The sequence below is a fragment of the Prosopis cineraria genome, unplaced genomic scaffold (genome assembly GCF_029017545.1).
Source record: "Prosopis cineraria cultivar Desert tree isolate PC_DT_omini unplaced genomic scaffold, ASM2901754v1 PC11, whole genome shotgun sequence".
In the NCBI taxonomy this organism is placed as follows: Eukaryota; Viridiplantae; Streptophyta; class Magnoliopsida; order Fabales; family Fabaceae; genus Prosopis; species Prosopis cineraria.
Window position 1 is genome coordinate 14,398,394 of NW_026555342.1, and position 72,089 is coordinate 14,470,482.

The 72,089-nt window shown below is 31.8% G+C and overlaps 7 protein-coding genes and 1 pseudogene across 16 annotated transcripts in view; 3 read left to right on the forward strand and 5 right to left on the reverse strand.

Moving 5' to 3' along the window:
* Positions 1–529, reverse strand: part of LOC129286581 (uncharacterized) — a 2,720-nt gene extending 2,191 nt beyond the window's left edge. Inside the window, exon 1 of the mRNA XM_054922526.1 lies at positions 258–529. Within this exon, the coding sequence (XP_054778501.1) occupies positions 258–480 (223 nt within the window). The 5' untranslated portion in view covers positions 481–529. The remainder of the gene's footprint in view (positions 1–257) is intronic.
* A 1,519-nt stretch (positions 530–2,048) lies between these two features.
* LOC129285725 (tRNA (guanine-N(7)-)-methyltransferase) lies at positions 2,049–4,666 on the reverse strand. The gene is made up of 2 exons (XM_054921580.1): positions 4,500–4,666; positions 2,049–3,101 (listed from the first exon to the last, which is right to left on the reverse strand). The coding sequence occupies exon 2, from the start codon at positions 3,070–3,072 to the stop codon at positions 2,299–2,301; it is 774 nt and encodes a 257-aa protein (XP_054777555.1). The 5' UTR covers positions 3,073–3,101; positions 4,500–4,666; the 3' UTR covers positions 2,049–2,298.
* Positions 4,667–4,760: 94 nt separating this feature from the next.
* On the forward strand, positions 4,761–10,494 carry LOC129285723 (pentatricopeptide repeat-containing protein At5g39350-like). Of its 9 annotated transcripts, none has more exons than XM_054921575.1 (6): positions 4,761–4,902; positions 4,987–5,083; positions 6,506–7,400; positions 7,510–9,618; positions 9,972–10,052; positions 10,224–10,494. In XM_054921575.1, the coding sequence occupies exons 3-4, from the start codon at positions 7,390–7,392 to the stop codon at positions 9,497–9,499; spliced, it is 2,001 nt and encodes a 666-aa protein (XP_054777550.1). In that variant the 5' UTR covers positions 4,761–4,902; positions 4,987–5,083; positions 6,506–7,389; the 3' UTR covers positions 9,500–9,618; positions 9,972–10,052; positions 10,224–10,494. The 9 variants fall into 9 exon arrangements, with proteins under 9 accessions (XP_054777550.1, XP_054777548.1, XP_054777553.1 ...); XM_054921573.1 differs by having other exon boundaries at positions 7,312–7,400; XM_054921578.1 differs by having other exon boundaries at positions 4,776–5,083; positions 7,312–7,400; positions 7,510–9,620; positions 9,958–10,052; positions 10,185–10,494.
* Positions 10,495–11,423: 929 nt separating this feature from the next.
* Positions 11,424–12,889, forward strand: LOC129285084 (agamous-like MADS-box protein AGL8). Its single transcript, XM_054920630.1, has 2 exons — positions 11,424–11,623; positions 12,079–12,889. Exons 1-2 carry the CDS (start codon positions 11,426–11,428, stop codon positions 12,790–12,792), a joined length of 912 nt encoding a protein of 303 aa, XP_054776605.1. The 5' UTR covers positions 11,424–11,425; the 3' UTR covers positions 12,793–12,889.
* A 5,314-nt stretch (positions 12,890–18,203) lies between these two features.
* On the reverse strand, positions 18,204–19,367 carry LOC129286140 (F-box/kelch-repeat protein At3g23880-like). Its single transcript, XM_054922156.1, has one exon. It carries the CDS (start codon positions 19,365–19,367, stop codon positions 18,204–18,206), a length of 1,164 nt encoding a protein of 387 aa, XP_054778131.1.
* A 14,091-nt stretch (positions 19,368–33,458) lies between these two features.
* LOC129284942 (T-complex protein 1 subunit alpha-like) lies at positions 33,459–41,555 on the reverse strand (annotated as a pseudogene).
* A 1,444-nt stretch (positions 41,556–42,999) lies between these two features.
* On the reverse strand, positions 43,000–44,814 carry LOC129286025 (heterodimeric geranylgeranyl pyrophosphate synthase small subunit, chloroplastic-like). Its single transcript, XM_054922065.1, has 2 exons — positions 44,386–44,814; positions 43,000–43,969 (listed from the first exon to the last, which is right to left on the reverse strand). Exons 1-2 carry the CDS (start codon positions 44,725–44,727, stop codon positions 43,298–43,300), a joined length of 1,014 nt encoding a protein of 337 aa, XP_054778040.1. The 5' UTR covers positions 44,728–44,814; the 3' UTR covers positions 43,000–43,297.
* A 25,450-nt stretch (positions 44,815–70,264) lies between these two features.
* LOC129284901 (F-box protein At3g22350-like) overlaps positions 70,265–72,089 on the forward strand; it is a 2,096-nt gene continuing 271 nt past the window's right edge. The window contains exon 1 of one of the 2 annotated variants that reach the window (XM_054920418.1): positions 70,265–71,498. In XM_054920418.1, coding sequence (XP_054776393.1) covers positions 70,321–71,217 — 897 coding nt within the window. In that variant the 5' untranslated portion in view covers positions 70,265–70,320 and the 3' untranslated portion in view covers positions 71,218–71,498. Of the gene's footprint in view, positions 71,667–72,089 lie in introns of both variants that reach the window. The other variant, XM_054920417.1, reaches the window with a different exon arrangement.

The window sequence follows — 72,089 nt, forward strand, 5'->3', positions numbered from 1 at the left end:
CAAATTCAAGCGACTCACGAGCAAATTAAAATCCAGCCATACTTACGCAAGCGGATAGAAGACTACTTAACAAGCTATAATTATATATTTACTGCCACATCAGAGTTCAGATACCAGCGCATGTCGAATTAAAGAAAGAGATAATTACACGCCCCAATTATACAGAATACGTCAATACATTGCGAATCTAATCATAAATGACACAGTAAAGAAAGTATTTTTTTGAAAAAAGAAACCCCAAGAAAGAAGAAATGTACCACCGGAGTTAGGATGGGAAATTGCGGATGGAATAGTTTGATCGTTTATAATCAACGGAGCAGGAGAAGAATCCGCATAAGCATCGGATGGTTGGGAGTGGGAAAAAGCTGAAGAAGCAGGAGGAGGCTGAACATCTTGGATCCGACCCGTTATAAGAGCTAAGCGGTCGGATCCGCGCTCCATGATTTTCTTTCTTCGGGCTTCTCTTGCGTTCGCAGCCATTGCCCCAATCAGACCGCCAAGCTAACCGACCGGGCGCACAGCTCACATGTAATATAACGTCGTTGGCACATATCATCAACTCATTTTCAACTCCTCAATGCTCTTTCATGTTGTAAAGATAAAATACACACTCAAAAATCACATCATTTAAATTTAATATTCTTTTATAAAAATTAATATTAAAAATTTTAAAAAGTGGAGAAAAAACAAGAAACTTATTTTTTTTATACAAAAAGAAGGTTCTATATCCGTCATTCTTCACAAGTCATTAATATCTTATATTCTCTCTGCTAAAAAATATAAAACATTCTTAATCGAATCTTACCTATTAATGAAGTAGTTACTTACTTTCAAATTAACTTTATTTTTTTTATATTTGTCCCTACTAAATACTCTACAATAAATATAAAGTCATTTATCAATAGCGGCACTTAAAAAAAACATTAATTACATCTCGAAAGACTAAAAATGCTTTATATTTTTTAACATTCAACTCTTCAAAAAATACCTTATATTTTTTAACGGAGGAAGTATTTAAAATTGGAGGAAGTATTTATTATTGAGATTTATGTCATTTTTATTTATATTTGCACATAAATGAATAATCATTATCCACAGCCATCTCTATTATCAATATTCATTCAATATAAAAGTATAAAATTTAGGAAAAGTTAGATTGTTTACAAGTTATAAATAATCCTTTCATTTTTTGAGCTTGACCTAATCAACAACAATTAACAACATAACATTATATATTTTTATCGAGTCCTACTTTTTCTAAGTCACAGGCATCACTTAGACTGTATAACACTTGGATAAACCTACATGGTTTTAATCTATATGCAGTCTCAAATGATTTTTATAGAAGAAATTAAATTTCCTAATGAAATATACATGAAGATAATATTAATTATGCAATCCTAGTTTAAAATAACTCATAAGTAGGCAATTATATATAGGGTACAAAATGATATAAATCATTGTTGTCATAACGGACCAGTTCAACAAGGAATCGGCCTATAGTATGGTTTGGTTACAGGTGTACAATTGAGAAACAGTAAACTGGTAAAAATCGGTAAAATTGTTGAAAAACCAGTCATAGTTAGTCAAGAATCGTTTTCTTCAATCTCAATAACTTAAAATTATGTTATTCTGTGTTTTTATTGTCTTGCTAGTTTTTCTTTATTGTTATAAATATTTAATGATTCATTGGTGATTTTATTTAATAATATAAGCTTATACTGATTTGATTAGATCATTAATGCCGCATACTTGTTGATATTGGTTACTTATAATGGACAATAAATAATTTCATTATAATGTTGATGCAATTGACTATAATTTTGGCATGTATGATAAGAATATGGTTAATTATTGTTTAATTTTTTTTATTTTTCGTATATAATCTTTAAATTTTATTATTTTAATTGACTAGTTGAACCATGATCTAATCACGATGAACACTTTCCCAACTGATTATCCGGTCCTGACAACATTGGGATAAGCTTCTCAAAGTTTGCTCTTGATGGAAAAAAAGATATGGAAGTAAATTTCTACTGGGTACATGATATTAAGAAATAAGTTTTTTATTTCAAAAAATTCCTCTTCAACTCAAAATGCGGAATGTTTTCTGGGAAAGTGGAAACATAAGATCAGGACAAATTGACGCCCAATCATCTTGATGTCACTTTGAGACTTTTGCTTTCTATAGTACAACCAGGTACAAAACATAGCAGATCAAAGATGGCAAACGCTGTATGATCAAATGAACTACCTCACTATCCAATTATCTGAATGCAGAAAATGAGGTTGAGCAGCCTAAGTCTGGGATGTTCGATCAGATAGCGCGATGCGCCTGTATACGGCTTGGAACGTTTGTCCTCCATTTCTAGCCACCTTTTGGCCTTCTTCAGTCGCAGTACTTAACAGCTTCACACATGGGTCGGCTTCAAGTTCTTTCTCAGTCAGGGCTTCAAACAGGGGGTGATTCTCCAGACATGACTTCATCCAGTCCCCAAGTTCTTCCACATCTGTTATTGTGTATATGATCCCACCAACCTCAAGAGCATAAGCATACTCGTCTAGCAAGTGTGGGCTAATTACACGTCGGCGATGATTCTTCTCTTTGAAGTGGGGATCCGGGAACAAGAAAAACATCTTTGTGAGCTGTGCTTTCTCAAAGTAATTAGGGATGTACTTCATGGAGTTCGTACGCACCACTGAGACATTCTGGTATTGTCCTGGATTTGCTGCCCTTAGAGCTAAAATGCGTTCCTTGACATATTCTGTCACCTTGTCTCGAAGTTCCATTCCAATCATCAGTGTTTCAGGGAAAAGGGTTGATAGACTGATAAGCAGTCCACCAAAGCCGCAGCCAATATCAGCAAACTGGATCTTCTTGGAGTTACTAGCTTGACCAGATGGAGGAAAAAGATCAGGGTAATGGAGGGAATAGTCAACATGACTAGGAGATATCGGCACAGGGAAGTGGGAGTCACTCAGTGGATTGCTGTGTGCTCGTGCTCGATAGAATCGCTTTCGAGGCAGTCCAGTTGATTTACTTATGGTTGAATTTACTTCAGTCCCGGGCATTTCTATATGTATATATATATATATTGAAACTGCAGGGTTGTAAAAACCAGACCTTCAGAATACAATCATTGTACTGATATTGACAAAGCTTAAGAATGTGGCAAAAGCTCCTTAGCACAGCAACAGGATGCATCACTTTTGATGTTATTTACATTCAATCACATATTAATCCACAGATCAGCAATGAAATGATGAACAAGTCAAGTGCAAATACTAATATGTGGAGATTGAATATCAAGACACTTGAGCAGTTGGGACCCTAGCTTTTAAACTAGGAAACATGACCATGTTTAAACTCTGGTCAAAATCTAGGCCGACATAAATGAAATATCGAAGTTCTATGACTTCATGTTCAATTTGTCGTTTAAACATGTTAAGCAGAACACTTCATTACATAAGAAACGTAGTTTCAACCAGACCTGGAGCATCATCCTAATTCCAAACTATTACATGTTACATTCAGCCAAACATTATGTCTCATCCTATTAGAAACCAAAAAGGAATAACACAAGATATCTCATCTATCAAGTTGTGTACACTCTACCTCTACAAGTATTTCATGAGGCAATCAAAATCAAGGTTTCTTTTACCAGAGAATTTATTTTGCCTTTTTGCCTTTTTTGTGTGTGTGTGTTTGTGTTTGTGTTTGTGTGTGTGTGTTCTGTAATCAAAATCAAGGTTAAAAAGCTCAAATGACAACTCTCTAATGGTAAGCAAGTTTAGATGAAGGAAAAGCCATGAATCTAACTGGCTTCAACTATGGGTGGCAAGCCTACGGCCACCAGTTCCACCATGCCCCATCTCTCTCACACCCCCAACCTCAGGATCCACAGGCAGCCCCAAATAATCAAATTATTAAAATAATTTTTTAAAAAGAATAAAATAAAATAGGATGCAATCGCAACAAGACCCAATTGCGAACAAGAATGGGGTATTTGAAACCAGAACCAGAATAAGGCGTCTACATACCAATTTACTTCAGGAAAAGTGTCTCACGTATAGCATATCATATTCTTCTAACGATAGAAAAGCACGTTAAGCCCCACATTTTTATAGAGACCTATGGTAAAGATCGACCGTAATTCAGAAAACAACAAAACTATAAGCAGGAATACCTAATCTTTTCCCTACCACCAAAAAGAGGGAAAATCAGCAAGAGAACAAAGAATGCAGAAAGAGAAAAAGCAGTTTAACAATATTCACGAAGTACAGGAAATGCTAAGAGAGCGACTGCAACAAAGAACTCCCAATGCGAAGAAAGTTGAATGCTCAAAGCACTTAGAAAAAAAACACACACACACCCCCCCCCCCCCCAATATTCGTCTTCGTAAAATTTAAAACTAAAACAAAACAAAAGAGAGATTAGTATGGACATGTCCAAAAGACAACCGATCAGAGATTTAAGATTCGACAATAGGAAAAGGCACCTTCGACTTCCAATTCAAGGGAGTAATCGACGGCGGACTTCGATAGACCGGCTACGGTGGCAACCTGGGTGTCGGCGGACTTACGGCTGCCCGAGAACGAGAAGAATGAAAAACGTAACCGCGAGGGAGATATCAAATATCAATCAAAGTTCAAAGGACCTCGAGGATTGAAATGAAGAACGCAGAACATAAGAAGAGGCCTTCTATTGAATACTACATTTTTAAAATAAGCCCATAAGTTTTCTCTATTTAAAACTGGGCCCATTATACAACTAAAACAAAACAGGCCAGAAAAGCTATGCTGCGATTGGCCCAACATGTGTATTGATTTTCCAGAAAACGATCTATATTCCGCCGGTGGCCGACGAGGAGAACTCCAGCAGTGGTGATCGGAGGAGATGAGGTCAGCTTCTTGGGATTTTTCAACCATGAGAGAGAACGAAGAGAGAGAGAAGCTTTTAAAGTTTGAAGGTTTGGAATTTTTCAGCTGATGCAAGGAAGCTGCCGTCTCAACAAGTGAAGGATTCGGTCTAAGAGGAAGCTTCCCACGGCTAACATTGACGGAGCTGAGGCATGCGATTAAGGTGAGATCTTTCTCTGTTCCACGGAGCCAAAGCTTGAAAATCATTTGTTGGGGATGCGTCGGAAATGCTCTGATTTTGGCCATTGATGTTGGTGTTTTGTTGAGTCTGAGTATGATGTTGCTAAAATTGGTTGCTTTGCCTTCTTACATCTTGAAGGATGAAATTGTATGATCATCACATTAATATTGACTCAAACACGATCTTCTTTTGAGTCAAAAGCATAGGGAAGCAAGTGCCATCGTAAAGGTGCTAGCAAGAATCAATTCTTAAAGTTTTGTGTAATATTCAGTGGCAAAGTGAATTTCTAGATGTGGTGTTGCAGCATTTGAGACGTGGTGTTGTTGCTTGGGTTTTGCTTTCCATTTCATTATGCTCGTCATATTTGGACTTTGCACAAGATGTTAACTAGGAGTATGCCATGGTGGCACATTTTGCCAAGATCTTTGTATAGAATGCTTCGTGAAGGTCTCCTTTGGTAAATCAGAAATTTTGTTTATTATTAAAGTTTGCAACACAATTTACAAAAAGTTTACCTGTCCTGGCTGCATATTTGATGAAGTCATTGATTCATGAGGCAAGTTTGACTTTATGTCCCCGGCATCAAAATTTATGTTTCTTTTGGTGCAGTTTTATAATTCATTAAATTTTATAAATTGAACTAATAGATTTTACCTTGCATGGCTGCACACTTGTTTGTGTCACGTGTTGACTGAAATGCTATGTCCACTAGAATGTGTGATGCTTGCTTTCGTTTCAATGTCATGACTTTCAATGGGGCTTGAATCCTTGCAACCTCTTTTCTTGTGGCTGATAGTGCCACAATCTGAACATTTTGTTGCAAAGCCAGTTCTTCTCATCTTAATTTTTCCTTTCTTTTCTTTTTTCGGATACTTTCTTCTTGGTTTTTTGTGGTCTGCCAGTAGGCTTTTTATATGGAGGTGAGAGTATGTCAAGATATTGATATTCTGTTGCGAGTGCTTAGAATCCCCTGTTATATTCTACTATAATTTACTCTAGCTGTCTAAGTCAGCTTAACTGGTAATTATCTATTAATGCACAGTGTGACAAATGGACAATCGTATAGTATGGTATGGTTTCTAATTGTGACACACAAGAGACATTTGGTTCAAAAGATACTAGATTACATGTAATTGTGTATAACATATATGAGCCTTTTCACGTAAGGAAGATGAAGGCTTCACAGATGTTATACTAGATTGTTTTGAATTATAATATTCTTGATTAAAAAGTATACTGATCTAGAGATTATTAAAAGCTTATTAGTTTATGTTTTTAATTAGGAGTTTAATTTTTAAATGAGATTTTCCTTTAAAACAGAAGAGTTTCTTACTTGTATTTAGCCCTAGATTTATATTGTGATTTTGTGGGTATTCATCTCCTCACTAATACTTTTTTGGGCAGTACATAGGAATAACCAAATAAAATGAGACAAACCAAGAAAAAGAAATAGCATGAGAAACAAATCCAAGAAGCAAACAAAACAGTGAAAAGCATGCGTGATCAGAAGACAAGTCCAGGAAGTTAATGCCAATCCCCTCCTCGCTTGTACTAAAATTTGCAAGGAAAGAAGGGGGAAAAAAAAATACATGTTGTTGCAGACTGACGTTCACACAAATCAAATAAGTTGCAGGCAGATTTTTGCACAGATCAAATACTAGGTTCTTGATGCCAAACGTGCAATTGTTCACCACCGAAATGTTGCTTTTGAATTAATAGCATAGTTTCTCTTAGGTTTTATTTGGGAAGTAGAATTATTTTAATTTAAAATTTAAATTTAATATTAACAGATTGGAGGCTGATAATGAGTTGGTTATAGCATACTTTGTCAACATTTAAATTTGCTTTACTAGTATTTTCTATTAATTAGATTAATGGTGTTATGATTGAAGAACTAGAAAGACACTTAATGAAATTAAGGGATGGTATTGAAACATCATATAAAGTTAGAGGACAAAAAGTGTGCTTTTGCTTTAAAACTATCTTCAGTTGTCATTCGTTAATAAATTCTTGAGGCAGTAAATGTTGTGTTTTAATGTCTCTGTTCAAACAGATGGCTTCTACTGCTGTGAGTCGGTTAATAAAATTTTTGCTCTATCTGATTTTAGCGGTTTGAGATTAATTTAGTTGCTTGCTTTCTGTATGTTAGTTAAGGTTATAACTTAGATCCTGAAACATCATTGTTTCTCTCATGTCTTGAGTCTTTTTAGGTCCTCGATTGCATCCATTTTCTTGTGCTCCAGGTTGTTTAGGCAGGCAGTTGGGACCAAGGCTTCTTAGTAGGGTTGATGAATCAGGGGTAAATTTTGCTTTATTTTTTTCCTATTAGCTTCAAATAGATTTCAAACAAAATTTTTGGATTAATGGTTTTCATCTGAATCCTTATGGTGATGAAAATTACGTTGTAGGAGAAATCAGTTTGAGATTTTTACCAGATCCTTAAGGAAGTATGCCGCAGCTCAGTTGCTTTCTAAAACTAAAGAACTACATGCCTGCATCATCATCACCTTTGGTCTTCTCTCCTATTCTTCCTCTAAGCTTTGCCCAATTCTTGCCACAACCTATGCGCAGTGCAATCACACCTCATATGCGCATGAGCTGTTTGCCAAATTGCCTCATCGAAACTTGTTCTCATGGAATATGATGATCAAGATGTATTGCCAAAATGGTCGCCCCTGTGATGCACTGAAACTGTTTGTTGATATGCTTGCTTCAGGTCAGAGTCAACCTGACAACTTTACGTATCCATTTGCCATCAAGGCTTGTGGGGACTTGTCATTGATTCGCATGGGTGTCGGAGTTCATGGGCAGACTTTGAAAACTGGCTTTGGTTTGGACCAGTTTGTCCAGAACAATCTGATGGCAATGTATATGAATTGTGGGGAGAAAGAAGCGGCACAGCTGGTTTTTGACTCAATGCAGGAACGAACTGTGGTGTCTTGGAATACCATGATTAATGGGTATTTCCGAAACTCCTGTGTAGGTGAGGCTTTGATGGTTTATAAAAGGATGAAGGATGGAGACGTAGAGCCTGATTGTGCAACAGTAGTTTCTATATTACCTGTTTGTGGTTATTTGAAGAATGTGGAGCTAGGAAGAGAGATTCATGCATTTGTGCAGGAGAAGGGGTTTTGGGGGAATATAGCTGTGAGGAATGCTATGTTGGACATGTATGTTAAGTGTGGCCAAATGGAAGAAGCATGGTCATTAGCGAATAGGATCAAAGAGAAGGATGTGGTGACTTGGACAACCTTGATCAATGGTTATGTTCTGAATGGTGATCCGAGACGTGCTCTGATGCTTTGTCACATGATGCAATGTGAAGGAGTGAAACCCAATTTTGTGAGTATAGCTTCTCTTCTATCAGCTTGTGCCAGTTTAGTTTTCTGGAACCCTGGCAAGTGCTTGCATGCATGGGCAATAAGGCATAAACTTGAGACTGAGGTTATGGTGGAAACTGCCTTAATTGATATGTATGCAAAATGCTGTCATGTTGACCGCAGTTATAAAGTGCTAATGAAAACCTCAAAAAAGAGAACTGTCCCATGTAATGCACTTCTATCTGGGTTCATACATAATGGGCTTGCAAGAGAAGCAGTAGAACTCTTCAAGCAGATGTTACTGGAAGAAATACCACCTAATGATGCAACCTTCAACAGTCTTCTTCCAGCATATGCTATTCTTGCTGACCTCCATCAGGCAATGAACATACATTGTTACCTTATAAGATCTGGATTTGTTTACTTGCTTGAAGTATCAAGTATTCTAGTTGATATATACTCAAAGTGTGGATATTTGGAGTATGCGCACAAGATTTTTGATATAATCCCTCTAAAGTATAAGGATATTGTTATTTGGAGTACGATAATTGCTGCTTATGGAAAGCATGGACATGGAGATATGGCCGTATCACTATTCAATCAGATGTTGCAATCTGGAGTAAAACCAAATAAAATTACATTCACCTCTGTTCTGCATGCTTGCAGCCATGCAGGGATGGTTGATGAGGGTTTGAGCATTTTCAAGTTGATGCTGGATCAACACCGGATTATCCCTTGTACTGATCATTATACTTGCATCATTGATCTTCTTGGTCGTGCAGGTCGACTCAATGATGCTTATGATCTTGTTGAAACAATGCCTGAAACACCTAACCATTCTGTATGGGGTTCACTTCTTGGTGCTTGTGTGATCCATGAGAATGTTGAACTGGGAGAAATGGCTGCAAGGTGCCTTTTTGAGCTTGAGCCTGAAAATACAGGAAATTATGTCTTGTTGGCAAAACTTTATGCTGCTGTAGGAAGATGGAGTGACGCAGAGAAGGTTAGACATATGGTAAATGAGGAAGGGTTAAGAAAAGCACCTGCTCATAGTTTGATTGAGGTCAGAAACATGTAAACTGGGCATGCTTTTGGTAGATTACCCTATCAGTCTGCTGCATTCTCGGCTTCGCGGAAATCTACAGAGTTCTGTCCAATGCTGAATAGCTTTAGAAGGCCCCATCAAATATATAACAGGTATTCCTTTAAAGATTGGGAAGCACTGTCTAACTGTTGCCATTACATATGTTAATTGTAATGGTTGAAATTGTCTGGCCATTTTGGTGATCCATTGTGTTGATACTCTGCTTTAACATGCAGAGAGTTGTCAGTTTTCTCCCTTCATTGGTACTAGAATTCGCTCCTGCTCCGTTGCAATTTCAGTATTTTGTGGAAGCAATCATATAGGATTCAAAAATAATATCTAATCATTAGGATAGCATTACGTATAATAATTACCTTTGAATTTGAGGTATCATTGATGATTTTTTTGGTGGCTTATATCTAAGACATTTATCGTCTTTCGATGAGAACAGGTTTGTTTCTCTCAGGTCTAAAGAGGCTCTTGAACATGCATCAATTGGTCAGTTATAGAAGAGGCATGTTTCTTGGAGATTGATATGATTGGAGAGGTAACCCCTTGCTATATGTAATTATTTAATGGAAGTAACATTTTTGCATTAAGAAGTTTTTTTTTTAAAGGAAAAAAATATGCTTTTCTGCTTTTAAGATTCACAAACAAGCCATATTTGTTGAACTTGCAGATAATCTAATAGCAAACTTTTGGATATTTTGCTATGCAGTGCAAGAACTATGCTTATGAATGTTAACATAAAAGATGCCAACTGTCCTCTCCTTCAACATCTAATGACTGGGTAGGCAGGCACTCATCTTGAAAGGTTGATTAATACCGGAGCTTTGTTCTCTCAAGGAAGTCAATGTGATAAATCTAATGATTTATGATTTTATAATTAGTCTTTTGCATGGTTCTTATCCACTTGATTTCTTGTTAAAGATGAATTTTGTGTAAGAATAAATAAATTCTATTAAATTAAATAATTCCAAATTCAATTATCTATTGAATTGAATAAAATCAAATAAAATTGACATTTAAAGTTAAAAATGAATAAATAAATAAACGATAAAACCAATTGCTACTAATTTAGATGCATCATTTATTATGAATTTAGAATTTCACTTGCAAAACGTTAACAATGTTATTGTTTTTATAAATATTAAAAAAAAATAGTTCACATCTATAGATTTAGAACTTCAACATAATACCAAACTATAAAAGAGATGATCTAAAGCTTATTATTATATTGATTGGAGAAATTATCTTAGAAAATAAAGAAAAAATAATAATAATTTGATCTTTGTCAGCTAACGCACGGTAGAGTAACTCTAGTCAAATATAAGACAAATAAAATGATTATTTGATGCCCATTTGTTGGAAATAAATCAGCAAGACAGGTCTAAAAGGAGAGAAATAAATCAATGACAATATATTTTAACATTAACTGGCAAATCCAATCGAGCATAAATACAATTCACGTTGAAAATATTTCAATAAATTAAAATGTGTAGAATTACAACTTTGAAATAGGTAATTTTTTTTATTCATCTAAGTAATATTGAAAAGATCAACCTGCAATAATCACAAAGCTTAAAAACTAAACATTGAAATTTTATTATAATTAAAATGTTTCCAACATCTTAAAATAATTGCATCGTGTGTTGGATAAAAAATAATCGCAGTGTGCCAATAATATAATCGACGTTGAGATAAAAAAAAATAAATTAATCAAGTTATTTTACCTATTATATAAACGCCATTATTATTGTTCGCAGGTCAAACTCATCAATAACATTAATTTAAATATGGTATCTTTTTCAAAATTGGTATCTTTTCTAATTAATGATAATTATGATAATTATTATTAAATTCGACTAACAGTGCCCATAACTAGATTCATGCTTGCTGAGAAAAAGTCGAGAAAGAAAGATGGGGCGAGGAAGATTAGCGATGAAACTGATAGAAAAAGAGAAATCCAGAAAAGCGACGTTTCAAAAGAGGAAGAATGGAATCATGAAAAAAGCTCACGAGCTCTCTACACTATGTGGTGTTGACTGTTGCTTGGTCGTCTATGGTCCTAACTCCGTCGACAACCTTCCTGAAATTTGGCCTCGAGATCCCAGAGAGGTAATATTACTGTGTTGTTGGGATAAACAACTCTTTGTTTCTTTTTTAAATTATATTTTGATCTCTTGTGTTTAATTTTTTATTTGTTGATAAAACCAATAAACGATGTCGGTGTTGACAATTTCAACAAAATTAAAAAAAAATGATATATCTAAATTAATCCGTGCTTTGGAAACAAATTTTGTTTGTATTTTACAAATCAAGTTGTCCATGTAGAATCTAAAAATGGGAAAGGCGATAGTTTTAACAAAATTCAAATAAGGTTAAGTAATCTCTTGTTTCTATCGTTAGAGATTGCTATGTATAAGTTTAAAAATAAAAGAATTTTTTTAAATTTATGTTTTTGAAGTTAGAAAATAGGCGGAATATTCATCTAATTTCAAGGTGAAATTAAGTTGTATAGATGAATCTGGAAATTATTATTATTATTATTATTTTTTTTTTTTTTTGAGAAGGTGCATAGAATCATTAAGAAGTATGAGGTCAAGATCGCTGAGAAAAGTCCCAAGAAGTACAACGTCATGGAGTTCTTCAAGGACAGGAAGAACAAAGTTGAAGCCGAAGCGAGCAAGCTTCAAAAGGAGAGGCTCCGAAAACTTTATCCGACGTGGGATTCCTCTTTCGACAGACTTGACGAAGAACACCTGAGGATGTTCGTCGCTTTGTTGGATTCCAAGATCGAAGATTGCAAGGGGAGGATCAACATGTTGAAGAAGAAGCGTTACATAGAGGAAAAACAAGGAGCAGAATCCTCACAACTCAAATCAACTTCAAATAACCGAAGCCATCTCAGTTTCATGCACAATAACACTACGTCGTTTCATCAAACTCTAGATTTCCCTCCCAAATCTGATGATGATGATCATCATCATTGTGTGATGATGCCTTTTCATCCGAATCTGATGCATCTGAATGATTCTGGAACACAGAATGAAGCCTTTGGTCCTTATGATCCCAGAGATTCTTGTCCTTCATCATGCTTTTACAATATTAATGGTTACTATCCTTATCTGCATCAGAATAATAATGTTATGCAGCATCATCATGAAGCAAATTTGCAGGTCCTTCAAGCTCCTTTGATGATGCAAGAATTTCAGACCAAGTACGGATACCATCATGATCTGCTTCAAGCTCATGAGATGTTCAACTGTATGGGCCAAAAGAAGTAAGAGAGTTTAATGCAGCAGCAACGTTACGTTGAAGCACTTGTTTATAACTTTCCATTATGTTGCTGGCTAGAGAACTGATTATTTAGCTCACAGTAAATTTGAGGATTTTACAGTAGTTAATTTACTCATGGATTTGAATAGAATGTTCAAGGGACTAAATTTTTATTGTCTATTGAGTTTATTTTAATGATATTTTTGTTTGTTTGGTCGGTGGAATGTTTATCATTAGATTGATCCAATTATTTAAAAAAAAAATCATATATATAGGAGTAAATCATGGAGATAATAACTCGTTGGAAAGGATGTGGATTAAGTTTTATTTAGAAAGTCTTTTGAAGACTCCACTTTTTTTGTTTATTTTACATTTATTCATTCATAAGTTCAGTAATTTGCATTGCAATATGAAGAATGAAGTTACAAATACATTTAGAAATAAAGTATATATGAGGTAAAATTTTACAAAATTATCTTCTAACGACGAGCCTCAGTCTACTGTTGGGGAAATCAATAATATATCTGTTTGCATAACACAGTAATGGCAGTGTCACTAATATAATCAACATCGAGTTCAAAAAAACATAATATAACATCGAACACATCTTACCTATTAGTATATAGGTGCCATTAGTTGGAAGAGATTTTGCCAATACTACTTTCGGTTTTTGATGTTTTGGCGTGATAAGATTTTGTTTTGGTGAAAAAAAAAAAAGTCTGATACATCATTGATAAGTCAAACCCATTATAGTATCTTTTCTAATTAATGCTGATAATGACAATAATTATTGTTCTATTTGACTAACATGTAGGCTGCCGTCTTTCTTGCAATATTACATGCAATGTAATATCGTAAATATATTTGAAAACATTCACATTAATAAAAACTAAATATCACTTTGGGCGAATTCTGGTATATATGTAGTGGAAGCCTCTGGATCCTTTTAACATATATCCCATTTATGAGAGTTTCTTTTTGGAGATAAACTGGACAATTTTCAGCGCATTGTACGGATTGTAATTAAGGAATTTAAAATAAATATTATTAATATAATTAATATCGGCACATTTAAAATGGTTAAATTTTCAAGAGTTACTCTATTCAATCATTTTTCTCTTAGATATTTCATTTGCACATACCTTGTTTTTATTTTTTGAGCTTACAGTGAAAAACCTATCTAAAAAATACTTGTTTTTAGGTGTTCGAGAATATTGACAAAAAAAAAATCTTTAGAATGCTCAATAACCTCTCATTTTTTATTACGTAAAAAAATTAAACATTATTTTATGAATTATGATATAAATTATATTTCTATAAATATGGATATAAAAAATCAAAGGGATCCCTCTTTTTGTTAATTGTATTCTATTCTTTGATATTTTTTATTAATATTCTTCTTTTTTTTTATATGCCAAACAAAAGGACTACTAAAAAGATATCTCTACCACTCAAGTTTTACCTGTTTATAGTATTTAAATAGTTGTTGCATTATTTTATCAGCACAGAATGTATGGTGAAACATGTACAATTTGAAGAGCCAAGATCATGAGATAAGGATTAAAAATTTAAATGAAACTTAAACTTCTTTTTTTTATTTTTTTTCACAAACAACGTTTATGGATGAAAGTTAATTGATATTGAGTACTGTGAATCAATAAAATATGTAAAAAATAAAAAATAAATTAAATCTCATTGATAAAGAAAATTAAAAAGACATGGAAAAGTACAGCAAATGTAGAATGATAGTTGGATGGAGTTAATGCTAATGATGAGGGAAATTTAAAAATGAAACTGCTCTTGAATTAATGCTTTCATAAAAGTATATTGAAAATACATGAAAAATAAAAATAAATAAACTAAATCTCATTAATCAAGAAAAATGAAAGGCTTGTAAAAGTATAACGAATGAAGATGAATAGCCAGAAGGAGTTAATATTAGTAATCAAGGAAATTTAAAATTAAAATTACTCTTGAATCAATATTCTTATAAAAGTAGACTAAAAATATAAAAAAATAAAAAATAATAAATTAAATCTCATTAATGAATTAATAGAAATTTTTATATTAACATTAGCCTAAAATTTATTAATCAATGAGAGTCAATTTTTTTTATTAGTTAGATTAAAACTACAAGATTTGTATATATATTGATTGATGATGATGATTGATTGATATTGATATTGAGGATATGAGAAGTTTATTAATAAATAAATTGATGATTACAAGATAGTGAGAAGTTAGTTTACGCTGATGGAGAGAATAGAGTGTGTATTCATTATGGTCAGGATTGCGGAATGAAGTCCAATTAATTTGAGAAAGCTACCAGTTGAGCCAACACCACAACACAAGAAAGACAAAAATGACAACTACTTTTGCCCATATAAATCAAATAATCAATCTGTAATATATGAACCCTTTTATAGCACTGTCATATATATTACTTTCTTTATTTTAAATTATAAAATATTTTTTAAAAAAATTAGACGTTCATAATTATAAGATATTTTGATAAAAATAAAATTTTATTAATGATATTTTTTAATATTATCTTTCTCATACATTCCCTCTCTTTGATATTTTTTAATAAATGAAATATTAAAATGAATTGTATTTTTTAAAGTTTGTATTTTTATTTTAAAAAAGTGAGGTTATAAAGTATATTTAATAAACTTTATTAATGTGTGTAATTTTATTAAAAAATATCTTATAATTTAAAATGAAGGTAATACCATATAGGGTTAATAAGCATTTTGAATTTTGAAGTATTGCATGAAAAGAGCCTTAAACTCTGAATTCTTAAAATGTGCAAAATGAAACTTAAACTTTTAAATTTATAGCAAATTAAATCTCACCATTAACATCATTACTATTCACTCAGTGGAACTAGTCAAAATTCTGATGTAGCAATCCCTTATTAATATGTTATTTTTAATAAGCATCATAGACCCTAAATTGTTGCGCTTGTAGCATTCTGAATCCTAAAATTTGAAATTCAAAGCAAATTACATTCACATTTTATGTCTAGAACTCTGACTATTAGGTAGGCCAAATTAGCCTTAATGTAATCCACTTCGATGAATGTATTGTTGGTCATGACGTACGACCCATAATTTTGTGAAATGACAGTTTTTTTTTGTAATATTTTTCAAATGATTGGTATCTTATATTTTTCATATACTTCATAACTTTGATTTAGTCATATCTTAAATAATATTTATTTATTTAATAATAAAAATTTGAGATCCTGAGCTTGGCGCACAATTACTCTTCATTCTGACTTTGCTCATTGCGCTGCTTCAAGGACTCCAGCTTCCAAGTTGCTTTTGACAAAAAATAACAAATATTCAAAAATGCAATACAAGTTCAATGAAATATTAAGAATACAACAGTTTTTGCTTTCAACAAATATTATCAAGTTCAATTGGTAATAGCTGCTTTCCAAAAGTATTCTTGCATTTACCTTTTTTCATAAAATAAATTGAAACAAACAAGCCATAATCATTTTTACGTTTTTTAATCATAATCGCTTTTTGTAGAACCTATATATATTGGTATAACCTTCAATTCTTTGACAAAGCATAATATACATTTGATCGAAAAAAGACAAAGCATAATATACACCTAAAATACTTTAGGTAGTAGACATATAGATACATACCTACACACATACATATACATACATATATATAGATGCATATCACACAACAAAATTTCCGATAAATTAGTTAACATAATTTATGTAAATATAATTTTTAGTTTACTAAGATTATATTAAAAATATTTTATGAGATTACAAGAGATTGAATTAAAACATAAGATTTTAAAATAGAAAGGAGATGTTATTAAGATTACTGCTGCACACTTTGGCCTAATTTAAAGTCTGATTTCTTTCATAAAAAGAATTGGGTTAGATAACCCGTAATTCAGTTTGATTCAATTGTAACTCAAAGATTAATAAGACTGGAGTTGATCCATAAGATTAGGAGATTGGTCCTAATATCCAATACTCACTTAACTTTTTTCTTTTTTCTTTTATGAGAGATAACAATTTATTTCATCCTAATAAAATCAATTAAGATAATAAAAATACTTATAATCATAAAAAAATTCATAACAATCTTTAACAAAAACAACAAAAAATATTTTAGTTACAATCCACATGATTCAAGTTCATAATTTTAACAATAGCAACAATAATATTTAACAAATTTCAGCAACATGTCTAATATATATTATAACAATAATTTAGTAGTAAACTAAATCAAAATTATATTAAATAGAAGGGTGAAATATGAATGAAGAAAATGCTACATTCAAACTTCAAACTATTCAAATATATTAAAAATAATTAAAATTTTACTAAAATAATTTCATAGGATCGGATGTCTAAGAGCTTGGTCTCTAGTTCGGTCCAACCCGAGAAGTTAGTGTTATCCTTTTGGTCTCTTTAGTCTCTTGGACTAATTTTTTATTAGACCGGACAAGACCAAACTTGTTTGGATTAGACTGAATTGGACAAGACAATCAGACTTTTACACAACCTTAACTAAGACTAAACAAAAGGTCGTTGAAATATTTTAAATTAAAAATCTTAATGATATATCTATCTATCTCACAAAAGTAATGGAGAAAATAGCAATGAAGGATCATTAAAGGAAATTTATATTACTTAAAGATTAATTGTTATCAAAATCTAAATGTAAAAGAGATCGAATGAATTATTATTAATTTAGAATAAAATGTTGTTAAAATTGGAATAGATATTTGTTGATAAAAGACTAATGAATTATCAAGTGATCCTTGACTGATATAAATTTTCTCTAGTACTCTTTAATTGATATTTTTCCAAAATAATAAACTACAAGAATTTCTTTTTTTGAGTTAAAATTACACAAATGTTTTCTCTACTTTTACTTTTTTGGCCAAGAACTGCTTTAAAGAGAAATTGTACATAACAGAAAGAATATTATGTATTTTAATAACTCTTAGAAGACATATACATATACATTTATATATACATAATCTGTAATGAAAATTCGCATATATTTTCAAAATAAAAGCATGACTTCAATAAAAATTAGGAAAAAAATGGTTAAGAGAACAAAATAATTTGGCAAGTAAAAAGGAAAAAAAAATCTTAATCATCTGGAAATAAGAGAGCAATCAATCAACCATCCATTACATTCTCCAAACTTATCAAACCATAACTCAGAAGCATTCGAAGAAAACAAAAGAACACAAAAATGGAGAGAATTAGAACAAAACATGTAGCGTAATACAGAGTCCCCAAGCAGCCCCTTTGATATTTCAAAACAGACCTCTTCAATCTCTGTGTATTCAACTTGTTCAGAAGCCAATCAATAATCAACTTCTTGAAAACCCTGACAAATGATGATGACCCTTCCTTGCTGTTACTTTATTCATCTTCCAGATCAATCCCATTCCTATTTCCTCCATTATTAACAGAAACCAAGCTCTCTGCATAATTTAATAAAACATAGCAATAATCATCAGCAACTTGAGCTGAAGGAAGAAGAGCTCCCAAGCCACTTCTTACCGCATGAATCACATTACCAGATGCAATAAAAATCTCATCTTTCCACACACCCATGGGACGATCCATGGTTGAAGACAGTCTAACAGTTTTTACTTTAATCCACAAGTCAAAATCATTGTTTTTGTCATCATAAACCCAGAAATCTAAACAACGATCCATAGTTGCGGATTCTGAGAAAACTAGCACGCCAAGAGATTCTTTATATTCTGTGAGCTTCTTGGAAACTTCAAGGTTATCAGAATCTGGCACGCTCATCTTTCTGAGCACTTTGTTTTCTGCATCATAAGAAACAATGAATTCATTCCTGAATCTTTGGTATGCTGTCATGGCCACCCAAAACATTTTTCTTTTCACTGTCACTGAATTCTCAATCCACAGAAAATGTCCATTCACGGTAGCACCATGATGATTGGAATACTCAACTTCCTCCCAAAACCCAGAATTCAGTGAGTATCTTTCAATTCTTATGGCATGAGTTCCCACACAAGAGTAAACTCTTATAACCTCATAGTCCTCATCGCAAGTATTATAACCAAAACCCAGGAGGCAATATGGTGAGGCCTTATGAGGTAGCAGAGCATTGGAATATTCAGGAATTCGCCTGATTTGCCTCGTTGCTGGATTCCAAAGAAAAAGGCAAGAAGATGGATCATGTGAATAATGACAAACACACATCAGACCATTGCAAGAGCCCACTATCTTGAAACCCATATCAGAATCTGTAACTCTAGGGACATGAAATTCTCGTATCTTTTTACTTTGAATATCAAACAGAAACAATTCCAGGCCACTGCTTTTTTGGTTCCAGTGAAAGCGTTGAATAATGAGAAGAGGGTTCTTCTCTGAATGGTAATGGAGGTGATTTAACACGAAACTTGAACTTCTCAAAAGATTGGACCATGGCTTACACCCGGATCTGAGAAGGATTAAGGACTTCACAGGAAGCCTGATGAAGAGGCCTCTGATTGTTTCATTGATAGAGGCTAGAGGTTGAGGGGAGGGCATAGTGATGCTTCCGTTCATCATCAATTTGCCTTGAAAGTTGAAAGACCATTGAGTTATACCAGAAAGAAGAGGTTTCGATGTTGATATGTGCGTGTGTGTGTGTGACAGAGAGAAAGAAGTTGAAATTTGAATGGACGGATTTCTGGGGATAACCGAGGAGGCCATTTCTAAAAAAACAGCGCAGCCTTGGGAATCACAGTGAATGAATCTTACCTTACGAGAGCTTTTCACTTGGTATGACGCTTCCCCCAAATCTCCCTCTAGTTTTAACAATTTTAAATAATTCAGTTTAGGTTAAATTATACATATAAACCTATTTTTTACAGGGAGTTACACCTAAAGCCCCCATAGTGAAAAAATCGCGCTGAAGATTTGCTATATTCTGGATTATTTTTACAAGCCTAAATGACTTAAATGCAATTATGTTTTTTTTGGTGAAAAGATGTCTTTGTCCTTAATTACACAGATTATGTATGATAAGTAAACATTATGTTGTTCACATGTAAACCTTGTCATGCAAGGATGGATCTAGAACATAATTCATAGGATTAACATGAAAAATTCATGGAAGAAGGGGGCCAAAATTAATTTTTGTTCACTTTTTCCATATAAAAATAAAGAAAATTAATCAAAAATTTTATAATGTGGCCTGCTTGCCCCCCAAGATCCATCCTTGCTATCATGTTCTTTATAAATATTGTGTTCTACAAACATTTGGAAAACTTGCAAATTATTATTCAACTTAATCACACAAATTATATACAATAAATTGACATTGTATTATTTATATATAAACCTTGTCATGTTCTTTATGAATATTGTATTATACATATGCATGGAAAACTTGTGTCATACACATACCTAAAAAACTTACACAATTGAGGCAAATGTGTTTTTTTTTATGAAAAAATATATTTGTATTTGGAGCATTTGGACTTACAGAAATAATTCAAAATATATTGGACTTAAGTGCAATGTTTCCCATTTTGGGCTCTTAGGTACAATTCTTTTTTTAAAATAAAAAGTCAAACATAAGGTGAAAAACATTAAAAAAAAATGCAGCTTCTAGGTCAACAATGGTAAAGTATAGAAAAAAGTAAAATGAGGATTCCAAAGTTGACTGCATTTTCCCCCCAAAACCGAGTTGAAATAGATAAGCATTTAACGAATGTCTAGAAGAATTATGTCCTCTTCTTCGTGAGTTCAAAAGGGTTAGGTAACTCTTCTAACTTTTGAAACTTTATTATAAACTCTAACTCTAACATTTATGTAGATAACTCCCTTACGATTAGTTTGATTCACTAATTATCCGCACACAGTTTAAAATTTAGAAAGATTTTCTGTACAAGTTTTATGCATATAAAAAAAATAAAATTTAAGCCCCAATTTAGGAAAGCTCAAGAAAGCTTAATATTAAATTTTAAAAAGTTAAGGGAATTATTGGCACAGGATCCAGAGTTTAACTCCCTTACTTGTGTAATTTTATGCTTCCATTTTTATAAAAAGAAATAGAATATGTCAAATTGAAGTTGAAAAGTTTTTTTTAAAAAAAAAATTAAGTGTTGAAGGTATTACGAAATAAATGTGCATGTTAAGGAAGAATATTTTCTTAAAAAAATGTTAAATTTAGCGAATGCGATCTTGAAAATAAGAGATGTGTAGTGTATACTATAAGCATAATTATTACATCATGAACTTACCAAAAGGCCCCCCAAATTTGGACCTACATTAGTAAAAGGTCAGCAAGAGAGCCCAAACTAAATGTTGAGCACAAAATTTCGACTTAGCTAAATGTTTCATGCAAGGTTATTTAAGTTATTACTGTATTAACATATAATCATTCAAGGACCCATGGGACTTTATTGATAATTAAAAATTTCTTGGTACTTATCTTGAATTAATTTGATTATGTGGGACTTATCTGTCATTCTCCCAAATGTTTATCATAAGATTGATGCAATTATTAAATTAAAAAAATTATATATAGGAGGTAAATTATGGAGACAATAACTCGGTATTAGAAAGGATATATTTGGATTAAGTTTTATTTAGAAAGGATATATGTTTATCAAGAATGAAGTTACAAATATAGAAATAAGTAAGGAAAATTTTAACATAGAAAGAATTACACGGACTCTTTAGACGCTACAAACATCATTTATAGAGGTGAAAATACAGAGCATCCTTACTTTGAGATCATAGCTGAAATGCACGACCTCCTTTGTGCTCATACTGAATATAGTCTTCTTCATGTGTCTCGAGACGCCAATATTTGTGCGATGACTTAATAGCCAAAGAGGCCAATGATTGTCATGATGATTTCAAATACTCTTTTTAGACCGGGCGGTCAAATCAGTTGAATTGTCATTCTAAGAAGAAAATGATTTGGTTCAATTATTTGACTCATTTTGGCAATTAACTTAGGTTGATCCACTTTGATTTGGAACAAAACCCCAAGATGGTTGAATAGCTTTGACCTGATTTTTAATATATATATATATATATATATATAATATATATATTATTTTTTATTTAATTATTATGTTATCAGTAAAATCACTGGTTAACTGGTTCAACTATAAAACCTATGACCTAGTCATATTTTTAATTTATTGTTTGGTCCGGTTTTTAAAATACCACGCCAGACCTCCAGCACGGACCTTACTTATGATGATCCCATCCAGTGAAGAGACCAATAAGAATGAGGCTGCTTGAGAACGAAGACGCACCAAGGACAAGCATCCCAAACCTTCTCCTTCGTCCCCTTGCATACATCACAAAACTCATTACCAGTCCTCTGCTCAACTTCGCCTCATTATTTTTCATTTATCTAGGAGTCGTGATTTCTTTTCTTTTATTAAATTTATTTAAACTTAGATATGTTCATTTATTTTTCACATATATTAAATTATAATATAATTTAAATTTGTTGTTAATCTGCATGTATATGTATAATTATTATGTAAATATTAAATACTATATATATTATTTGTTAAATAAATTAAAAAAATTATATGCAATTTGTGTACTATGTATAAAACTCAGATCTTCTATAGTATTTTGCATATTTAAAATTGATTTTGAATTAAATCATCCAAACATCTTTAATTTTATTAAAATCAATTTCCAAAAAAAATTTAAAACATAATCATTTTTATCAAACAATGTTCGAGTGCACCCTGCATTTTTAAATGCAAACTGATGCATTCCATCCCTAAAAAAAGACACAACAGGACAAACAATACAAACAAGAGCAAGAAGGTCGTCCTTAATCAACCAAGTTTGCTATACATTGTTAAATTTGTATTCAGCCAATTCTTCTTCAGCAACTTGGTTTTCTCCATTTCCTACTTGATCTTCATCTTCATCTTCTTCATGTTGGCAGTCGCCGTGTAAAATTTGTTCTAAATTATACTCATAGACACTATCCTTAAGAGCAATTTTGACATAGTTGTTGGAACTCCTTAAGATTAAACGGAACCCTCTTGTAAAAATGAACAAGATGACAAAACAGTAAAATTAATAATTTAGAAGGAAAATTGAACTCAAGAAGCAAAACACAAGGGAGGAAGAGTGTTGCTCAAAAACTCACAAAGCTTGACTCTTGTGTCTAATGTGCACGCTCTGATATTTGTAGGCTTGAACTTGATAATGCTGTTGGAAGCATCATTACTAAGTAAATAAATCACCATCACTCCACCATTTTAATATATCATTCTACCATTTCAATATAATAATATATATATATATAATTTATGAAGCACGTTTCTAGATGTTGGAGTAAATCCATTTATAACCGTCAAAAGAAATAATGTGTATAGATAAAGCCACCGTTTGATTTTTTGAAACTCAACACAAGCATATCTATTAAATCATTAAAATCAATAATATGTGGTAAATAAGTGATAATGCCACCGTTTGAATATAATAATAAAACATTAAGTGTGGACATTGCGAATGAGTTAATTAACATATTAAAATGTGATAGTTAGAAGTTAAAGAGGGAGTAACGTTTTCTGTCAGGGAAATTAAGGGAAATAGATTTCTTATTTGAATTTAAATTTAAACTAAGGTAAATAAAGGCTTTTCTGAAAAAGCTCTTTTTAAATAAATATTTTTGAATTTCATCAAAAATATTTTCACAAAAAAGTGCTGAGACCTCTCCTTTTATGTGAGAGGTGGGGACTTATCTTTTGACACGCTCAGCTGGCAATTACAACACTTCGTTGCTTCCAACAGCTACCAAAGTCTCCACATGCTTGTACCCAAGATAGAAGAATTTTTCTAAAACTGGGACTGAAGGAAGACGCTATCTGTCCACTCGTCTCACCATGAATTACCTCACTAGATGCAACAAGAACCTCTTCTTTCCATATATCCACAAGACATTTAATATTTGAATTTGACTGGGATGGTTCTTGTCTTATTCCACATGTCATCCTCTCGGAGAAGCCACAACTCTAGGTTAGCATCTGTGCCTATCAGTAAACCTAGACTTCCCTGATATTCTATCAAATTCTTTAAAAGGGCAATGAAATTATCACAATAGGGTATACTCATTTGCCTAAGAACCCTAGTTTTTGTATCAAAACAAGCTGTGAAAGCAGAACCTAGAAAATAAACTTCAAGGGCCATCCCAAACATTTGGTTCTTCAATATCATAGCATTGCCCAGCCAGAAAAAATGTCCCGTGAGAGCGTGGTCAGGATGGTTGAGGTGCACTAGTTCTTCCCAGGTTTCCAGACTCAAGGAATACTTATCTACCTATACAGTAGGATTGTCATTGTTTTTAGGGTGTTGAGATTATGACTCGACTTTATAATCCTTTATGATTATTTTTATATATTATATTAGTGTAAATCTATCATATCTCTGTTTAATATTTTAAAAAATATTTATTATTATTCAAGATAACATTTTTAGCTGATGAGAAAATTTATATATAGCTTGTCTCTCTATCTCTCATAGCAAAAATAATTATTATAATTTTCATTTTTTATAGTGAAATCACTAGCTCATTGTTTATGGGTTTTTTGTCCCTCATATTAGGGATTTTCCCAATTAAATTTCATGTGTCATTTTTTTGTCATTTTTTTATAACTTCTTTATAATTTTCAATTGTTTTATCTTGTTTATTTTCGCTGATTATTTGAACACTTCCTAATAAGTGGTATTAGAGTCAAGTTTTGGCCAAAACCTATAAACCTATTATTGTTCACATGTTTAAAGCCAAAAATGGGATTAGTCCTGCTTCAACAGGGAATCATGTGTATCACATCATTTGAATCCTGAAAATTAAGTTTGCCTTACAAAACAGAGACTTGGTATTTGGGGCAACTTTAATATAGGGAGCTTGTGGACTCACACTTCAAGAGAAGATTATTAGGTTGTCTAAGTGTGTGTAGATATAAGACAATGTAAGAAATCTCACATTAGATAAAGTTGAACTTAATAATTAATATATAATAAAGAGGAAAAACCCATAAACTTAAGCCTTGAGATGTGCCCTTCCACTAATCTTACTCTTCTCTCATCTCCCTTTGTACTTGAGTGATCGCTTCCCATTCCTAAGTCCTCTAACACAAAGGTATAGACTCGAACAAGTTGGTAACCCCTGGATGCAAGGAAGGCAAGCAGGTAAGGCTCTACAAAATGGCAGCACATGGTCAATGTATTCTAGAATTCCCCTGAATTTCTTCTTCATCATTGGATTCCACAGAAAAAAAGCAAGAAGGTGGGTCATGGAAAATATGATGAACACATACCAGACCATGGCAAGAACTCACAATCGTCGAGCTCTTATCATCATCTTTGACTTTTATTGGAATAGGTAAATCTTGGATGGTTTTCTTTTGAAGGTCTAGCAAGAACTTTTCTCTACCGTATCTTGGTCGTTCTTTTCATTCAATAAGCAGCAATGGATTCTCCTGGGAATGGTATTGCATGTGATCGCTAATGAAATCCCAGGATGTGGTGGTCTGCGAGCTTTAAACCTCTCTGTAACTCTTCAAGAAGTCCACTCGACTTCTTATCAAAAACTCTCTCACCTGTTCATCAAATGGAGTTTTTGCAGCCATATTCATCTTCCTCGACTGACTGAATGATTAACATAAAAGAAATATGAAATTCAAATGTACAAAAGAGAAGAATTGCATGTTTTTATATGGCCACTTGGCGCGTCAAATTAATTTCGATTTAAGATCAAAATATATGAATTTTAAATCAAGCCACCGAGGTCCTTTAATTGTTTGAGTCCAAGAGAAAATTTATTAAAATATTCTTTTATTATACATCACTAAAACATTCTTATAAAAAATGTGTTGCAAACTTATAAAATTAGGATTTGGATTTGGTGCCTGTCTCTAATACTAGCACCGAGTACCTGTCCTATCTGACCAGTTGAAATTCATATCAACGATTCATATAAACTTACTCATTCATTAATCTCAAAGAAAATATAAATTTAAAATTATTAATCTAAATTTTAATGACTCAGATAGGATAAGTACTAAGTGCCTGAACTAAGGACAAGCACTGTTTAAGCACTGGATCCAAATCCATAAAATTTATTGAAGTTTTTGATACTAATGTTCCCCCTTTTATATGAAAAAGATGAAAACTTAACTTGTCAATTTTCTGCCACCTTTAATAATTTGATATTAACTGTTCTCCATTTTTATCAAACAATATTAATTTTTCCTTATTTGAAATTTCATGTAATAATTTGCAAATCATATTTTTTATAATAAATATTTTTTTATTTATCATTAAATTAAATGTCATTAAAGAACCTTTGATGTTAATTTGAAACTTTCGGATCTTTTATTCTTACAATGAAATTAATTATATTTGATAACCCTTAAATATATATATATATATATATATATAACAAAGTAAAAAGACACCATATTTAACATGTAAAACCCTCTAATATTGAGGGGAACAAACCATGGGATCAATTTTGAAAAATTCCACTGTATTAAAAGTCATTACAATGTTCTTAGGAGAACACATTAAATTTGAACTATAAGTATTTGATTATATACTGAAAAAGTCACTTGCTATACATAATTCACATGCTGCTTTTTATTAGTAGTGAAAATTGATGGTTCAGTACCCTAGGGTTTTTTCTCTTAAGGTTTGGTCGAAGCACGTCTTTGTTTTGGTTCTCTCTATGGTGGGAGCTTGTGAGGCAGTGGTACGGGGGTTTCAATGGTCCCCTCTTTGCATTCACTTGGTGAGTGGGAAATGGCAATAGGAGGTCGTTTAATTTGGTGAGGGTGAAGAATAGACTAACTTTTAGAGGAAGTTGAAGGAACTAATTGGGCGAGGGACGAGCTTCAAGGACTACAATGAGATTCGGGCATTGAGTCCTTATTCGGGCACTGAGGCTACAGATCTATTGAACTTGTGGAGTATCGTGCCACAAAGTGTTGACAACTACAAAACGATGGGGCTAAAAAAGCAGGGGAACATTAGCAATCTTTTGCATCTATTTATTGTGGCTCAATTGGATTCAAAAATTGGTGAGTTGGAGTATAAGATTGGAATGAGCATTGGGGAGGTGAAAATGCTGAAAGCGGCAAGGCTAGGTGAGGAGGAAGTAAAGCTTTGCAAGAATTTGGGATTTATGGAGTATACTGATGATGATATTATTCTGTCTAGCAAATTGAAGATGGCTGGGTCAATAGAGATGTTTGTGCTTTTTGATATTTGGTGGCTGGTCTCCAGCCACTAAGGAACTAAGGAAGGGGCTTCCCGGTAAATTCATTGATGTCTTTTTTGCCCCATTTTGTGCTTTTGATTTTGTCTTGGTGTCTTGTCATTTTTTATTTTTTGTGTTTCTAGTTGTCTCCCTTTCTTCCTTGCTCTCTGGATTATCGGTGATGCTTGGCTTTGATTTATCATGATCCCTTCAAGTCTGAGAGTTGTTATTGATCTTCATATGGTTCCTTTTCCTTCTATTGAAGAAGTTTTTAAAGCTTCTTGTTGTGTTGCAGCAACGATGACAAAGAGTTTGGGCTCAATCGAGCATTTTCTAGGACAACCACCCTCCATTGCCACTTTTGGATCATGGTAGATAAGAGTTCAATCATTACTTTTTCAGTCTGCATATCAATTGCTTCTCGTCTATGGCATCTTGATCGTTGGTTTTGTCTTTGTTTTTGGTTTAGTGGTCTTTTTAGTTTCTTTTATTAGGTTGTGTTTATTTCCATTGTGTCTGTTGTTTTAATTTCCTTCAATGAAATTCCCTTTCCGGCCAAAAAAAAAAGGAAAAGGAAAATCGAAATAATTTTTAAATCATTTCAATAATATAACTATTTTTCCTAAGTGGTGAAAATTGAAACAATTTTTAAATTATATCAAATGCGGACTAACTATTTGAAATTTTGAGTATTTTTTTAAAAAGAAGTAAGTTGAAAATGTGTTTAAATTTTGTTAAAATTATAAGACAATGCATTTTACAATATGATCAAAATTAATTTTTCATTAACATGATAAAAAAACATTAAAATTGTTATTCAAGTTAGATGGATGAAAATAAAATTTTTAAAATAAAGGGAGGATTGGATTAGAACTTTCGATATCGCAAGGGAGGCATGTGAAGGTTTTTTTTTACAATAGGGAAGATCACTATGATGGAAAGACAATACAAGAGAAATCAATGTGTTTTAATACTTCGGTGATGGATTATTACAATATGAAATTAATTTATATACGATATTTAAGCATTAAAAAATTACAAAATTATAAATTTTTTAGTCCTAATCGGATGCGGGGGTTAAACTTTGATTGATCTATAATATAGCTTTGAGCCAATGACTCAATTGGTTGAAACGTTCTAATGACATTTGCTACTTCTAATTAACATGTCATGAATTACCAAGCTAGGAGTGGCGTAGATGGTAATAGTTTGGCCCTCTAAAGCTCATTTCAAGATTTGATTTTTGAAGATGTGTATAAATAAACATCTCTTGGGAGATGACAAGTTGACAATCTCTCAAATGACGCTCCAATTTTTTGAAGGATTAGTCTCACAGCTACTAGCTATGAAGATACCTTGGATAACCAAAAAGATGCACATATTGGATAAATACTCTGGACCTTAGGTATGTGTTTGATCGAGAAGACATGTTCAAGAGGCTTCTGAAGCATAATTTTATGGTTGCATAACATACTGTTCGCTAAATTTCATAAAGTAGACTCCTTTATATAATAGCCTTTTATTTCATTTGCCAGCTAGTGATGACGAAATCTTCTTCCTATATATAAAATAAAACAATATATCTTCCTTTGGCACCCAAACCAGTTAATGAGAATTTAGATTGTAAAAGCTTCGATGTTTTCCATAATAACAACATCCCAACAATATAATTCGTCCATGGAGTATTAATTAGCATAAAATATTCAATTTGCAATGCTTCCTTTAACAATATATATAAACAAAGTAAATACATAAGAAATATTGACATAAGCATTGGAAATCCCTAAAAAAATTTATACAAGCAATATTTCTTTGCTTTTTGACATTGGTGACAGAAGTTAGTAAAATCAGTGTCAACTTTGATGTAGCTAGAAAGCTTATTCCGCTTGATAAAGCTATATATAGGTGATCAGTTGTCAACCCTTGGTTGCTTTATGAAAAAGCATTGATATTTCATTCATGGAGGTTAACTTTATGATGAACTTACATGTAAAGGTGATAATAATAGTTGTTATTCTGTAAAGAAATGCTATTATCTGATATCAGAGGAAGGGCTACATAGTACTGCTATAATTCTCAAGTATACATTGAGTTATGGAAGGTTTTAAGGAATTTGAAATTCTATGTGAAGGTATTTTTATGTGGCAGAAGGATTCTTTGCCTGATAGATTAAGCATCTTGTTGCAATAGATGTGTAAAAGATGATCAAACACAAGTAATTGTGGACGAATAATGGAAGTAGTACTCAATCAATAAACTTGGAAAATAGGTGTGAGGTAAAAAATATGTAGCACTCGCATTATGTCTATTACTATCAGTAAAAGGACAAATATGTTGGAATGGCTTAACTATTAACACTATCTTGTGCCAACAGCATCTGTTAACATTTATATAGTTCATCTTTATATATTATACCACCAAACCCAAACCTGCTCTTGATCTAGAAATTCAAAAGTAACATTATGATATCATTTCTACCAAATACGCTTAAACAAAATAACTAAAATTTAGGGTCACTGATCTTCAACATGGATATTGCCAATTGATACAAGGCTTTCCACATGATTAAACATTCTATTGAAGTTGCTGTATTTATTGATATCAAACCACTCAAGTTCACTAGTAGTGTCATTTGAGAGGCATAGATCACAACTTTTGTTTCATCATTCTCATCATTAAACTTCAATCTAGCTTCGCAGACAATTTCATTCTCATCGTTACCGAGCCCCTAAACGGGCTGCCAGCGGTGTACTTGTTAGTCAGCCTTCTCCATCACCCACAACTCAATGCAATCATATTTACAATCTTCACTTTCTTAAGTCCATTTGTTACATAGAATAGCAAGCTTTTTGTCATACAAAGTAAGCGTTTTCGTTGCACCGTATAATCCATAACATGCGGCAGTACGTCAATATAAACACCTCATTTGCTTTGTCCAATGAAACTATCGAATCATAATCATTGAGTTCTTTTTCTTCCCCATTGAACCAATACCAAAACACACAGCCCGTTAGCTTCATAACAAAATCCTTACATTGGTTGTAAGATTTGATCCCTCGATTTTGTTTTGCTTAATCTATGTGTATGTATATATGCTGAAACCTTCAAAACACAAAAATATAGAGTATATAAAGTATGGTCTGGTTGATAAAAATTTTACTCATAACTTATAAGGTTATGGATCAAATCTCATTATCAATATAAGGACCTTATTAATGAGTAATAAGCACTCTTTAAACTTAGAGGTATGCGTTGATCTTGGTGAGCCTTTAGTATCGAATTCACCTAATCATATATCAACACAAAACATAGCAGGTAGAAGAAGATGAATAACACGGGTAGAATTTAAAATTAACCTCATGGATTGCATAATGAAGTCAATATGCAGTATTATTGTCTAACTACCTAATATATATCAATATGTCTAAAACTTTTACTAAATAGAATGCTTAGCATGTGTTCACTTTCACATTAAAAATAATTAAAAAGGGAGAAGCCCCTTGGAAAAATAATAAGGATAATAGTAGCAAAGTGGGAAGAAGTCTACTAATTCTCACAACTCAAGCAATCTGTTTACTCACAGGCTCCTCAATCACCCACAATTTAACGACGCCATATCTTTTGATACCAATATATCCCTAAACTCTTTCCAGAAACATTGGGAACTTTGAAGTTTTATTAAAATAAATTTTAATAAATATTATTAAAATATTAAATATTTTAACATTTAATAATTTAAATATTATTATTTATAAATATTCATTCAAAATTTATAAATAATTTTTTAAATATTAAAAGTCAAACTAATTTGACAAAAATTTATAGATGACTTGTAAATTGTGTATGAAAATTTATAAATAATAATAATATTTACAAATAAATTCATGAGCCATGTAACATTCTAGTTTTAATAAGAATTTAATTATCAGAATTATGTATTTTAATTGAGAAAATTAAATGACTGACATTGATAAATTGAAACTTGATTGAGTAAATAGATCAAGTTTGAGGATAATTAAGGTTTATTGATGGTTTAAACACTTAATTATGTGTCAAAATGGGCCTAAGGACAAATATAAAGCTTGTATAGGGTCCAAACATAGGCATTGGACTGGACTAGGCCCAATATGCTAGGCTAAATGAAACTTGGTTTTTTTGTATCATACGCCATAATGTATGGTGCATATGCCATGATGCACATTACAATAACTAGTTTAAAATATCTGTCATCATGATAGACACAAACGAAGGAGATCTAGGGTGTTTTTAGTTGATTGTTGACCAGCTCTATTAAGGTTTGAGGTTTTCAACTCTAAGATATGTATTTAAGGCTCCAAATCATTAAAGTAACCTTGTTTAATCCTTCCTCTACCCTCTAACCTGTAAGGCAACAATGATAAAGTACAGGAAAAAAAAAAGTAAAATGAGGATTTCAATGTTGTCTACATTTTTCCACCGAAACTGACTTGGAAGAGACAAGCATTTGACGAATGTCTAGAAGAATTACGTGGTCTTCCTCAGGAGTTTAGAATTGCAAGAAATTTGCATGGTGCATGTAAATCTTCAATGGACCAAGCATCAGTCGTCTCGAGACAAATTAATTGCCATAGCACATTACCCATTGCAATACGCTGCCAAGACAAGCAGACAGAAATTGGCTCCAAGGAGAGATGGAGGATCGTGTAATGTCAAGGCATTGCGGCTCTTCTTTTCTGATAGAGGTCAATTTGGCTGTGGGTCGGTTTAACTCACATTCTATGGGGTTGTAATTATGTTAACCCGCAGCAGCGAGTTCGCAGGTTGACAGGTTAACCATCCTGTAAAAATATATATTTTTTATAATTTTTAAATTTTGAAATTATAATTTTTTTAATTATTTTTTTGCTATAAAAAATCCATATATTCTCCTTAAGAATTAACTATCCTAATAATAATAAAAGTTCTTCTAATTAAGACATACTTATATTACCACTTAAATATAAACTAATTTAATTGTGTGATCCTTTCATTTTATAATCTTTTATTTGACTTATCAGTATTATAGAGATATGAATGAATAGAAATGTTCTATTTATCCCCTTTTTTCTTTATACTATTTTGACATTTTTGTTATAAAATTGATACTCCAGTTTAAAATATCAATTCTTTTTTTTTTTTAAATGTCATGGTGATTTATATTGTAACTACTACATTAGTATTCATAACACATTCAATTCATACCACCCAAACATTATGATCTTTATATCTATTTTTTCTCCTTTTATGTTCAAATTAAGATGATAATATAATATATATTTAGCACTTCATAAATATGTTTATTTTCTTAAATAAAAATGAAAACGAGACTTTTTTTATTTGCTAGCTTGGTTAACATTATTTTGCAAACAAAATAATCTGCTTATGAATAAAGTAAAGTATAATAAAATATTTTATTCAAACTTGTCTCAATCACATTTAGATTACATTATATTACCACTTAAATATATGAGTGATGTGTTCTTATCATTTGCTACCATAATTTGAACTTGAATTAAATTAATGTACAAGTGTCAAATACTTAGACTGCAATTTCATACATGCTTGCTCTAATGCTTTATTTTAAACTCAATCTCAATTATTTATTGTTTATTTATTTTTTTTAAATATAAGCAGGCTAGCCCGCCAACTTTTTAAGTGCCCACAATGAGTTCGAGTTATGCAATACAAGTCAAAACCACCTCACATTAAATTGAACACATTTTCTCTAATCTAACTTGCAATTATTTTGCTAGCTAAGCTCAACCTATATTATTAATTCTACTCGCAAATAAAGCTCAACTGGTATATCATATATAACCCTTTTCAACTTTACATCAGGTATAGATAACTTTTCTAACTTCTAAAACTTTACAATAAGCCCTAACTCTTACATTTATTCAGATAACTCCCTTAAGATTTGTTCCATTCACTACTCATCCGCACACAGCTTAAAATTTGGAAAGATTTTCTGCGCAAGTTTCATGCATACAAAAAAAAATGAATGAACAAAATTAAGAAAGCTCAAGAAAGTTCAATATTAAATGTTAAGAAGTTAAAAGGGAATTGGAGGTTGTGAAATTTTAGCCTTCTATTTATTAAAAACAAATAGAATATGCCCAATTGAAAGTTGAAAATGTTTTTCAAAAAAATGTTGAAGATATTACCAAAAAAAAAAGCGCATGGTAAGGCAGAATATTACAGGAAAAAAATGTTACATCTAGCGAGTTAGCGAATGGGATCTTGAAAATAAAAGAGATACGCATGCTATAAGTATAAATTCTTACACCATAATTTACCAAAGACCCCCCCAGCCAAGACCCCCACAATTGAAGAAAAAAACAGAAAATTGAAAGGCAGTACCAAACTTTAACAAGCTAACCGCATCCTTGAACAACAAAACAAGCTTGGCCTAAAATTACAAATTCATTGACTTCAATACAAAAAGGGCAAACTCGTCCAGCCACAATACGCAACCTGATCAGAAGCTACAACTAGTATAATGAAAAATTATAACAAAATGCTTAAAATATGAAGATCCAGACAGAAATAAATCAACGTCACTTGAAACAAAATTGAACACATTTTCCCTTCAAAGCCATGGAAGGCATTACAGCTTAGAATGCAGATGAGATGACGATAACCACCTTCAAATGCACACCATTGTATCCCTCCTTTTTCTTTCTGTTTTTGAGGGAAAAGGCCCAAAAGGTTTTCACACGTTGAGGCACACACTACTCTTCATTTTGACTTTCGTCCTTGACAAGTTTGATCATATCGTCAATTCGAAGAATTGTAATGGCTGCTTCAGTTGCAAACTGGAAACGAAGTAAGGTTTTTCTCAGTTGACTGTAAAAGGGAGCTGTTTCGCCAAATCGAAAGGCCAGTCAAAAATAATCTGTACCAAAATGTTTACCTGAAGTATTTTTACTTTGCTCATTGCAGGTTCAATGACTCCAGCTTCCAAGTTGTTTCTGATTGTTCCCTTTGAAAGGTCCAATCCCATGCTGAAAAAACATTAAAAACCGTCAGAGAAACCAAATAAACATGTCTACCACAAAGAAAGGGAATGACGATAGCATCCCAGTCCCCTCCGCTTCTCTCTCCCACGCACAAATGACAAGCAAGCTAGTCCAGCGTCATTTCCCAGTTCCTAAAGAAATTCTTAAGACGCTTCAAGGAACCCACTAAAACAGAGCCAAATGAATGTCAAGTGGAGGAGTAACTGAGTCACCAACACGCCATTTTAAGAGTCACTCCACTTCCTAATAACCCATTCAATAATCCTTTTCTATCAAATGCTTATTGAAAATGGAATGGTTAAGCGGTTAAATCTCAAACCAGAACTAAAATGCATTGGAAGAAATAATGATCGTGACACAGGTATATACACAAAAACAAAGCTTCACATCAGCTTGTTAAATAAATACCTAGATAAATGTTTCTTATCAGCTTTTGTTTGTGCTGTATGATGGTAAGCTCGTAGTTTTGCAACCAACTCGGTGGCATCCTTGGCAGCATTGACAGCAAGGACCTGCAAAGTAGTTGCAAATGTATCTTTAGAGTTCCTAACATGGTAGGTAACAAGAAAATATAACTAAACAGATACTTAGCATAAAAGAATTGCCATATTGTGCAGAATCTACAAAAAATTTGGTAAATCATAGGGATAATGATGTTGAAGAGTACAATTTGGTAAATCATCCAACAATTTTAGAATAGCAAGCACATGTCCTGAGTACGAGTTTTATCAGCTTAGCTCGTACCAACCTTGGGAATGATTAACAAAGATTCTGCAAACTCTGCAATAGCCAACTGCTCCCGAGATCCTAAAGTTGTAGCAAGATACTCCAGATATACTGATAATGCAGACTCAACAGCACCACCACCAGCTACAACCTGCATTGTGAGTTGTGAAAAATTCAGTGCATAAAGTTAATATACAACTGCAAAATACACGAGTCATTCTTTAGCACTCCATACAAGTTTAGCAGCACTAGAGTGTAAATTCTATGAAGATACCCAAACAATATTCGATCCTTTAGGCATTGCTTATAAAGCCTAAGCATGAAGCAAGACAAGTTATGATGCACGTAAAAAGGAGAAATGAGAGAAAATAAACTTAAAACTTCATTAAATTTTAACCAAGACACTGGATACATCTCTTCTAATATTATTTATACTGCTCAAACCATACCTCCTCATCTAATCCCTCAGTTACCCCTCCTAATTCAAAATTCACTAAGCCCTCACATATCAAGTCACCTAAATTTCAAAAGCCATAAACCATGTTCCGTCGAACTTGCCATAATCATATCAAGTGCTAAATATATCAAGATCCTGCGCCACTGCCACCTTCCTATATCATACTGTTAATACATCAAAGAACCATTGCCCAAAAAATAAACCATTGTGCTGTCTTCAAGTTATCTAATTGAATCCTGATTCCCTTGGTATCCTATAATAGCTGGCTTCCACCGCAGGATTTTGTTCCACCATTCCGCTCCTCAAGCCACAATTCCATCATTGAAGATGACTCAGGTCTAAGGAACAACAACAAATAAAACTAAATTATCATACCATTTGGCTTCATGCATACATTGCGGTAATTATTCTATTATGTTGATTAATTAAACCATTTCCCTCAGTAGTATTATTATATTCAGAGTTCAGACAACAGTATTGATAAGTGTGTCGGCACCTCAAATTTGGACCTATATTAATAAAATGGATCAACTAGAGATCCCAAAGTAAATGTTGAGCACAAAATTTCAACCCCAGAAGACATTATACTAAAGACATTTCAACAAAAAATATAAAAATTTAAACTAAAATGAACACAAGGAACTTCAAAATAGGATAAAAAGCTAAAGTTGCAGAAGGTTACCGTATTTGATTCAAGAGTTCTCTTGACAATCGATAAAGCATCATGCAGAGCTCTATCCATTTCATCAAGCATATAGTCATTTGCACCTCTGAGGATCAAAGAGACCTGCAGAATAATAAAGAGACGGCAATGCAATGTGTGATGGACTATAAGAATTAGCACTTTCGAGAAAACCTACTATAGAAGGAAAACTATTTTACATTTATGCTTTTTATTTTATTCCATTTCAGTTTTATGTTTTATAATATTTTAAGATTCCTTTAGAGTGGACGAAGGGGCTAGCTATAGGCCTCTATAAATAGCCCATATGCAACTTACATGAGGATGGCCTTTTAGAAATTGAATTTTGATGTGGTTTACACCAGCGAAATAAAAATAAAAAATATATATCACCACATTCCTTTTAAATTGATATCTTCAGATTGCAAAATTTCAGGTGATCCAGCAAGTCAAGGGTTTTGGTACCAATGGTAGCAGACTTAGACCTATACGCTACCATGATCCCAAATTTTGCTTAATTTGCATGGGTGATTAAAAATGGGTCAAGCACATTTCACTGTCAAATTTGAGCCCAGCCACTCACAGCACTAGTAGTCTTGGTCCCTTTTATCATAATTACAGCATCATCAGCAATACGCTCCTCTACAACCTCATCTGCAAATCCAAGAAGCGATGGTTCAAATGTTTCCTCCCCTTCCATATCAGCAAATGTTGAGACCTGCATCCATCAGATACAGTAGACAAGGCAAGAATTAAAATTCATTGAGAATTTAGTATGACAAACAACGTCAGCTATTACATGACTAGAAGAAACAACACGTAACAAGCCAGGGTGAAAGCTCAACATGAAATATCAAAATCAAGATATTAGCCCAATTGACAGCCAAGAAAACAAAGAGGACAAGAGAGCTTTTTTGTTATCTAACTTGAGATAAAAATAAATCTGTACAGCCCAAATAGTGCACATAGTTTTGTGGAAATAGGCTGCCATTATGTTAGATTAATTTAGCAGAGTTACAAGATAGGAATGGATGCTCAAGAAGGTAAGCTACATGGACAGGAAATGACGTGCTTCCCAAGATGAAAGCAAATATTTCAGCTTACTACTGACCAATGCAACCCTTCTTGTGCACAATATTAAAGGAAAAGAAAAGGACTTACCAAGTAGCACCAGTTGCCTTCGCAACATGGCGCATATCCTCTTTCCTCACTCGTCTTACAGCAATTGCCCCAGCCTCAACAAAGTACTGAAAAAAATTGAACATTAAAATACAATAAGTACTTACACAATATGCTTCTTCAAATCAGACATAGAACATGGAATTTAAAAAAAAAACACAACAAAAATCCTTCAATTTGACCCAAGATCAATAGTAAAACAATTTGAATTTAAATCTACATAAAATTTCCCATCCCCAATCAAAGAACTAAGCAAACATACAACAAAGCAAAACTACTAATCACAGCATCTAAATGAAAGTAAAGTGAACTCATAATCCTAATGGAAGCAATAAAAGATGCATAATTAACTATCTCCCAGAATTTTGATTGAGAAAATGAAGATGCAAATCTGTGGAAAGATGAGAAAAGCTTGTTTCATCTTGCAAATGCATGGACGAAAGAGTCTATTGTCAAATACATCTGTTATAGGAGAACATTCAAAATACTTCACGCTACACATGTATAGAGATCCTAGTTTTTGATGGCCTAAAAAAGATCATAAGCTTCATGAACAAAAGACAATACAAAATAACTAGGCACTTGTCCTGTTTGAATCTCCTCTCCAATGAGAGATCACCTTAAGAGAAACCTACCTTGAGGGCCATGTCATCAATTCCTTTAGTAGTCAAAACAACATTTGCTCCTGCTTTCAGTAATTTTTCAATTCGTTCTTTAGTCATATCAGCCTCTCTGTAAGCAAAACAATCAAACACACTTTTGGAACATATCGCAGCAATAATATACTATTTTATGTTTCAAGATGGAAGAAGGAAGAATTTTCTTAAGTGCTAAATAAATTTCCAACATGATATGATATAAATCGTGGTACTAAACAATTTTATAAACCATAATATTCCCTTTTACTGCATATATGCAATTTTCTCAAAGATACAAAATATATATTATTGATGAAGAAAAGGGTACAAGAGGACAACTGTTACACCAAGAACAAAATGGTGAACAAACACATTTTCAACAAGCACAGCACAACTCCCCTTATATCCGTACCAATAGGGCATGGCATTGTTTAACAAGAAATAGTTCTACTTCTAATTCTTATTTTAATAAAAAGCATAATCAATTGAAAAGTTTGTGAAAATATGCACGTTCAAGCATCTTGGAAATGCCTAATGCCCAATATCATGTTCATACCAAACTGAAAACACTACCTTTTATATTTGGGTAATAATTTAAACAAAATTCATCCTGGAAGATGCATATATGGCATCAATTTATTACATACCTTTGACGAATTTTCTCAAGCTCCCTGGGATCAGAGACTACAACTTGGACACCCAACTGCATCTTTGTCTTCTGAAGATTAAAATCAAGACAAGCAATTTTTGCAGGGGCAACTCTAAGAGGCATTCCTTGGGCTGCACGACCAGTATTTAGAGCATACCCATTCATTAGATAGCTATCTCTGGCACTTTTTCCATGAGCTTTCAATATATTGATTCCCTGGAAATTTAAAAAAAAAAATCATATTTGAACCAAGCTTAAGCATAATATCAAGAAAAAATTTAAGCAAGATTGAACTATATATTACCATTTAAAAAGCTCGAGACTAATATTGATGACCAGATGACATATTACCAAATTCAACTTTTTTTTAGCACGGAAAAGAGATTCACAGGAGAATATCATCAAGTTCATCAAATTACCAACCTTGATTGGGTATTTAACTTCACCACGGGCATTGGTCATCTTTACTGCTTGTACTGCATCTACAACCTGAATATTGTACAAAAAATTCAAATTTAAATTGATCATTCAAATGATGACTAGCTCAGAAACAACAGCTAGTTTCCCGCACAGACAAACTAATGACTAAGGAACAATTACTCAAAATGAACTGATAATGCTCCAACAAAAGACAAATTTAAAGTAAGTCTTAGCGTAGAATGCAGCAAGCAGAAATCACAACATTCTTATTCTTATTCTAAACTTCAGTGAAGCTTACAGTTTGCCAAACAGTTTCAATATTGCTTTTGTCTCCTACCTCTTTTTCTTCCTTTAAATTGATTAATTGTATTGTCCTGCCATTAGCATACTCTGGATATGATTTTAAATTCATTAATTCTAGAGGCATAGACACAGCACTGATACTGGAAATTATGTTTGTGGTCAAGGATTATTATATCACCTCAGGTTGTGAAACATAGAATATAACAACAACAACACAAACAACCAATTTCACAAACAAATCAATAAACCTCAAATATCCAGCAGAGGCCTCCAACAGTTTGCAATTCGTTTGACTAAGCCTGATTACATGATTATGCAGAATAAAAAAATAATCATAAAGTACTTGACCATACAGTCAGCAAAGTTACACATGCAATCCAGGTTGAGAGTCAAGGCATAAATGAACTATCAGAACAGCATACAGAAAATTAATATTAGTCATTGCATTGCTTAAAACGTTTCAAATCAAAGATGATTTCTGTGGCAAAAGGGGAACCATTGCCCTCTAAGGAAAGCATAAAACATTGGCTCTTTACTGTTAATCCAAGCAAGACAGAAATGTAAACAGAAATGCTTAAAAAGCTTTGTCTGAACATACCAAGTCGGCAAAGAAATCACTATCACCAGCTATCAACTTTGAGGACATGCTGGTCTTGGCACAGTTAATCAGCGAATCCTTTCCAAGTTTCTCCACCTGCAATGGCAAAAGAACAATCAGATTAATTAAGAATTTAAGATATAAGATAAATAACCGCCAACAAATGCATCAATTTCACACAAAATCATGGCTAATTGATCAGAGCTAACCGTTGTTTCACAGAATATAAGATAAGGAGCCAGAGGAGATGACCGAGAGAAAAGGAGTAGAAGAAAATAAAATATGCTCCAATAATTCATAGCAACACTGCATCAACTCAATAAAGCTAAAACAGAAATCTTACCTTGACAGACAGCTTCTCTTCCACATATTTGCAAGCTTCTCGCATCGCAAGCTATCCAAAATCCAGGACAATTAACAAAGAGAAGCGATAAGTTTTGCGTGTCTTGCTTAAAAGGCAATATATGCATGAACTATAAGAAAGCAGAACAATAGGAACAAAGATGCTTACTCGGTATCCACTGATAATTGAAGTTGGATGAATCTTATTTCTCACTAGATCATTTGCTCTCTGCACAAAAAAATAGAAAATGCCCGATGACATCCTACACTATAATACCCTACAAAATACATATGAACAGCTAGGAAATTGAGGTTTGAACTTACTTTTAGCAACTCTGCAGCTACAATGACCACAGAAGTTGTGCCATCTCCTACTTCTTTATCCTGAAGTTCAGCCAATTCCACCAACACCTGAAAGCCCATGAATGAATGTCAAAGTGAAGCTAATGTATGACAAATCACAAAATCAAAATATGATCATCACTTCACCTTGGCTGCAGGGTGCTCTACTTCCAACATTCTAAGTATAGTGGCACCATCATTAGTAATGGTCACATCACCAATGTCATCAACGAGCATCTAAAATAAACAACCAACAAAAGTCATTCATTCGTAAAATCGCATAATACATAATTCATGATCGTTGTCAACATCCAGAACAAAGGAGCAAGAGTTACAACAAAGCCACGGCAGTGTATAATACTTCAACTAAACCCAGAAAGACTCGTAAGAACAAAGAAAAAAGGATGCGAACCAGATTACATGAACGAACAAAAAAAAATGTGTATTATTATTTGTATCCAACAAAAGAGGCAAAGAAAATCAAGTAAAAGATAAGACAGAATCGTACCTTGTCGAGGCCAACAGGACCCAATGAAGATTTCACAATGTTCGCAACTGCTTGGCAAGCCACCACTGTAACGCAAAGTTCAAAGCGCATTTACGCAAATTAGACCCCCAATGTGCAAGTGTGTTAGAATTGTGACTTGATATCAATTAAGGAATGATGCATTAAAGCAGCAACATTTTTCAAGTAGACATATGAAATGGAAAAAAGAAGCTTCTTTTATAAAATGGAAGTTGGGAGGAAGGTACCATTCTGGGTCCGAACGTCCTGTCCAGATTGGCGCTCCCCGGAAATATCAAGGGTTTGTGCAGCAACTGCCATTTATGATTTCTACAGGGGGAGAGAGAAGAAGCCTTACATAAAACTCGAAAGTGAAGAAGCAAGCAGCGATTGCAAGCATGCTGATTTCGTTCTAATTCATCAATAAACAACGTAAAAGAAAGAGATCCAGAAAAGACATAAACCTGTAATGCAATAGAGAAATGAGTGGGACAAGAACCAGAAAATTCAGAGGGAGTGATCGGGGGAGCAGAACACAGGGGTCTAGGGTTTCTCTACACTATTTGCTTCAGTCTCAGTCTCCCGGACCTTCAAGAAGGGTTTAGGCACTCAATTTAGGTTCTTGTTACCATTTTTTTTTTCTTTTTTTTTTCTTTTCTTTTTTTTTTTTTTTAGCTAAGACAAAAGTTAAGCTGAGTTGCTGCCGAGGTTTTCCGGTACTGCCTTTGACATTATTCGGATGAATTTGTTTTGCTTAACTTTCATTATTACTGTTTTTTAATAATTTCATTGTTACTGTTAACCCGTTGAAAAACAGAGGGGTTATCCAAATCCAAACTTTTTAAAATAAATAAAATTAGATAAAAGGTTATACAACACAAAGTGAGCAATGATTTTACAGTACATCTTATTCTAATTTCATAAGAATGATAATAGTCAGTGATAGATATATATATATAATATATATATATATAAAATTAATAATTCAAAATTACATATTATCCACCAACAAAATCTTCATGTAGACATTAAAATTTGATTCTGCAACTGCGTAAGTTGTAGATTAAATTCTTATCAATTAAACAAATATTTTTCAGTAATAGCAAAGAATTATATTATATACTATTGTATAAAAATATATGATAAAGTTTATTGCAATTTCCGCAAGCATCAAATAATAAATAATTGACAACACAACTTATTTCTTATTCTTAGATTACATGCCCACATGCAGAACTTTTTATTTAACTACAAAACCTCGCTTATTCTCACAGTATTATAACATATAACTCCAAGAGAAAATAAGGGTAAAGAACATCTAACAAATTTGCAACCATCTTATCGCAATTTACTTGTTACGAATTTGTTGTAATAGCTGTGAAGCTCCAATAACTATTAAAATTTAGACATAGTAACTAAAATTTTTCTATACAGTGAGTGTTTCAATTACCATCATTAAATTTGCAATCTGAAATTTTATGAATATCCCGTGACAATTTCTAACAACTTTTTGAATAAATTAAATGATTATAACCATATCGAATGAAATACTCAAGTAAGTTTATTTATATTACTCACTGAATCCAAATTCATAACTAGACTCTGAACCATAGTGATAAAGAGATTAGTATAATTCAACTCTTTAAAAAAAAAAAATTGGAAACTCAAATGAAATCTCAAATGAAATCTTTTACCATGGTATAATTCAACTTTTTTTTTTTTGGAAACTCAAATGAAACCTTCCTATTTTCTGGTATTTTACTATTTTACCACAATAAGGTCCCTTTCATGAGGCAGTAGCGTCATTCTCCCTGGGATTAAAATATCACATGCCTATTTATAAGCCTAATTAAGAGAGCGACAAATACATGAAGAAAAAATTTTCCTGCTACGGATATTGAACTTGTCAGCAAATACTGCGCTTCTATTGGCTTCTATCACCACCATTGCATGTGCTTCCAAGCTCTTCTTTCAGCTAAATCATGGCTTCTGCTTTTGCTCAATAATCAACTGCGACATCCGTTCCCACGAGACCAAAAAAAAAAATACAACAAAATCTCAAAACAATTTAACAACTTGAGCGTTTTGTATAGACTAACCCGCCTACAGTAACACAATAAACAGTTAATCTTAGGATCACGCTTATTATCATGCATCCGAACAATTTTGATGGCAATGTTCCGAGAATAAACAACAGATATATGAAATCAGAATTAGCCAGCTCTGGTTAAGGTTTCAGGCAGAAAACTGCGTGTGTCCGTGCTGCTTCAGCTCAGAAGCAGCATTTGAGCTACTGCCGTCAAAAAAAGTGATGGAAGAAGATTCCGGCAAAAGAATGTGGGATCAAATTCCAAGAACCAATCCGTCATGCACTAGTAGCGTCCACAACACTGAAACTTCTATCCACAGCATAATCCACAAAACCATACAGAGGAAACACTCGTTCCTGGTACTTCTGAGGAAATCCATCTAACTCTGCCTTGGCCTTTGCTTTAAGCTCCTCAGCCAACTCAGTTGCTTTGTCAATTCCGTATATCTCCACATAACTCTTCCCCCTGTTTTTCCTCTCGCCTTCTTTCTCAGATTTCGTTTTTGTTCTTAAAATATCATTCACAATTGCGTACAGTACTCCCACAGCTCTCCCATACTTCCTCAGTCTCTCAATGTCATCGTCTTCAGCACCAGCTAGAAGTCCTCCACATGCTGCAGAACACTCCCCCATTTCCCCGTACTTCTTTTCTTGGATGAATCCAATTTCGCTAGGCCCGCCTTCAAGGTCGAGGAACTGCCCCGCCGCCATGCCGGTGGAGCCTACAGAACGGGCGATCTCGGAGATCACACGGAGGAGTTGGGCCTCAGGCACAAGGTCAGAGGGAGTATGGGAAACAATGTGATGAAATCCAAGTGGAAAAAGAGCGTCACCAGCGAGTATGGCCATGTCAACACCATAGACAGTGTGGTTGGAGGGCTGGCCTCGACGAGAGGTAGAGTCATCCATGCAGGGTAGGTCATCATGGATCAATGAAGCTGCATGAACCTGTCAGAAATATACCATAAACCATTTATTCTATCGAGCCTCTCATGAATAAAATTGAGGAACTTAGCAAAGGCAAGCCTTTTCGTATAATTTTGGTTTCCAGAACAAACTGTTAGTTATAAAAGTTAAGCCACACTACTTTGTTCAGAAAGATAAAAATAGGTGTTGTAAAAACCAATGATTCTTTCGTTGAGGTCTAAGACAAACAAGTGCCACTTTAGCTGACTATTTCTTATCTTTTGCATTTTTAAGCAAATGCGACTGGAAAAAGGAATAACAACCAGACATTGAAGCAACATTCCAAGGAGCAATCAAACTACATGAATGCTATAAAACGAGCAATTGTAATAACCGTAAGATGAAAAGCGTGAAATTACTAAATTAAGGCCAAAATAAAAAAGAGTAAAGAAGGAGACCATTTCAAGGGCGCAGGCGGTGGGGAAAGCGGCGCTGCGGTGGGCGCCGAAGAGTTCGCAGGTGGCGATGCACATGACAGGAGCGGAGCGCTTAGCACCTTTGGCGAGGACAGAGTACCTCATAGCTTGGTAGATCTGGGGAGGGAAGTTGACGGGAATGGCTTCGTCCAGCTTGAGATTGATCTGAGACATCAGAGAAGTCCAATAGGACTTCAAATCGAAGGAAGTGGAAGAAACTGGAGAAGAAGAAGAAGAAGATGCACGAACGGGTAAAACAAGCTTGGGTGGCTTTCGGGGGAGCCACAGGTGGGAAGAAGAAGGAACCATAGCAAAAGAAGGCATCGTATTGGAAATTGCAGATTGGATGGAAGAAGGAGAAGAGGAATAAAACAATTTCCAAGTCCAGCGGGATTCCCATGATAAGGAACCAGAGGATGTCGTAATTACGGAGAGTATGGTGAGCGCATTTATATTGGGAAAATTTCGTTGAAGACCCTGCGCCAGGCTTATTATAAACGAAAGCCCCTAAATTTTTATTATTTCACTCCAAGTTAAGGTATTAATTTAATATTAATTTTTAAAAAAAAATGATAAGATTGCCTTTCATTGAAAAGAAAAAAAATAAAATAATTAAGTAAGAGTGTTACAATGAACCAAATGATGTAGAAAAATTAATAACATTTGATAAGATAATAAATTATATATAAAGGATCACAAACAACTACTCCAAACATGAAACTAACACTTAAAATTCTTTTAAGTTAGAGTATTATAACAAACAAATGAAATAAGAAAATGAATAATACTCGATAGCATAATGATTAATGAACCATATACAATAAGATCATGAATGAATCCCAAGTATGAAATCAACACTTGAAATTTTTTCAAATGAAAGTGTTGTAACTAGCAAGTAAAATGAAAAAATTAACAACATTCAATAAGGTAATAAACCACATACAATAGAATTGTGAACAAGTCATCCAAACATGAAACAAACAATGATGGCTAATCTTGTCATTTAAAAAAAATAATATTAAATTAATATTTTTGACTAACAATGGTATATCAAAAATTTAAAGGCTTTCTTTTAGATCTTTTATCCCGTTTACATTTGAGGATGAGTTTAGGATTCTCTCTCTTTTTTACATGGATTAAACCTTTTCCATCACCACCATCCATTTTTCATAACCAGAGGCTCCACATTTTTGTGCAAGGGGCTAGAGTGGTAGAACAAGATCAATTTTTAACCTATTTAGTTCTTATTCTCATTTTTTTCAAAAAAAATTGTTTAATAATACAATCTTCAAAATTATTTTTTAAAACAAAATAAAATGAAAATCCATTTAATTAAGTCAATTAAAAAATAATTTTAAAATTAAAAATGGACTAATAATGATAAATATGAATAGTTAATGATAATAATTAATAATAATAATTGATTAAAATAACTATAATTTTTAATAAGTAAATGTTGTATATTTTAAAAATAAGAAAAAGAAAACAAAAACAACTTAAAGTTGTTTCTATTTTTAATTTTTAACAACAAAAAATGAAAACATTTTTAAAAATAATTAAATAAAAAACACTTATACAAACAAGTATTAAAGTTCTTTTGTTTTCAAAAATAAAAAATAGGTTAAAATATATAAAACTTTCCTAAATTTTGAAACAGATATATATGAACTTTCTCACTTTTAAAAATTTAAAATTAACCTCCTAATCTTCAATTTTATTTTTAAAACCCCTTATTATTAATTATGTCATTTTTTATGAAGGTTAAAATGTTATTCAATTAAAAAATATTATTAAATAAAAATATTATATTATATCATTATTTATAATAAATTTTTATATTTTTTGAATAGTTGAGGCATTAATAATAGCCAAAACAAATGTTATCATCACTATATAAAATTTTAAATATTTACTTTTGTATTATTTTTTTTGTTATCAATGGTGCATAGTTTTCTAGTATTAAAAGATAAATTAATCTAATATGGTAATATTTAAAATTTTAAATATTTTAACTATGTGCATTATATTAATCTAATATGAAAATATAAATAAAAATTTATCTTTTAAAACAATAAAATCATGCACCATTAATAACAAAAAAAATAGATAAAACTAATATAAATATAAATATTTAAAATTTTATATAGTGATAATAATATTTTTTTATCAATACCTCAACTATCCAAAAAATATAAGAAATTTATTTTAAATAATTATACAATATAATATTTTTATTTAATAATATTTTTAGTTGAATGACATGTTAACCCTCATAAAAAATAACATAATTAATAATAGGAGGTTTTAAAAAATAAAATTAAAAATTAAGAATTTAATTTTAAATTTTTAAAGATAAAGAGGATTATATATAATTGTTTTAAAGTTTATGAAAGTTTTATACATTTTAGCCAAAAAATAATTTTTAAAAGCAGAAAACAAACTTACCCAACGGCAGATAATTAATTACCCAACGGCCAACGGTCCAAAACCACTGAATTAGTGGGCCCAAAAAGAGACTAACAAGAGAAAACGCTCCATCAGGATAAGATTGGTTAATATTGTATTCTAGTCATTGCACAATTTTATTTATTTATCATTTATTTTATTTATTACTATATATTTTCCGTTCCTTCGCCTTTCAGTTTTATTTATCTCTCCACCAAGGAACATAGTTATTTTACATATCATGAATTTTAATATTTCTCTGACGGTTCAAAGTCCTCTAGTTCAATTGGGTTCCTCGCTCATATCTACCTTTCATTGTTAAATTTTTTCCATTAAGTTTGTAAATTTTCTCCTCTTCTAATGCAAGGCTAAACTACTATGAACTCTTATAAATAAATAAATTTTTTTATTATAAATAATTAGACTTTTATTATTATTTTATGAATTTTTGGTTGTTAACTTTTTCAAGTAAATTTTTTTGCAGCGCGTATATTCTTACTCATTAAGACTGTAGTGCCATCATGTACAGGCATGATGAAGCGGAAATCTATTCATTAAGCATAGGTTCATGGAAGGAATTAAAAATTGGGGCTTTATAGAATATCCAAATTCTAGGTTAATATGTAATTTGAATCTTAAAATATAGGTCAAGGAATAATTTAAATCCTAAACTTTTATTTGCTGCACTCTAAACCCTAAATAATTAAAATTAGTGTAATTTTGCCTTCACTGTTAAATTAAAGTAAATGTCTATTATTTTTAAAAAAATGGAGCCTAATGTATATTTTTCACCAAATTTCACTCTCACTCTCTATCCTACCCTTCTTTGAGAAAAATTACACATTAAATCTCATTTTTTAAAAAAAAATAATGGGAGTTTGTCTTAATTTAACAGTGAAGGCAAAATGCTAAAATTGCTCTAATTTTAATTATTTAGGATTCAGAATGTATTAAATAAGAGTTTAGAGTTTAAATTGCCCCTAAACTTATAGTGCAAGGTTCAAATTGCATATTAACCCTAAAATTTTATCTCAAGGTGTCAATGCTAATGGAACTTTGGAAAGGGCCTTTTTCATGTTAGTTTCTTTTGACATATCAACCGAAGTGTTTTCATTAATTAACACCAATGCATACTTTAACGTCTAATGCGGATCCAGCTAAGCATGGTGTTTATCCATCTAGGCTTGATGTATAGGAGAATAAAGTTGCTTTGTGTGAGGATTACAACTTTGTGATTGAAAACTCTAAATCTTATTTCATTGATCCGTGGGTAATAGAGGAGAAGAGTGCTAGTAAATCAAGAAAGAGCTTGAGCCCTATTAAGAAATACAGGTTGGGACCAATTTCAAATGCTTTAGAACCCTTGTGGTTGGATGAAAGTTAATGTAGATGGAGCAATGTCTAATATTGATGGCTGAGCAGCGTGTGGTGGTGTTATTCGAGACCACATCGGCAGGTGGACAACAGGATTCACTCATTATACTAGGGATTGTGGTGCTTATTCTGCTGAAATACGAGCTATCTTCAAAGGGCTATGTTTAGCTTGGAACATGGGATACACACGTATTATTGTTGATCTAATGCAAAAGAGGCTGTAGACAATCTCAACTATACTTCTTCATATAGCACTGCTAGTTTGCTTCACCTGCAAATTCTGTCTTTGCTCAACTACGATGGGGAGGTGAAGATTGTTCATGTTCCTGGAGAGGCAAACTTTGTGGTTGATATGCTGGCAAAGCAGGGCCTTTAATAGTCTTCCATATTAGATATGGTCCCTCCTTATTTAAGGGACCTTGTGGATAAAGAGTGTTTGGGACTTCAGTCCCCTTCCTTTTAATTTAATTCACTGTCAGGCTCCGCCCTCTCTTGTAGCAAAAAAAATGCGTCATAACCCTTATGTATCTAGAGGAATACAATAGTCTGCCGTCATACAGAAGCAAGGCTGAGGAGTAGAGTGGCCCAAAGTATTTTCTTTATCTGTTCAATCTCGTTGCTAAGGAATGGAAGAAGTTTCACAACTTTTCAACTATATGTGACTAGTGTCATATCTTCAATTATGAGAAGAGCCTTGTATATGTTTGCAACACCCAGTTTGAGTAGCCTTGTTCTGAAATGCTATCATTTCTACATTCTTGGTTTCTTTTGTCTATGTAATGGTGGAAGTTAATCCACAAAACACTATCATTTTGGTTCTACCTACATTACTTGATGACCTCTAGATCAGTGATCTAGAATGTAGAAATTCAGTAATACTTGTTCCAAACTTTATTTTATCTATCCCATGTCATCATATGTTTAATCTTCAAGGATGAATATATAGTTCAGTTCTTGCTATATTCTTTTTCTGGGTTTTGTTAGTCCCATGGTATATTAAGAGGATAGGGAAGGTCAACATGGACATATTAAAGCTTCTAGCTTGGTTACTTTACATTTAATGGAGTGATGGATTCGATAGACTGCAGAAGAACGTGAACTATGAGTCATTGCTTTGTGTTTTAGACTTTTAAACTGATACTGCTTTGTGCCTCAATTGGTAAATCACCATAGGCTTGCTGTGTTATATGAAGGCCTTCCTATTTGTGTTCAATCTCACACGTGGATATGCTTATCATTCTATTTTCAATTGCACAGAGAACCTTGTGTCTCTATATCTGTGAAATGATTATACTTAAATTGTAGATTTACTTTGTTTCCACTTTTTGGGTGGAAGTGAGTTTGCAAAAAGCTTAGCATTTTGATTGCTCCTGTAGTCTTTATCCGTTATCCACATTAAAATGGTTGTAACTGGGATAAGCTTTATCAATGCAATTTTCATAGGCTACGGCTATGGCTATGTATTTTGAGGTAAGCATAAGCAATAGCAAATGGATGCAACATTTCAATTTTAATGTTTTAATATTATATACAAAAATAAAAATCAAGTTATTTTTTAATGAAAAACTGTTTACATATAAAATATATTAAAAGCTATATGCAAGTATTGCCAACCTCTATGTAAGATTTGTTGCTGTTATATGCAAATATTAATTTTTAAAAAATAAGTGTATTCAATGTCTACATAACTGATTATCAATGTTGGTATCTTGAATGACGTAAAGAGTTTATTTTTGGCTTTTTTACCAATATATTATAAACAATAAAACAAATTACCTAATTACTGCACTGTAAAAAGTTTTGACAAAATATTATATTAGAAATCGTTCGAATTGAAAATGAGTTTATGTTTGTAAAGAACTCGTTCAAATCAAGAGTAATTTTGAAGTCATAAATTAATTTTTTTTTCAAATGAAAAGTGAAATCGTTCACTTAACGTGTGTTTGGATAGGTAAAATGATCGAGTTTTTAGTTAAAACAATCAATTTTTAGCAAAAACACTCAAACATCAGTTAAACATGTAATCAATTGTTAGAAAAAAAATTAATTTTTTTCATAAATTCCCTCACACAGCTTCTACGTTCTTCTCCAAAAGGGGAGGAAAAGCTTATCAAAAAGCATGTGAAAAAATTATAAAGAAAGGCTCAAGAAAAAATTATAAAAAAACACAAAATTTAATAAAAATAAAATCAAATTCTCTTTTGTTCTCTTTTTTTCTTAGTAAAATTCAAACTTTAAATTTTTAAACAAGTTGTTAGCATAAGTTTTTGTCAACCACCACTTTTCACTTAGCACTAACTATAAAACTAATTCAAATAAAATATTAATTGGTAGAGAAAAATTAATTTAATTTAAAATTAAGAGTCATTGCAAAGATTATTGCACAGGTTCAGAGGAAGAGAGAGATTTTAAGTTGTTAGCATGAGAAGAAGGGACTAGAATGTTAAGTTGTTGTGGTGCAATCGAGAGTTGAACATAGCTAAGAATAGCAGCAATGACTGATTTGATAAGTATATTTCTGCCAGCTGTATTGAGAAATTTACTTTTCCAGGATGAAAGTTTTTTCTTGACTCTTTGCAAGATGGGATCGAAAGTAATCTTAAAAACTCTAGTGTGAAGAAGAGGTATACCAAGGTATTTTTTAATATTACTAACCAAACCCACACCAACTTCATGGCTTAGATCCATTGCTTTGGTTAGGTGCACATTAAGGAGCAACAAAGCTTAGACTTTTCAAGATTCACCTTGTGCCCAAAAATATCACAAAAGTCTGCCATGACTTTCTTAATGACATCCCTCTAGTCAATATATGCTTCGGCAAATAAGAATAAGTTATGAGCGAAAAAGAGGTGTGAAATAGAAGGATTCCTCCTTGTAAATTTAAAAGGTCTTTGCCTCTTAGCTTTGCACTTATATTCAATAGCATGACCAAATCTTTCCATGCAAATAACAAATAAGTAAGGACTCAAGGGATCACCCTGTCTAAGACCTTTAGAAGGAGAAAAATAAGAAGTCTATTCACTATTTCATAACACTTTCATGCCAGTAGTAATACAAGCCATTATAAGATTAATGGTGGAAGGTCCTAGTCTTAAATATTGGAGAGTATCTTCTACTTTAAGGGTAACATAACTTTTCCTTCTTCTTTTATTTCTCATGGAGTGTATAGTTTCCTAAATAATAATAATATTATCACTACTTTGTCTCCATTCAATAAAGCTACACTGTTGTGGTTTGATCAAATATTTCATCACACTTTTAAGATGTGTAGCGAGGATCTTAGTCGCAATTTTGAAGCTAACATTGCATGAAGAAATAGGCCACAAATCCTTAAGAGAAGTTGATTGTCAACTTTAGGTATGAGTACAACATTTGTTTGGTTGAAATCTCTTACTTTATCAGGCCTCTTGAAGAATATCTTGATCATTTTGCAAATCTTATCCCTTACTTGTTGAGATCTTTGAATTGTGAATATAAGAGAAGGACTTCTCCCAAAAAATGCACGTGTTCGCCCAAAAAAAATAAATTCATATCTTCCTTATGATATTATTATTTTAATTTATAATTAATTGTTGAGACGTTTCAGTTGGTGTTCGGTTTTGGTGCAGGGTCATCAATATGGACGGTCCAGATTTATCTGTTTTATTTTTTATATTTTAATATATATTTATTAAATTATAAATTATAAATTTTTGATAAATTTTAATTCGGATAGTCAATTTATTAAAATTTTTTAAAAAATTAATATTAAATTAAATCGTTATATTATCTAAATGAATGATGAGGTAGATTTAATAAATATAAAATAAAATTAAAAAATAAATTTTATGAAATCCGGACGATGCTCATCAACAGTGGTGCTCGTCAGTTGATGAGCAATGAAGCTGAACTCTTTCAGTTGCCATTCCAAGATTGCAAGACGCATTCTTTCCTTCTCTCCCTCACTCCGCTGACCACTTATCTTCCCATAAGTGCGAATTCCGAATCCCTATTTCCCTCCGGCAGGCAGATGGCAAGTGGAGGAGACAAATCCTTTCTTGCATTCGAGATTATCATCAACATTCTCAAAAGGCTTCCTGTCAAATCCATCGTTCGATCTCGATCTGTGTGTAAAGCTTTGAAAAATCTCTTCAAAACACCGTCTTTCGTCACTGAACATTCCCACCACTCTGATCACCAGAACCCTTTGCTTCTCCCCCGTGAATACAATGGCGAACATAGGCGCTCATCCCTATGTTTGCTTAATCATAAGATGGAAACCGTTGATGTTCTGGGCATAACCACGTTCGATTACTTCAGATGTAGTTGGAGAATCATTGGGTCCTGCAATGGCTTGCTTTGCGTGGAACACGATCCTGATGATGAAAAAATGTTTCCTAGTTCGCTTTGGCTGTGTAACCCAGTGATTAGGAGGTTAGAGAAGTGCCCAACACGCTGAATGACTATGGGCACATTTGCATGTACGGATTTGGGTTCAGTGCTTTTGTTAAATGATTACAAGATTGTGAGATTTTATAACAAAGAGTTGCATGAAAAGAAGGAAGATCAAGTCTATCATCCCACCATATTTGATGGAGTGGAGGTGTTTTCATTAAGCACAAGTTTGTGGAAGGAAGTAGAATATAAGGGCTGTATGCAGGAAGTAGAATGTGGGGACGGTAGGATAGACCTAGATGTTGGGCCTTTGCATCATATACAGGTTTTATCTCAAGCTATCAATGTTAGTGGAACTTTGATTTGGATGGGATGGGGGATTTTTCTTGCGCTAATTTCTTTTGACATAGCAATGGAAGTGTTTACAACAACACCAATGCCAGCTGAAGGTCTTCATCCAATTTGGCATAGTGCGTATGAGAACAAACTTGAGGGTCACTAAGTGATTGAAGAAGAACCTGGCTCTGGATCACATTTCATCGGTGTATGGGTGATGGAGAAGGTTGCTGCTGAATCTGGGAAGAGTTGGAGTGTTACTCAGAAATATAGGATTGGACCACTGTCATTTTCTTTCTACCCCGTATGTATTTGGAGGAATGAAATAGTTTGCCGTTCCTTTCAGACTGAGGTGGACGGTGAGCCAAGTTGCGATCTTCATCTGTTCAATCTCATTACTAATGAAGGGAGGAAGTACAACTGTTCTGCTGCTTGTGATTGGTGTGATATATTCAATTATGAGAAGAGCCTTGTGTCTGTTTAGATCGCCCAGGTTGAATAGGTTCATTTCTACATTCTAGATTTCTTTTTGTCATAGTAATTTTGGTGGAAATTGATGCACAAAACCTTTTAACGAACATTTTGGTTGTATCTACAATCCCTGATGCCTGTTAGATCTTGTGATCTGGAATGGAGAAATTCAGTTCAGTATTAGTTGTTGCAATCTTTAATTTAGCTTTCTATATCATCATATGTTCAACTATCATAGATGAATATATCATAGTATAGGTTCTGCTATATAAAGTTTTTTGGTTTTATTGGCCACTTAATATAGTATGAGAGAAGGAAAGGCTAACATGGTAGATTAAAGCTTCTTGCTTTGTCGATTTTTTATGCAAATCAGATGGGGTGATAGGTTGAATATGCCAACCTATGCAGCACGAGAGAGTGAACTATTTGAGTTATTGCTGTGTTTTAATCCACAATGCCACTGCTGGATCTGACCGTTCACTGTTGCCCTTTAATGTAGCATGGTGGAAGGAAAGATTAACAAGAGTGACCTAAGTTATTTGTTTATCAAACATCAATCGGAAGAATGAGATTGCTTGCAGTCTTAGTGACAGGATTAAACTCATTTTGCGAAAGTGACAGTGACATTGAAGTATGCATAAGGACCTTTCTACTCATATTAACCTTTTTTGATAACATTATTGTTATATTTTTCCATCATGCAAGGAGACTCAAGGCTGTTTATAGCATCCCTGCTGAATAGCCATGTTTTGAAACTCATTTTTTATGTGGCATATTTACTTTGAGAACTACTGGTGGAAATGAGTCCACAAAATCCAGCATTGACCATTTTGGTTGTTGCTATAATCCTTGATGCCGTCTGGATCTGTCTTTGCTATCAGATGTTCAGTTTCCATAGATGAATGCATTATTTAGTCGCTCCTATATGCATTATCTTAGTATGTTATGATAAAGAAGTTAGCAAGAGAGATTCATGCTTCTTGTTTTCTCATTAATTTATCTGATTAGAGAAATATATTAGATACCCAGGCAAGATCTTCGTGCTTTGCTTTCAATTGACTAAAAATATTTAGATCCTTTTAATTGAGAGGATTCTCACTTAAACTATTAATTAATCAAATTTTAGATTTATTATGTTTGATTGGAGTGGCTTAACGTTTAATCTTGTTAATTAGATATTTAAAATGTCACCCTAAAAAGTTGACACTAACAACAATTATAAGTATTATTAATATTAATAGTATTTTGTTAAGAAATGCAATTGTTTAATTTGAATATAGTTTCATATTTCTATCATGAGTAATAATTTTAGGTATTAACACTACAACTAATCAAAACCATTAATATAATTATCTGTGAGTGTTTATGTCTCTAGCACAACTACTTGATGAAATGCGGAGGAAAATGAGATAAATGGCTGATACTTTTGGAAGGATTTCTTTTTAGATAATAGGCATTGTAACTAATATTTCAGTGATTTAATTGGTATTTTCTTTTATGATTCACATTTAAGATTGGGTTCATCCTTGTAATAATTGGTTGAATTGAGCTTTCACCAAATCCTGTGGCAAGCAGTTGAATTGAGTTTTCAAAATGAAAGGATAAGCACTCAAGAAGACTCCCTCTCGTTAAAGTGAAAAAAGAGGGGGTTTTGATGAGGTCTTAATAATCATAAGATTTTTTATTTCTATAAATGACAAAATTGAAATTGTTTTACAATGGTTCAAAAAATTCCAGTTCCATTTCTTTCAAATATTAATTTACTTTTTATATTCATTCTCATAAAGATTCAAGTAAACATTAAAATAGGTTTCATCTTCTAAAATTGTTCTACCCGTTTACTAATTCCAAATAAAAGAACATTTTTTGGAAAATTTTTGGAATCTTAAGCTATTGTCGAAATTGCCTAGTTACAGCGTCGCCCTGCAATTGAGTTTATTTTGGTGATTCATTTTACCATATATATATATATATATATATTTGATGAAATATTTTTAACCTTTTCAGTTTTCATACATGTAAAATGTAACTTTTATCTACACTATGTAAATTTTTGTTGAAAAAACATCTACATGATGATGTTTGGATGATTTTTTTTTAAATTAATTTTGATATTAAAGATGTTAGCAGCATAATAATGACATAATCGATTAAACATGCTGAAATTGATTTTTTTGTTAATCTATCCATACCTGCTTCTGGTTTTCATTTTACCATGTATAATAATAAATAATTTGTAAATAATTCATAATTGTGTTAAATAAAATTTAACAAATTTATTAATATTAAATGCAACTTTATTAATAATTTAATTTCAAAAAGCAATGTATTTTATGATAATTTGCCCAGTTGAAATCAATTTCAATATCCAAACAGGTTGCATTATAACATAATCAATTTTGATTAAAATCTATCACTTAATCAATTATTTTCATAATTTATTATATCCAACTGAAATCCAAACGGATCCTAAGAGCGACCACTACATCCAAAAAAATTGCTTTTTCAACAACTTTAGCTTTTGATAAACTTTTTCAAGATACCAAATTCAATCAAAGTTTTATAATTCATACGGGTTATTTGATTAAATAAGATATTGATTTGAAGGTTAATAGAGTGTATGTGATTTAACCGAAAGATGATAGTTTGTTTTTTCCTCTTTGCTTTATTTCTAGTTTCCAATTTTTTGACATTAAGACTTGACGTCAAATCAAAAAGAATAACAAATTATTGATAATGTAAAAATTAAATAAAAATAATATTTATATATATAAATATATAAATAAAATATTAATTTATCAATAATGTTTTAGATCTCAACATCAAAAGTTAAAAATTTGAATAGCTAAAATTGGAGGTGAAAGTATGTTAGACACAAGCTTGCCATCTCAAAGTAAAATATTAGACCTAGCGGTATACTATCATATTATAACTCACAAGCTTTCAGTTTTAATGTCAAAGATTAAATTGTTAGAGTTAGAGGTAGATGTTGAAGGAGAGGTTAAAGATTGAGTTTAGGATGTGGAGGAAAGATTAAAGATGAAATAAGAGAAGATAAAAAAGAATTAAATATTAAAAAAATTGCCAATTTGAGTGACTTAATTTAATTTTTTTTAACTTTAACCCTGATTGACTCTCTTTAATGTTCGAGTCAAATCTGATTTTCTTAAAACTAATAAGGTCAATCCAAGTTGACTATTTTATTGGTCTTATTGATTGAATCAAATCGTTTTAATCAACAAGTGATAGTCAGTCAGATCAGACTATTCGGTTTTCAAAACACGGCTAGTTTCAGACTGTTTGTACTTTTTGAACATACTTAATGGATTTCCAGTATTATTTAAAAAAATCATGATTAAATATTTTATAAGTAATTCAATATTTTTAATAATATATATAAATTACATAATAAATCTACCAATAATTATAAAACTAGCATTTAAATTTTAAAAATATTCAACTAAATATAGTTAGGCACTTAACTTTATAAATTAATCATTCTTTATCATTCAATTTGTTTGGGGAAAAGAAAAAGTACCTGCCCTATGTAGCTTTTATGTCCTCTTCGTAATTTCTAAAGCAAAACCACTAATATCCAAGCATAGAAATTCTAAGAACATAAAATTATATTTAAATAGTATTAATTTAAATTAATTCTTCGTTTGTGGATCTCATTGATCTCATTAATAATAATAATATCAAAAGTAAAGCACTACTAGGGTCCTGCGACAGCAAGAGTTGTGACAAATGGCTAATAATAGTATAATAATATTAAAAATAGTAGAGAACTGCTACAATCCTGCAAAGATAAGACTTCAAATGGTGGATAATAATAATAACAATAATATTGAAAGTAGTTGACAGTTGCTACAATCCTGCAAAGACAAGACTTGAGAGAAATGGCAGAAAATAATAATAATAATATTATTATTTTTATTATTATTGTTATTATTAAAAGTAGTAGAGTACTGCTACAGCCTGCAATCACAAGACTCTTCAGAAAGGAAGTGGGTCTCTTTACTTTCTTTTCTTTCATTTCTTTTCACTTTTCCTGTTTCCATCATTTATTAATTTTTTTATTTAAAAAAATTATTTAATAAAAAAATTTAAATGATGAAGATGGAGGAAGTAAAGAAAATAGAGGAAATGAAAGGAAGAGACCCTGATCCAGAAATGGCTTAACAGGGAGAACGACGCTAAAGTCCACGGCTGATATGACCGAAAGTAAAATAGGACATTATCTTGTCAATGTCTCCTTTTTTTCTTTTTTTTTTTTGAAAAACAACAACTTATTTTAACTTAATAAATTTAATTAATATAATAAAATTACTTATCCATGATTTCTCAAATATAAAAGACAAAAAATTATTAATTATTACTATAAATAAAATTATAATAATAATAATTATAAATTAACTTATATTATTAAATTAATTAATTAAAATTATATTAAATAATTTTATAAAATGGGATTAGATCAAATGATCAAGATACTCAACCTTTCTGTCCAGTTTAATTTGAATAAATGGTTTAGTTTTTGTAATTTTTTTGGTCTTGAAAGATTAGCTTTAATTTGGATCAAATCAAGTTGTCTCCAGTTAAGCAAGATGAAATCGAATCAAAATACTTTTGCACAATCCTACTTAAGTAGAAAGGAATTATTTTACCGCACTTAAATCCCAACAAATTTTAAAATATTAAATTTTTTTGGGAAAATTTTAAAGTTCTAAATTTACAATCTATTTTATATAATTTACAATTCAATTTCATAATTTAATTCAAGAATACAATTTTTCGATTTTAGCATTTGAACTTTATAACATTAAATGTTTATTTGCAAAAAAATTATAACTTGCTCTCTCAAATTTATAACTCTTTATCCCAATTTTATTTTTGAACGATTTTAACCTTGAATTAACAATATTATACTCCCTTCATTCAAAAATATAAATCATTTTTAATCAAATCTTATTTTTTAATAAAATAGTTACATACTTTTAAACTAACCATATCTTTTTATATTTACTTTGTTAAATACTCTATAATAAATATAAATTAATTATCAATAGGGGCACTTTAAAAAAAATAATAATTATACCTAAAAGATCAAAAATACTTTACATTTTTAAACATTCAATTTTTAAAAAAAAATAAAAATATTTTTTGATGAAGGGAGTATTTATTTATCATGATTTAACACTTTATATTTCAATGAACACAATCTCAATATGAATTTTATTTATGAATTTCTAAATAAAATTTGGAACTCAACTTATAAACTAAGGTAAATGAAATTGCACTTTAAATAAAATAAAAGGGAATAAGTAGTAAATTTTTGGATCTAAATAAATAATCTCATAAAATTTAATGTTAAAATATTGTGTTTTTATAAAAAAAATTGTGTTTTTAAATTAAATTAAAAAATTAAGTTGTAAATTAAAGTATAAAGAGTTGTAAATTATAAAAAAAAATAAATCACAAATTTTATATGTTTATAATTTTATTAAAAGATTAATTAATACTTAAGAAACTTTTTTATGATTTAAAATTTGTGGCGACTTTATTAACAAAAAATGGGCAAATTGACTCTTATGCTACAAATCAAAAATTATTTACCAAAATATTATATTTTTAAAAATATTTTTTTACATATTATAAATTTAGAACTCTATTCATATCAAATCAAGTTTTAAAATTTTTTTTTTAATTTTGCAGTGCGGAACTCGGTCTTTGCTAAATTAAGTTCTGAACTTGTATATAAAAAAAAAAAAAGGCAAAATGTAGGCTTAGGCTACTCAACGCGTTCTCCAATAATAAACATCAATACGTGGTAAGTGGCCTCCTTCGCTTTCAACATATGCTTTTAATTTTTTTTTTTTGACAAAAGAGGGCCCAACAATGTAATCGAATACATATATAATATAAATAATATATTATGTGTGAAAAAATAATATATTATTTTTTAAATAATTATAATAATTATGTACTTTAAAATATTATAAAATAACTACGTAAGAACTTAAAATTTGATAAATTTAAGTCATAATATATAATTTTAAGGTTAGATTGTTAAAGATTATTTCTCACTTCAATGTTTTTCTCGCAACATCCTATAAGTGGGGCAATATCATTTCTAAATACTCTATCAATTAAAAATAAGGTATTTTTAATTTTTTAAAGTGTAATCATTATTTTTACCAAAAGCACCCTTATTAAATAAATTATTTTATATTTATTTTGGGGTAAAATCTTATTAAATAAAGATAAATATAGAAAAAGAATATTAGTTTGAAGACGAATAATATAAATCACTTTATATTATTTTAAAGGTTTAATTTTTTTAATCAAATCCCACTTCCTAATAAAATAATTATTCGTATTCAAACTAACATTCTCTTTCTATATTTATCTTTATTTAATAAGGTTTTATCCTAAAATAAATATAAAGTGATTTATTTAATGAGGATGCTTTTGATAAAAAATAATGATTATACTTTAAAGACTAAAATTATATTACACTTTTTAACATCAAATTTTTTAAAAAATATCTTACATTTCTTAACGAATAAAGTATTTAGAACTGATATTGCCACACCTTATAGGACGACGTTAGAAAAACATTGAAGTGAGAAATGATCTTTAACAATATAACCTTAAAATTATATATTATGACTTAAATTTATGAAATTTTATGTTGCTATTGATTATGTAGTTATTTTATAATTTTTTTGAAGTATATAATTATTATAATTATAATTAAAAAATAATATATTATTTTTTGACACATAATATACTATTTATTTATTATATATATATATATATATATTCAATTACCTTGTTGGGTCTTCCTTTACCAAGAAAAAAGGGAAAGAAAAAACATATGCCGAACGAAAGAAGCAACTCACCAAGTATTGATATTTACTATTGGAGAACGTGCAGTGATGGAGGGAGTTGGGTGCAGAGTTAGGGGTGAGCATCGGTCGGTTCGGTTCGATTCGGTCTCAAAATATGCAGAACCGATCGATCGAATAACACTGAAAATGAAAACCGAATCGAACCGAACAAGCCAATCGAACCGAACAAGGACCGAACCGAAATTTGATAATTCGGTTCGGTCGGTTAATTCGGTTTTTCGGTTTGGGCCTAATTTTTAAATATTAAAACAAACAACACTATAAAATTGGGCCTTTTTTTCTTTTCGTTTTTTTCAATATGAGCCCATTCTAATTATACTCATATGACATAAAGCCCAAATATTATAAAGACATGAATAATCAAATAAACAACCATAAATAAACACCGATGATTAAATAATAGCCTCATAATTCAGTCACAATACCTACTGATGAGAGTGACTGATTGAAATGGGGTTTCAAGTGATGTTATTATTTTTTATTCTTTATTAAAATAAAAAATAAAAATAAAAATAAAATAATTTATAAATTAAATATAATTTATAAATTAATAAATTATATATAATTCGGTCGGTTCGGTCTATTCGATTTTAAATTTTACTAACCGAATCGAACCGATCAACCGAAATATTTAAAATAAAAAAACCGAATCGAACCGAAAAATCAAATAGACCGAATCAAATAGACAAAATTCGATTCGATTCGGTTCGATTTTCGGTTTCGGTTCGGTTTTGCTCACCCCTATGCAGAGTGAGAGTAGCCTGAGCCTACATTTTGCTTTTTTTTTTTTAATTTATATACAAGTATAGAACTCCGTTTAACATAAGCTGAGTTCTGTACTGCAAGATTAAAAAAAAAATTAAAACTTGGTTTGATATCAATCGAGTTTTAAATTTCTAATATGTAAGGAAATATTTTTAAAAGAATAGCATCTGAGTAAATAATTTTTGTTTTAAGCATAAGAATGAATTTGCCCTCAGCCAGGGTGAACGAGGAAATTATGGGCCCTCTGAGTTTAACATGGGGCGCTTCTGCAGTTTAGGATTTGGGTTCAGCCCGATCGTTAATGACTATAAAATAGTGAGATTTTATCATCAAGAGTTGCTTAAAAAGAAGGAAGATCAAGTCCATAATTTCAACAGGCTTGATCGAGTGCAGGTGTTTTCATTAAGTACAGGTTTGTGGAAGGAATTAGAATTTGATTTGGTATCTAGAAGGAAATCATTTTCCTAGGCTGGTTTCTTTCGATATAGCTACAGAAGTGTTTACATCTATCCCATTTCCAAGTGAACGGGGTTATTGTCCAATTGGAATTGGTGTGCACGAGAACAAACTTGAGGGTTACTACGTGATTCAAGAGATATCTGAATCTGATTTCATGAGTGTGGGTGTAGGTGTAGGGGTGATGGAGGAGGTTGTTAGTAAATTTGGGAAGAGTCTGAGAGTTATCCAGAAATATAAGATTGGACCGCTGTCACCTTCTATTCTACCCATATGTAGATGGAGGAATGAAATAATCTGCCGTGACTATGACAGATTGGGAGATGATGTTCTTTATTTGTTCAATCTCAGTACTAATGAAAGGAGGAAGCTCAACACATCAACTAATTGTGTCATGTGTTATATCTTCAACTATGAGCAGAGCCTTGTCCCTGTGTGGAACGCTCAGGTTGAATAGTCTTGTTTTGAAATAGAATATCATTTCTACATTTCAGATTTCTCTCGTCTCTAATTTTGGTGGAAGTTAATCCACTAAACTTTTTATCATTTTGGTTTTATCTATCTGTAATCCTTGATGTTCCTGTGAGGGGAAAAGTTTACAAGAGGTTTTTATTCTCTCCTTTAATTTTAGATTCATTGCCTTCGAGTGGAATGGTTTAAAGCTTTATTTTGTTAAGGAAAAATTAATGATCTTATTTATTCTCAGTTTTTGAATGTTGATTTGAAGCAACTGGGTCCCTTTTAACTATAGGAATATAAATTATTGATCTTTATATTTTAGAAAATTAAACTTGATTATATGCGTTGAGCACTGGATGAGGATGTTAAGTTAACTCTCAGATGATGGCAATTTGACCAGTGCTACTAAAAAAAACAAAAACTTTGTATGTCTATACTGTTAAAAATGTTTCCATGTATACTTTCAATTTTTTCAATGTAAAAGTATTTCTTAAACTCTGTAATATAATTTTTTTTATTTATAAAAACGGAGGGATATAATTAAAGGGCTTGTAGCTTTTTAGATGGCTAATGAATTATAGAATCAAACCTTTCGTTAAGTATTTAAATCAAATATTTATTGAAATAAATGCTGCCGGAGCTGAAGCTCCGATGACTAGCTGTCGATGACCCAGGCGGTGTTAGGAACTTTGCGACCCTTAACTGATTTTAATTTACTATTGAGATTTTGGTTGCAGTTTTCCTTTAATCTTAACTCAAGTTATCTCTAATTTCGAACATCAAACTTCTAGCATTGTTTTTGGCCAAAAAAAACTTCTAACATTTTTGGGGAATAAGTATTTTTATATAGTACGGTGGTCACTTTATCATTCTTTTCATCTTTTTGCCTTGTCTCTTTCATAAAGTATTGAAAACTGTCCTGGCTCCTTTTTGAAAGTTGAAACTGGTGTTTCATGCGTTTGAACTTTGAATCTTGGAGTTTGTTTGATATATATATATATATATATATTTGAGTGTGTGTGTATATTTTGGTTATTTTTGAACTGAGGTTGAAGTACTTTTTATTATTTACTTCTCCTTCCCTATTTTTTTTGCTTTTCAGTAACTTTTATTTCTACGCAGCTTCTCATTTTACTTGCTGACACGTGACTGAAAAATGAACCTATCATTAAGCGGGATGAGACATTAGGTCAGGGGAGGTCAAATCTAATCATAATAAAAAAAAATTAATAATAAACAACAATAACAAATTATTTTACTAATTATTAATATTAATTTATCTCAAAATTTAATTTTCCCTCACACATTTTCCATTTTTAGACCTTTGCATATATTTGTTTAAAAATATTTTAGCAAGCCCAAGAGGGTTGGTTTTTAATTTTCACAATATTGTTTTTGAATGGAAAGGCAAGCCTGAGGCTTGAAGAGAGTACAACAAACTAAATAATGTTTGAACTATCTTCACGCAACATTGCGTGCAAATCAGGTGGTATTACATGAAAGAATTCAACTGTTGTATCAGTCTGATGGCTATGTTTTGCCAAATAATCAGCACATTGCAGCACTTCTCGGTAAGTATGGTGAATCTCCACCTCTCTGTTGCTGTAAATGAGATCTCATATATCATTGATATCAGTCTTCCAAGAATGATCTACTACATAGTCTCGTGGTATCATGTTAATAGCATTCAAGTCCAGTTTTGATAGCCATCATTTCTGCAAGCACGATTGGAACATCTCCCACTGCACGTGTAAATCCACAGATCCATTCACCTTTGTTATTCCGAATCAAACCACCACATGAGGCATTCTTTCAAGGTGACATTGAAGCATCCACATCAACTCTTACAGTATTTTCTGGTGGTGGCATCCAAGTATTCTCCATTACAACGAGATTGGGAAAAACAACATGTTTGAGATTCCCGAAGGCTACATGTTCATGAATGTGAAAGAGGCAGCTATGAACTAGCTCTTAGGCGGTGAGTCTTGCTCCTTCAAAAATGGCTTTACACATATTTTTCCACAGTAGCCAGCATCCCAATCCAAATATTCTCGTCCAAGGCCATTTGGAGAAGGTATTATTGGCCGGATTGTCCTTGGAGTTCCAGTTGAACCAAACTTGCAAATTGCATTGAAAGAAACTAGAGTAATGATTAGTCGAAATCAAGTGTTTCCAAAAATCCTGGGCAATTTGACAATCGCGAATAATGTGTATGACACTCTCCTCATTATGACACTCAAAGGGGCATTCACCAGTGGGTGAAAGCCCAAGATTGGCTCTAAGTGAGTTAGTATTTAATCTCTGATGAAGTACTTGCCAAAGGAAGAATTTAATTTTCTTCGAGATCTGCCATTTCCAAATCTTTTTCCAAATGGGATCTCCCACAGGTGCACTGTTATGATAGATAAATTTGTAGGCAGATTTTACACTGAACCTGCCATCTACAGAAGATCTCCAACAGTGAGAATCTTCATTAGTGGAATAAGGGGGAGGTATAGAATAAATTTTATTCATGACCCAATCCGGTAGGAAGCATTTCCATGCATTAATATTCCAAAAGCCACTAGGGAGAACAAAGTCTTTGACTGATGCACAAGGATTAAGAAGATGATGATTTTTGTCTACAAAAGTGATAAGGGGACGATTCAAAGGGGACCATAGATCCCACCAACATCTCGTATTAAGGCCATTTCCCATTTTTCGGCCAATACCTGAGGTAGGGCTGCACAAAAGACAGGACGGCACTGGATTTCACCCTAACCCGAAGTCCGGTCTCTTTCATGAAAAAGACTGGGTTAGGCAACCTGTAGTCCAGTCTTGTCTAGTGATAACCCGAAGATTAACAGGACCGGACTTGGTCCATAGGATTGGGAGACTAGTCCTGTCAGTCCAGTACTCACTTAGCTTTTTGTCCCTCTTTTTATTCTATGAGAGACAATAATCCATTCCAACATAATAAACTCAATTAAGATAGTAAAAACACTTATAATAATAATAAATCCATAATAATTTCTAACAATAAGAAAAAAAATATTTCTGTTATAGTCTAAATTATTTAAATTTATAACTTTAACAAAAATAGTACTCAACAAAATTCAACAACACTATATTACAATAACAATTTAGAAACAAACTTAATAAATTTTTATGCAATTATCTCCTTAGTATCAATTATACTTTAAACATTTGTCAAAAATATTAATTATAATTATAATAAAAAATTAATAGGATTAGACTGGACTAAGTGGTCCGAATGCCTGGTCTCTTGTTCAGTCCAACCTAAAAAAATAGTCTGGTCTTTTTAATTTTTTTGATCCTGAAAGACCAGTGATTATACTGACTGAACAAGACTGAGACCATCTCAAATTAAATTATACTAAACAGGATTGGAAGACTTTTGCACATACAGAGTCCCAGACGCTCATAGATCCCACCAACCTCTCGTATTAATTTTCACAATATGATCCGGATGATTTGACGAGAGATGCAACTTTCAATCACTATCACATCTTTTCAACTGCACCATATGGTCAGTTTTTGTCCTTCGTTCACCTCGTCTGCGGTGCGCCTTTCCCATTCAGAAGTTATATCATTTCAATCTTCACTAATTTGGCAAAAAAAAAAAAAAACCTTCATTAAAAAAAAAAAAGCACCAGTCTCAACATTTCTTGAAATTCGATCACCTTCTTTTCCTTTCTAGTTTGTTAATGTTTAACTTCAAATATTAACTTGTTAAAATTTAACCTTATACAATTTCAATAAAAATTTTAATTTGAACAGTTAAGACTTCTACTGAAAATATTAAAAAAAATGAGATAAAGAATTTAAAATAGGAGTTGAACTTAATATAATAAGCAAGTTTTTCATAATATAATAAATTAATATTTAAATTCGTGTTAAAAAATACTTATTTTTAACTCCCAACCATATCTAAAATAACAGTACCTCTTATAAGTGAACAATTGTGCTAAATCAATAAGATAACAAAATATTTTATAAAATACTTTTTGTTAGAATTTTAATATTTTTAATATAGTTCTAAACTATTTAAACAAAAATTTATATATAAATTATTTAGGTTAAATTTTGATGACTTAAATTTATTTTTATATTAAATCTTAAAGTAATAATTTTATAATATTTATTTATAATAATAATATTATTATTATTATTAATATTTTATTATTATTATTATTATTATTATTATTATTATTATTTGTGGTTTAAAAAAAGAAGAAAGTTAAAACTTACAATAGCATTGAGTTGGTGCTGACTGCTGAGCACGACGACCGCCGAAACTGAATCCAGAAATATGCGTGAGATTTATTTGGAACTTGTCTTCAAGGTTCATACTTTCTTTTGTCTTTGTGTAGTGTTTACATGATTGAATTTGAGTTTACATATTTTTTTTAATGGTTTTGTTTAAATTAAAAAAAAGTGAGAATAAAATCTTTATAAATTATATAAATAATAATATAATCACTTAAAATATTATAATTTTATTAAAGCCATGAAAACTTTTATATTAATAAATTTTAAAGTAAAAAAATATTTTATTTTGTTAAAATATAACAAGCTTCAGTTATAATTTTTATTTAAAAAATAATAAATTTTATTATATGAATCACAAAAATTAAATGAGGGATTATAACTTGTCAAAATATAGTTTCTGTTGTTAGAAAAAAGATTCATTCAAAACTTTTATTTAAAGAATAATAATTTTTATTTTGTAAATTAAATGAGTTAAATAAAAAATAATAACTTGGCGAATGTAATTTATATTATTAAAAAGTAATTTTTTAAAAATAATAAATTTTAATTACAACTTTTATTTAAAAAATAATAACTTTTATTTAACAAATTATAAATATTTAATAATAAATTACAATTTATTATTAAAAATAAAATTAATATTTTTAGTTTAAAATTCATTCATATAGAGGTATCCAAAAAATTCAGTAAAATTATAATATTTTAAAAAATTAAATTATTTTTATATGAATTGAGAAATATATGATTTTTTTTAAAATATTCAAACAATTCAATACAGTACTAGAAAATGCCAGCTACTGCCACAGACTATCCTGACAGCTTATCAAATTTTCTCGACTTTGAGCTTTAACTTCTCCTGCCCGTTTTACCTGACTTCAATAGCCTTATCGATCGTGGCTCATGTTACAATGTAAAAGAAATATTTCATGATAGGAAAAAAAATGCTCACAATAAAATGGTGAGAATGCCTTTTCATTAGAAGATATTTAATGACATCAAAATAAATGTTTACGTACAGATTTTTGAGAAATTTTGATGAAAAATTACATGCAACTAAAATTATATATTATAAAATTATATATATTAAAATTTAAAAGTAAGTTTAACAAGATTTGAAAGATGCTATTTGGAGTATAACAATTCCTGCAAGGAAAGTAAAAGTATAGTTTTTAATATAATTTAATATATTTATTGGTCATATTAAAATAAAAGAGTTTAAATTGAACCCCTTATATTACACATAATCATGTGATATTTGTTTAAGGGACAAGATTTTTCATAACATTGTACAACTATATACATAGCGGGGGCATCACACTTAAAAGTTATTTTGGATTGGATGCCCAATATGCGGAAAAATTTTAAAAGTGGTACATATAATTATTTAAATATTGAATTGGACGTGCCGAGAATTTTTTTTTTTAAGAATCTCACATATTATTCTCCTATAACACTTATATACTTATTTTAATATATTTTATATATTTTTATTTAATTAAATTAAGATATGTAAATTTTTAATTTATAAAAATATTGATGTCTTAATTTATTTTAAAACAAACAACTTATAACTCTATAAGTTTTTTTTCCCCTTGTTTGTACACACATAGAATCAGTAGCTTAGTCTCTTGTTTGATATGCAATACCTTTGTTAAAAAATATAAATATTTTTTAAAAAGTTAGATATTAAAAAATATAAACTGAGTAGAGATTACACCGTGTGAACTTTTATTAAAACTAACCTTTGACTAAACTAGTGTGAACTTCCACCCACGGTGCTAATGCCAATTCAACATGCATATGCAATCTACTCATTCATGTTCTAATAACCAACATACTTTTAGTGAAAGAACTTATATAACCACAGCTCATGTCATTGCAAATAAATTAGGTTCTCTACTACATCATATAAACATATACAAATTAAGTATGCTTTCTAGTATAACATCAACAGCCATTCATAGCTAATCCAAGCCTATTACTCATAGTACAATCTTCACATATTCAATATCAATACATATATCAATCCAATACCATAATTACGCATATCATTAATTGAACAACATTCTCAAGATTACATTATCATAGCAAGTCCATGCCAATCGCCCCCTATCATTAATTACGTGTTAAAATAATCATAATTGCAAACAAAATTGTATGAAATAATAAGATTTTTAGTTACCTCGACTCTTGAATTTACTACCCTAAAAGTGTAACTTTAAATTTTAGAGGGAGTTTCCCACTAACTCAACCTCAAGAGTATTGTGCTCTGTGCATAGAGTCATAAAAACAATATTAATGATTAATTATCATTAATTACCTCTTAATCACAATTAAGGCTTAATTTGTCACTAAGAGTAATTAAGCCTGTCTAATTCTAAAACTAATTTTCCTTAATTTATTTAACCTTCATTAAATTTAATAGTCATTGCCAATGCTTCCAATCAGCTTAAACTTAATTTTTTAATATTAGGTTAAATCTTTAACCTCTCATTAAGGTATTTAAAGCTATCATTAATCAAAATTAAGGTATAGGAGCATCAAGTAGCATTAGTGAACCTCATTTAAGTCCTAGGAGTGGTTGTAACACTACCCTTAATTCAGACCTCAACTACCTCTTGCTATAAATGTGGAAAACAAAAGAGGTGGAAGAAGGAGGGATGGAGCTTACCTAAGATTGTAGGAGCCCCAAGACGTTTTAAAATTGTCCACAAACTTGAAATTTTAGTAAAGCAGCCTTAAACCGCTAGACAAAACTGTCAAACCCAACTCTTTTGCCTTTTTTTTAACCTGAATTGCAGAATCAATTTTAAAATTCTGGCACACTCACCATGACAAGGAGTATTGTTCAACATGGCAAACAGCCCAAAACGGATAATTTTCCTAAAACCTAAAAATCTGGGCCTAATTTGATCCCACAGATCCTAAAGTCCCATTTTAAACATTTAAGGGGCCCAATAGGCCTAAATGACTGTTCTAGCCCAAATACTATCTCCTAATTAACCCAAATAATTAATTCAACCCTCTAATTAATTAATAAATTAATTTAATTCTTAAATAAATTTCAAGATGTTATATATGTAAATCTTTTAGCAGCTCATTAGTTATCTCTCTCTTGAAAAAGGACCTTACATCTATTCTTTCAAATATTCCAACAAATGCACATAAATAAAATGTTCCAAGGCACACTCTTTTGTGGAGAAGTTGCGCGCTTGTTATTTCATAGTCCAAGCTAGTTACTCACACCTATCTAAGTTGATACATCAAAACCTTTTCATGTTGTATTATCTGCACCTATCTAAGCTGATACAACAAAACATTTTCATGTTATATTATCTTTTGTCAATCATTTGCCTGCTTTGACTCCCTAATTAATCATTTGCTTGCATGACTCCCTAATGTTTCATTGATGAGCATATAACCTATGGAGGTTTCTTTTTGGGTTAATTTTAAAACTCGTGAAATATAAAAAAAAATCTTATTCATTTGGTTATTTTTTCCCTTAAACCGTTTTAATTTTTAATTTTTTTGATAAAATTTATCTAATCCCTTCTCACATATTGAGCGTGGTTTTTATTTGCAACTTGTAAATTTGTTAAAAAAATTATTTTTTAACAGTAATTTTAATTCAAAGGCAATCCAAAAGCACAATCTTGCAAATTAGAAGTCGAAGATTCCATCTTAAAATGAATTTCCAAAGCACATTAAACGACTTTAAATTTTTTTCCCTTGTTCACAACAAAACACACGACGCAAAAATTGTTATGAATATAAGCATTATGTGTAGCCATCATCCTATATCACATTGATACGAATATTCATCTTTTTCATATTACTTCACATCCTCACATAAAATCGATATCTTCTTTATAATACGTTGTTGCATAATTAATTCATTATAATTGTTGAGACCTCTGAGCTGTCGTATATTTTTATAAGTTGCCATCCAAGATTACAAAACGCATTCGTTTCTGTCAACTCCCTGACTACTCTGATCACTCCTCTCCCCGTGAGTGTGGATTCTGAATCCCTCATTCCCTCCGGCAGGCAGATGGCGACTGGGGCCGACAAACCCTTTTTGCCATTCGAGATTATCATCAACATTCTCAAAAGGTTTCCTGTCAAATCTATCGTTCGATTGCAATGTGTGTGTAAAGATTGGAAAAATCTCTTCAAAACCCCATCTTTCATCGCTGAACACTTCCACCACTCTGATCATGATAACCCTTTCCTTCTTCTCCTCGAATGCAACTGTGAACATATGCGTTCGTCCGTGCGCTTGCTTAATCATAAGATGGAAACCGTTGATGTTTTGAGCATACCCACTTTCGATTCTTTCAGACGCAGTTGGACAATCATTGGTTCCTGCAATGGCTTGCTTTGCGTGGAACTCTATCCTAATGATGAAGGCAAGTTTCCTAGTTCGCTTTGGTTGTGGAACCCAATGCTTAGAGAGGTCAGAGAAGTACCCAACACACTGAATGACTATTGGCACGTCTGCACGTTTGGATTTGGGTTCAGTTCCGTCGTTAATGATTACAAGATAGTGAGATTTTATAATCAAGAGTTGCATGAAAAGAAGGAAGATCAAGTCCATCATTTCACCAGGCTTAATCGAGTGGAAGTCTTTTCATTAAGCACAGATTCGTGGAAGGAACGAGAATTGAGAGCTTTAAATGATACTTTAAATGGTACAAGTGTTCTATCTCCTGCTGTCAATGTTAATGGAACTTTGATTTGGCAAGGAAGGAATCATCGTTTTACCACGGTAGTTTCTTTCGACAAAACAACGGAAGTGTTTTTATTGTTTTTATTTGCACCAATCCCAACTGAAAACGGTCTTTATCCACTTGACTTTGGTGTGTGCGAGAACAAACTTGAGGGTCACTTTGTGATTCAAGAGAAATCTGGATCTCATTTCATCGGTGTATCATCGGTGTATGGGTGATGGAGGAGGTTGCTTGTGAATCTGGGAAGAGTTGGAGTGTTACTCAGAAATATAGGACCGGACCACTGTCATTTTCTTTAAATCCTCTATGTATTTGGATGAATGAAATAGTCTGCCGTGACGAGAAATTTGGGACTTTGTTGGACGGTGACCCAAGGCGCATTCTTCATCTGTTCAATGTCATTACTAATGAAGGGAGGAAGTTCAACTGTTCAGCTACTTGTGACCATTGTGATGTTTTCAACTATGAGAAGAGCCTTGTGTCTGTCTGGAACGCCCAGGTTGAATAGCATTGCTCTCAAATAGAATCATTTCTTCATTGCAAATTTCTGTTGTCTCTGTAAATTTGGTGGAAATTAATCCACGAAACCTTTTAACATTTTGGTTCTATCTAACTGTCTATAATCCTTGATGTTCCTTGGATATGTGATCTGGAATGGAGAAACTCAGTTAAGTACTAGTTATTGCAATCTTTAATTTAGCTTTCTATGTCATCATATGTTCAATTATCATATGTGAATATAAAGTCTAGTTGCTGCTATATTTATATATTTTTGGTTTTGTTGGCCACTTATTATGCTAAGGGGGAAGGAAAGGCTAACATGGCAGATTAAAGCTTCTTGCTTTGTCATTTTTTAATCTAAATCAAGTGGTGTGATAGGTTCAATACACAGCACAAGAGAGTAAACTATTTCATTTATTGCTCTGTGTTTTGATCCACGATGCCGCTGCTGGATCTGAACATTCACTTTTGCTCTGTAATTAGCAATTGGGGGGTGGGGTTCAGATATGTACCTAAAACTATTTTTTTTTTTTTTTTGTGTCTTATGGTTTAAACTGATACTAGTATTAACCTTGTTATTCACATTGCC

Coding starts and splice junctions, on each gene's coding strand:
- LOC129285725 (XM_054921580.1), bottom strand. CDS start 3,072: ATGCCCGGGACTGAAGTAAATTCAACCATAAGTAAATCAACTGGACTG.
- LOC129285084 (XM_054920630.1), top strand. CDS start 11,426: ATGGGGCGAGGAAGATTAGCGATGAAACTGATAGAAAAAGAGAAATCC. Junction 11,624..12,078: donor GGCCTCGAGATCCCAGAGAG/GTAATATTACTG, acceptor TTTTTTGAGAAG/GTGCATAGAATCATTAAGAA.
- LOC129286140 (XM_054922156.1), bottom strand. CDS start 19,367: ATGAACGGAAGCATCACTATGCCCTCCCCTCAACCTCTAGCCTCTATC.
- LOC129286025 (XM_054922065.1), bottom strand. CDS start 44,727: ATGCCTTCTTTTGCTATGGTTCCTTCTTCTTCCCACCTGTGGCTCCCC. Junction 43,970..44,385: donor CCGCCTGCGCCCTTGAAATG/GTCTCCTTCTTT, acceptor TATTTCTGACAG/GTTCATGCAGCTTCATTGAT.